Source organism: Gossypium hirsutum, chromosome D11, assembly GCF_007990345.1.
Source record: "Gossypium hirsutum isolate 1008001.06 chromosome D11, Gossypium_hirsutum_v2.1, whole genome shotgun sequence".
Taxonomy (NCBI): Eukaryota; Viridiplantae; Streptophyta; class Magnoliopsida; order Malvales; family Malvaceae; genus Gossypium; species Gossypium hirsutum.
The window spans coordinates 51,991,968-52,064,056 of NC_053447.1; the positions used below are offsets into that span (position 1 = coordinate 51,991,968).

The 72,089-nt window shown below is 36.7% G+C and overlaps 2 protein-coding genes, 1 non-coding gene and 1 pseudogene across 3 annotated transcripts; 3 read left to right on the forward strand and 1 right to left on the reverse strand.

The window, feature by feature from the left end:
- Positions 1 to 9,354: 9,354 nt before the first annotated feature.
- LOC121223201 (ribulose bisphosphate carboxylase large chain-like) lies at positions 9,355 to 12,803 on the forward strand (annotated as a pseudogene).
- Positions 12,804 to 19,636: 6,833 nt separating this feature from the next.
- LOC107942599 (blue copper protein 1a) lies at positions 19,637 to 20,555 on the forward strand. The gene is made up of 2 exons (XM_016876295.2): positions 19,637 to 19,859; positions 20,095 to 20,555. The coding sequence occupies exons 1-2, from the start codon at positions 19,694 to 19,696 to the stop codon at positions 20,415 to 20,417; spliced, it is 489 nt and encodes a 162-aa protein (XP_016731784.1). The 5' UTR covers positions 19,637 to 19,693; the 3' UTR covers positions 20,418 to 20,555.
- A 17,841-nt stretch (positions 20,556 to 38,396) lies between these two features.
- LOC107942598 (uncharacterized) lies at positions 38,397 to 41,632 on the reverse strand. The gene is made up of 6 exons (XM_016876294.1): positions 41,479 to 41,632; positions 41,300 to 41,382; positions 40,975 to 41,116; positions 38,990 to 39,143; positions 38,767 to 38,839; positions 38,397 to 38,663 (listed from the first exon to the last, which is right to left on the reverse strand). Exons 1-6 carry the CDS (start codon positions 41,630 to 41,632, stop codon positions 38,397 to 38,399), a joined length of 873 nt encoding a protein of 290 aa, XP_016731783.1.
- A 1,127-nt stretch (positions 41,633 to 42,759) lies between these two features.
- LOC121223911 (small nucleolar RNA R71) lies at positions 42,760 to 42,866 on the forward strand. Its single transcript, XR_005921378.1, has one exon. It is a non-coding gene; the product is annotated as a small nucleolar RNA R71 (small nucleolar RNA).
- The last annotated feature ends 29,223 nt before the right edge of the window (positions 42,867 to 72,089 follow it).

The window sequence follows — 72,089 nt, forward strand, 5'->3', positions numbered from 1 at the left end:
ATGCTGATGCACTTCAGTTATTATGAACGGTCCAAGCCACCTCGATTTTAACTTACCGGGAAACAATTTAAGCTTAGAGTTAAATAGTAGTACCTTTTCGCCTACCTTGAATTCTTTACGAATCAGCTTGGAATCTCGAAATGCTTTCGACTTACCTTTGTAGATGACCGAATTGTCATATGCCTCTAGGTGCAACTCTTCCAACACTTGCAGCTTCAACTTGCACTCTTCCCCTGCTAAATCATAATCCAAATTGCATTGCTTAACAACCCAAAATGACCTATGTTCTAGCTCTACAGGAAGATGACATGCCTTTCCAAAAACAACCCTATAAGGTGACATCCCTATTGGAGTTTTGTAAGCTGTTTGAACAGCCCACAATGCTTCATCTAACCTTTGGCTCCAACCTTTCCTATTAGGCTTGACAATCTTCTCTAAAATTCCCTTAATTTCCTTGTTGCTACTCTCAGCTTGCCCATTGGTTTGAGGGTGATAAGCTGTCGATACCTTATGGGTAACACCATATTGTGCGAGTATGGCTCTCAAGGTTCGATTACAAAAATGGGTTCCCTTGTGACTAATTATAGCCCTTGGTACCCCATACCTATTCAAAATATTGGCCTTAAGGAGTTTTACAATGACTTTAGCATCATCGGTCCTAGTCGGAAATGCTTCTACCCATTTCGACAAGTAATCAACACACACAAGAATGTATAAACAACCAAGAGAGAAAGGAAAAGGCCCCATAAAATCAATGCCCTATACGTCAAATAATCACAAACATAGAAATTATGTAATGGCATTTGATTTTTATTACTTAAGTTGTCGGTTCTTTGACATGATGCACAATTTTTACAAAATACATATGAATCATTATGAATTGTCGGCCAAAATAACCCACACTTAAGTATCTTATGGGCCGTTCTCTTTGGTCCAAAATGTCCTCCACCCTCTCGAGAATGACAAAAATTAAGCACGGATTCTATCTCACTATCATCGACACAACGCCTAATTATTTGGTCGCTACAAAATCACCAAAGGTATGGCTCATCCCATAAGTAAAATCGGGCTTCACTTTTAATTTTTTCTCTCAAGTGCCTAGGTGCATTCGTGGGGAACTCTTTAGTCACTAAGTAGTTCATTATGTCGGCATACCATGGTAAAGCACTAGACACACTATAAAGTCTCTCATCTGGAAATAGATCACTAGGCTTACTCCTCACATCCCCAGTCTCTATCCTACTCAAATGATCAACCACAAGATTCTCTTTACCCTTCTTATCTTTAATCTCTAGGTTGAATTCTTGCAAAAGAAAAGTCCACCTAATCAATCTAGGCTTGGCTTATTTTTTATGCAACAAATATCTAAGAGCAATATGATCAGAAAATACAATGACTTTGACTCCTAACAAATATGCTCTAAATTTCTCTAAGGTAAAGACTATGGCATAGACTCCTCAACCTTGGCTTGGTTAACTTCTAAACCTCTAGCTGAGACGACATGTCCCAACACCACACCTTTCTCAACCATGAGATGACATTTCTCAAAGTTTAATATCAGATTAGTATCAATGCAATGCCTAAGCACTAACACAAGATTATGCAAACACTGATCAAATGAATCACCATAAACAGTTAAGTCATCCATAAACACCTCCATTAAATGTGAAATAAAATATGAAAAAATGCTCTTTATACCTCTTTGAAACGTGGCTGGTGCATTGCATAATCTGAAAGGCATTCTCTTGAAGGCATAAGTTCCAAACGGGCAAGTTAAAGTGGTCTTCTCTTGATCCTCAAGTGCGATGGGTACCTGTAAATAACCTGAATAGCCATCTAAGAAACAAAAAATGTGAGCGACTAGCTAGCCTTTCTAACATCTGATCCATGAATGGGAGAGGATAGTGGTCTTTCTTAGTGGCTTTGTTCAGCTTCCTATAGTCTATGCAAACCCGCCAACCGTTCTGCACTCTTGTAGGAATTTCTAACCATTTTAAAATTTCTTTCTTAACCACCTCCATCATCGGTGGATTCAATCGGCGTTGGGGGTCTCTTTTAGGAACTGAGTTTGGTTTGAAGGCTATCTTGTGAGTGCACAAAGTCGTACTAAGTCTCCTAATATCGGCTAGTGTCCAACTGAAAGCTTCTCTATGCTCCCTAAGAACTCTAATAATCTTGGATTCTTGGGTTTCAGTTAAGGCATTCGACACTATCAATGGTAAAGTTTGATTCTCACCTAAATAGATGTACTTTAAATTTTTGGGCAGCCCTTTTAGCTCAAGTTTAGGTGGTGAAATCAGTGAGGGAATTTTTTTTATTGGTCGCCTTAAGGCTAGGGAAGATCGGTTTAAAGTGTGTCAATTGAGGAGAATTTAATGCACAAACCGAATTAATCAAAGAATCAGAGACAACAAATTCATGATCATCGACATCAAAGATGCTTTTAGTTAGAACACTTTTTAACTCGTCATCCTCTCCTAATTCATAAAAATTTTGAACAAAATTATCAATTACATCAAGGGCAAACACAGAATTAATATCAGTGGGATATCTCATGGCATCAAATAAGTTAAATTTTATTATCTCACCATCAAATTCCATAGTTTAATTCCCTTTATGTACACCAATTTTTGTTCTAGTGGTCTTAAGGAAAGGTCTGCCTAAAAGTAGGGGTACATCACTAGAATTATCATTAGGTCCCATGTCTAAAACATAAAAATCGGCCGGAAAGACTAACTCATTTACTTGCACTAGGACATCTTCTAAGACACCATCAGGGTAAGCATTACTCCTATCAGCAAGCTGAATTATCAATCCTGTTTCTTTTAATGAACCTAATTGTACTTTTTTGTAGATACTCCTAGGCATTACATTTATAGAAGCTCCTAATTCAACCATAGCTCTATCAAGTTTAAGGTCTCATATCTTACAAGGTATCGAAAACATTTTAGGATCTTTGCATTTAGGTGGAAGTTTCTTTTGAAATACAACAAATACATTTTAACCTAAACTAATCCTCTCATTTCCAATCAATTTCCTTTTAGATGTGCATAATTCTTTTAAAAACTTAGCATATCTAGGCACTTGTTTAATTGCATCAATTAATGGAATGTTAACTTGTACCTTACGGAAAGTTTCCAGAATTTCAGCAATGACGTCGTCTGATTTTTCCTTCCTCAAGCATTGCAGAAACGGGGCTTTCGACACACAGGATTACTACTAATTATTAGTGCTTGACCCACCCTCAACTTGCAACTCAAAGGCCTGCGTTTGCTGCTCCAAATTCACCACATCGTGCGAAACAGTGGGCTACTGTAGGTGCGATTTTTCTGCCTCCCTTGGGACTACTTGTGGATGTTGTATATCACCCCCTGGTGTGGCTGAAATCTCCTTTGTTCTATCATTGAATTGGAATTTTTTTATCTCGGTTTCATCCTCCTCATCGCTGTATTGGTCCTTTTTCAGTAAAGGTCTCAATTCTTTCCCACTTCGCAAGGTTATTGCACTAACATTATGTGACACCCCTAATTTGACCCTAGTCGGAAAGCGGTTTCGGGACCACTAAACCGAGTAACCAAATTATTTGAACATGATATTTATTGTCTAAAATAAATGTGTGAAAATTTTAAGCTTCGATTTAGTAAATTTCATGTGAATTTAGTCAATAGGACTTATGTGTGACATTTTTGAAATGTGATAGATCAAAACATAAGGACCTATTAGTGCATGTTGAAAAAGGGGGACTTGCATGTCAATTTTCCCCCCATCTAGTAGTGGCTGGCCATGACATTAGGATGGACAAAGGGTGATGGGCAAAACATGTCATAGACATGTTGTGTTGGTGCATCATGGGAGGAAACAATAAAATAAAGAGCATGGGCAATAAAATATTAGTGTTAGTAGGATGAGAAACAAAAAAAAAGAAAAGAAAGGATATGTGTGATTGTCCCCCCCTTTGTCGTGAGTGGAAGGAAAGAAAAACAAAAAAAAGTGTTCATCCTTTGGTTCATCCTTGGCCGAAAATTTTAAGGAGGAAGGAAGAAGAAAGATTGAAGAGGTTCGGCCATGCATGTAACTAGGCTAAGGTATGTTTGATGATGTTCCATGAGATGCATGCATGTTTTAGTTGTTAGCTTGAGTTCTACCTAGCCCATGGTCTAAATCTTGCTATGTGATGGAAATGACACTCGGCCATGGATGCATCATTCTTGCTTGGTGTTGATGTTGTGTTGGTGAGATATCAAGTTATTTTTGTGACCAAGTTGAGATTTGAATTTTTGGAATGAGTAAGGTTTTCGGTTATGTTGTTTTGTATGAGTAATGGATTGTTGAGTTCATGCTATTATGAATAAAATTGATTAAGAGAGGCTTGAGATAATTAAATATGCATGTTGGTGGTAAGATGAGCATTCGGTTTTTATCATGGAAGCATAGGAAGCTTGTTAAAGTTGAATTTTAGAAAAGTTAAATGTGTGTGTGCTTGTGCTAGTGCCGAATGTGCCTAGGGTGATTTAGCATTGAGTTTGGTGTTATATGAATTGAGTTTTATGGTTTTGGATTTTTAAATGTTGATAAATACTTTGAATAATATATATATGTGGCTTTGAAATGTGAAACTCGGCCAAGTGGTTATAAGCATGATTTTAGAGATTCAATGATATTCGGCCGATTTGAATAATTCATGGCACCCCAAGCAAATTAGTTTTAGATGTTAATAAATATTGAAATTATTTAAAAGCATATTACCGAATGTGATTTTAGTCAATGATTCGGTTATGAGTGCTGATTTGTTTTATAATTAGCCGAATGTGTATATGTATACTATGAGGTAGTTTAGCTTAAAGAAAATTAAGGTGCTCGGAAGGTGATTGTCGTGGATAGTTTAAGTAATGAAATTTAATTTCTGTTATGTAAAGTGACGACATTGCTGTTTGCAAATTTGAAGTTAAAAATTGTTGATTGAGCATCAAGAGCTTATGGAAACAAAGTCGGATCGTGGAAAAAGGGAAATTGGTCGAATAGTCGGAATTGACGTACATTAGCGATCGAGGTAAGTTTTAAGTATTAAAGCCTATAATGTGATTGAGTATGATATGTTAAGCACATATTAAAAGAATCATAACTCTATTGTAAATTTTTATGCATATAGCCTAATGGCTATTATGAAGTATAGGTAAGTTATTGATATGATATGTTGCCAAATGGATATGATATTATGAAGTGCTAAAAGGATATGTCAGAAGAATAAAATTGTGATAAACCTGCTCAGGACAGCAGTAGTAACATGAATTTAGAAAATCACCATAAATTTATGGATTTGAATTAGAGGCTGAATGAGACATGAAATTAAAGCTTAATGAGTCTAGTTTCTTATAAAAGAAACCGTGTAAGCAAAGGGATTTCCGATGATGAGATACTTAAAGTTGTGTGAGACAGCGCAGAATGACACTGTAATCCTCTGTTCTATTTTTAGAAAATCATTATAAATTGTACAAAAATGTTTATAAGATAAAATTTATATGCTTAGACTCCTTAATGAGTCTAGTTTCAAATGAAATCAAATACAACACACTTTGAATTCTGTAAAATGAGAAATCTGATTCGTAGTGAAGAGTGGTCAGATTAGTCAAACAGTGAAACAGGGGAAACTTTAAGAAAAATCTGGTATTGATTGGCCAAACCTAAAATTCTGGAAATTTTATGGACGGAAGATATACGAGTCTATATTCAGGAAAAATTAACGGAAAGTGATTTGGAGTTTTGTAGCTCCAGTTATAAATGATTTAGTGACTATTGCTCAGGAAAAATAGCTTGTGCTGAATTTGAGATTGTGTTGTAAACCTTGATAAACTTGTTCTAGTTGCTCATAAGCTATCGATTAAACCCATACGTGAATTCTAAATTGTGATATTGGAAAATGATAGATGTAGATTCAGCCAAGAAAGTGTATATATGTGATAAGGCCTAATGGCCGATGTGATGAATGTGAAAGTGTATATGTGTGATAAGGCCTAATAGCCGATGTGATGAATGTGAAAGTGTATATGTGTGATAAGGCCTAATAGCCGATGTGATGAATGTGAAAGTGTATATGTGTGATAAGGCCTAATAGCCGATGTGATAAATGTGAAAGTGTATATGTGTGATAAGGCCTAATAGCCGATGTGATGAATGTGAAAGTGTATATATGTGATAAGGCCTAATAGCCGATGTGATGAATGTGAAAGTGTATATATGTGATAAGGCCTAATGGCCGATGTGATGAATGTGAAAGTGTATATATGTGATAAGGCCTAATGGCCGATGTGATGAATGTGAAAGTGTATATATGTGATAAGGCCTAATGGCCGATGTGATGAATGTGAAAGTGTATATATGTGACAGGGCCGAGTGGCCAACGTGATGGATGTGAAAGTGCATAAATGTGATAAGTCCCGAAGGGCATTTGTGTCAGTACTATATCCGGGTTAAAACCCTGCAGGCTTTATGCGAGAATATTATCACTGATTAATATTTGTAAGCTTCGTGCTCGTACTATATCCGAGCTCTAAAGACCCGATGACTACGTGTGGGAATTTTATCCGGGTAAGACCCGATAACTTTGTGTGGAGATTATGTCCGGGTAAGACTTCGTAATAAGAATTGCTTATAAATATATTCAATGCGAAAGGTTAAACAGGTATGTACTCCAAGCTTATATGTGAGCTTGATTTGCACTAAATCATAAGGTAGTTATGTGATGCATACGAGAGCAATCTATGAGACTATTCCTATGATTATGTGACATCGGATCAGTGTGAGAGGTGATGTGAAATCATACGATATATCTATGTCACATGAGCTCACTTTTATGTGAAAGTTTATCTGCCTATTGTATATGATGAGATGTGCATATTCGGTAAAGGGATGGTATGCCCGAAGGAAGAGTGAAATAAAAATACGAACAACTATGTTATAATTTGATTGTTATCTGTTGACACTACTTAAAACTTACTAAGCATTGTAATGCTTACTCCGTTTACTCTGTTTCCTCTGTTTTATAGATCTCATTGCGAAGCTACAGGCTCGGGGATCGTCAGCAACTAGTCACACTATCACTATCCACTGTTTGGTACTGCTATGTTTTGGATTATCTTATGGCATGTATAAAATAGACTAGTGGCGGAAGAATATTTTGGTTAATGTATATAGCCATGCGAAAATGGCTTATATATGTTTGAGCATAATGTTATAATCATTTGGTATGGAATGGTTAATCACTATCATAATTTGTGCTATTTATGCTAAAAGGGCTAGTTGAATCATGGAAACTATGAAATAGGTAAAGTCTACCTTAAAGGCAGATGCTGGCAGCAGCAGTGATGTAGATTTGGAAAATCACTAAAAATAGTAGGATTGGAATTAAATAATGAATAAATTATGTAAACTAACCTTGATGAATCTATTTTCATAGGAAAGTAACGAAACGATCATATGGACAGTATGTTAAGAGATATTCAGGTTCTCGTGAGACAGGGCCAGAACGGTTTCTGGATTCCCTGTTCCGACTTTGGAAATTCATTATAAATTAACCAGAGATAATTAGGAGTCATGCCATACATGTATAGATTCCTCTCTGAGTCTAGTTTCTATAGAAACAAACGGCATCAGTATTGAAGCTCTTGCAGGGAGATATCCAAGTCGTAATGTGCAAAGGTCAGTGTAGTCGATCCCTGTAACATGGGAGACTTTGACTAATAAACTGTACTAATTGGCCCGACCAAAAATTCTAGAAAAAAATATCTAGATGGGCATATGAGTCTAGTTTCAGGGAAAAATTACGAAACTGATTTTCGAGTTGTGAAACTCAAGATATGATTTTTAAGGTGACAGTGTCGCAGTTAGCCAACTGCCTGGAAAATTTTAAAATGGACTGCGATAGTAAGCGAATTTAGTCTGTGAACCTCTCGTGTCCGACTCCGGCAACGGTCTCGGGTACGGGGTGTTACACATTATCCCTCGGATTTGTCACTGCCTGTGATAGCAATCAGTTATTCACTTGAGCTTGTAAGTTTCCAAGGTTAACATCGATCGATGAAGCTCTAGTTTGCACTTGCTTCACGGCTGATTCCAAAGCCTGAAATCTCCCATCGGTCTCCTTCTTTTGGTCGGTCATCATCTTCATCATTTTTTCAAGCATGGTATGAGTCTTAGTCTGTTGTGGTATATTTTATGGTCGAGAATTTTGCTGCTCAAATCCAGGGGGTGTGGCTCAGTTTTGGTATCTAAAATTAGGGTGGTCTCTCCATCCCTCATTGTAAGTTGCTGAATATGGGTCATACCTTCTCTGATTTGGGAAAATGACATTAGCTTCTCCTTCTTGTAATGTCGGACACACATCCGTGGTATGTCATTCTAAACAACAAATACCACATTACGAAGCCTTCGAATTACTTCCAGTCATCAAATTACTTACCATAGTCGTTAAGTTAGCTAATTGAGCCTCCATCATACTCGACTGCCCCTCATCCATTCATTTACCCAAATCAGACCTCCTTAGACCGAATTGCTGGGTATTTTGTGCCATATTAGCAATTAAATTTCGGGCTTGCTCAGGTGTTTTATCAACCAGCGCACCTCCACTCGCTGCATCAATCATTCCTCAATCTTGTGGCGTCAACCCCTCATAAAAGTATTATACCAAGAGCTGCTCACTAATCTGATGTTGCGGACAGCTCGCATATAACCGTTTAAATCTCTACCAGTACTCATATAATGACTCACCTACCAGCTGTTTTATTCCACAAATTTCCTTCCTAATCGACCCTATCCTTGATGCCAGAAAGAACTTCTCAAGAAAGGCTTTATGTAGCCCTATCGTAGTCGTGAATGAACCCGGTGGCATATAATATAGCCAGTCTTTCACCAATCCTTGTATTGAGAAAAGAAAGGCTCGGAGCTTGATTTGTTCTTCCTCAATACTGTCTGGCTACATGGTTGAACAAGTAATGATAAATTCATTAATATGTCGGTATGGATCCTCACCTGGTAGTCCATTGAATTTCGGCAACAAATTTAAGAATCCCGAGTTGAGCTTTAAGGGCCTATCAAGGGTGGGGTAAGTGATAGATAGAGGCTGAGCAGCCAGGTTAGGTGCGGCCAATTGCTTCAAGGTCTGGTTGGCCATGTCGATGTCTTCTAAATCGTTAGGCTCGGCTTAGGGGTTGCAAGATTCGGCTTGCTGATCGGTGGTTCTAGTGGTGGACTTCGATGTTCCACGTCTGCTCCTTATTAACATAAATTGAAGGAATGAATCTAGCTGCAAATCAAAAATAAGAAAACAAAATAAATTCTAAAAATCAAATAGATTTAACAATGTCGCAATTCCCCGACAACGACGCCAAAATTTGGTGAGAAGTCATTACATCAACCGAATTAAATTCACTATTCAACCAATATTAACTAGTAATATAGGGTAAATGGGGTATTGATCCCACGAGGAAGCTCATATTAAATCTATTTGAAGAGAATTAAATAAATTCACACACACACACACACACGTGTGGGGGGTTTTATATGAATGCTGCTTCTAAAAATGAAAGAAAGTAGTTTGAGATGAAAATAATTATATTCAAGAATCAAATGGAAAAGGATGCTTAGTTATCGACTAATCCACCAAACACAAGTAACTGAGACTCAACTTATCCTAGGAAATCTACTCGATTGCGAGGCTGAAAAATCCCTTACGAAGTGACTCCTTACCTCTTCCAATTTTAATTCAATTATGAAATGTTCTTAATTGAAAATTATCTTTAATCCCCCTTGGTTTAATCGATTAAAGACGTGTAAGGTGCTAGAGAGGCTTCACCTTGCATTAACCATAGGAAACCTCCAGCGGCTCCCATTAAATTAAACCAATAGCTGTTTAATAGTGTTCACCGATTCTAAGTCCACTCAGGAAATACGATTTCTTAAATTTACTTAGATGATGATAGGAGAATTCCTAAATTAATTCAGTGATCAATCTAATTTGACTTAGAAAATAAACCCCTTTGAGAAAAATAATCAACTACAAATTACCGAGTTTTAATTTCAAATAAAATGAGTCTTTACTTTAACTTGTGTTCGGCTTCAATTGTGCCTAACTAAGCAAAGGGACTTTAGCTACTCATGGCTGAATAAGAGTTAATTAAAACCAACTCGAGTTTAAAATCAATCTTGCTTAACAACCCTGGTAGGGTCATCGTACTTCCCTCCTCCTGAAGTTGCTGGACTCTAAAACCGGTTCTAGCTCCTTGATTTGCACCTACTAGGTTGATTGGAGACGGTGTTTTTCCTGAGTCCCTCGTTCTTCTTTTTCAATTTCTTCTCCTAAAGTTGCTGGTTCGTCTACTCACCTTAAATGCAATAAAACTCAGCCTCTAAAAGTAGAAAATAAAAACTGATCTCCCCTTTGATTTTTTGTTCGCCTATCGCATAAGGTTAGCTCAAACCAATTAGACTTCACTCCAACTTAACTTCTTAAGGCTGAGTTGGTTTGTTCATTGTAACCTACAATCGATCATAGCTGGAAAGAGGGGAATTCGAATTGAAATTTGATTCCCTTGTTGGCTGGTTGCGCAATGTTGGTCTATTGCACCTTCAAGTTGGACCGAATCTTGCTTTTGCTGTCAAGGTCTTTTGCGGTCGAATTAATTACTTCAAATTTGTATTTTGACTTCGCTGACTTTAAAGAATTCAACATTCCCCCAGCCCTTTCCATCAACTCTATCCGTGGGAAGTGAATTTCACCTTTGGGTTCATTCGAATCGCCCCAATGTACCTACCTTGCAACATGTCTTAAAATACCATTAAATCATCGGATTGGAGCAGGAATAAATTAACAAAGAGTAGTATATTCTTAATGCAAATTGAGCTAATTGAAACTAATTGATCAAGAATTCGTCAATAATTTAGGTTATTAGTGGAATAAGTTAAGCTAAAAATTGAACTTAACAAGCGCTCATAGCTACAGCTGTAACTCGATTATTTCCTAATAATTACTGTACCTCACAAGTTACATTAATTTGTTGACTAGTGGTATCTCGACCTTTAACTACTAGGGTGCTCTAAATATATCCATATTTTCTTTTTCAAGCGCGAAAACTCTAGGAACAAAAGTAGTAGGATTTATTTTCATAATAAAGTGAAATATGTCAAATTTTTTTCCAAAATTATCTAATACGAAATAAATCTTCTATAGGAGGTTGATCGGCTGATTCAATAAAAAATAAGGGTTAACGCTCGATTTCGTTGGTCTCATCCAATTCAAGTGCATGCAATTGGATTGTTTCCTTATTCAACGAAGGAAATTTTATGTTCAACCAACCTATTTTCAAAATAGGAAGTGGATAAATAAAAATTTTGTGAGAGTCTTTCATTTGTCTATCATTATAGGAAACACCATCCATATTATGTATGGAATTGACTTATTATACTCTTGAATAAGAAGTCAAAGATAGTAATATCTTGGCAACCTTCCGAGTAACTCCTCAACTTAGAGATCCGCCTAAGGAAGCAGGGGCCACAATAGCTGCTAAATCTTCTACTGGTACATGGACAACTGTGTAGATCGATGGGCTTAATAGCCTTGATCGTTCCAAAGGGCGATGCTATCACATTGAGCCTGTTCCTAGAGAAGAAGATCAATATGTATGTTATGTAGCTACCCTTTAGACCTTTTTGAAGAAGGTTTTGTTACTAACATGTTTACTTCCATTATGGGTAATATATTTGGGTTCAAAGCCCTGCATACTCTACGTCTAGAGGATCTGTGAATCCCTACTACTTATATTAAAACTTTCCAAGACCCACCACATGGCATCCAGGTTGAAAGAGATAAATTGAACAAGTATGGTTGCCCTTATTAGAATGTACTATTGAACCAAAATTGGGGTTATCCGCTAAGAACTACGATAGAGCAGTCTATAAATGTCTACGTGGCAGGCTTGATTTTACCAAAGATGATGTGAACTCCCAACCATTTATGCGCTGGAGAGATTGTTTCTTATTTTGTGCCAAAGCAATTTATAAATCAAAGGCTAAAACAGGTGAAATCAGAGGGCATTACTTGAATGCTACTGTAGGTACATGTGAAGAAATGATCAAAAGGGTCGTGTGTGCCAGAGAATTGGGAGTTCCTATCATAATGCATAACAGGTGGGTTCACTGCAAATACTAGCTTGGCTCATTATTGCCGAGATAATGGTCTACTTCTTCACATCCATCGTGCAATACACCTAATTATTGATAGACAGAAGAATCATGGTATGTACTTTTGTGTACTAGCTAAAGCTTTACATATGTTTGCTGGAGACCATCTTCAAGCTGGTACAATAGTAGATAAACTTGAAGGAGAAAGGGACATAACTTTGGGCTTTGTTGATTTACTACGTAATGATTTTATTGAAAAAGATCGAAGCCGTGGTATTTATTTCACCCAAGATTTGGTTTCTATGTCAGGTGTTCTGCTCGTAGCTTTGGGGGCTATTCACGTTTGGTATATGCCTACTTTGATCGAGATCTTTGGAGATGATTTCGTACTACAATTCGGTGGAGGAACTTTAGAACACCTTTGGAGAAATGCACCGGGTGCCGTAGCTATTTGAGTAGCTTTAGAAGCATGTGTACAAGCTCGTAATGAGGGACGTGACCTTGCTCGTGAGGGTAATGAAATTATCTATGAGGCTAGCAAATGGAGTCCTGAACTAGCTGCTACTTGTGAAGTATGGAAGGCAATCAAATTTGAATTCGACGCAGTGGATAAATTAGATAAACTAGCTTGATAAATCAAATTTGAATTCAAAGCAATGGGTACTTTGTAATCCAGTAATTACTGTTGATTTTTTAGAATTGCAATTAAACTCGGCCCAATCTTTTACTAAAAGGATTGAGCCGATTCTATTGTCTATATTTTTTATAGATATATTTTTATCTAGATATACAAGATCTTAAATACAAAAATAAAAGACTAAATACAACTCAAAATTTCTCCTAGGTCCATAATTAATCCTATGTATGGATCCTTAAGATTGGTGTATTCTTTTCTATCTTATATACCATGGTTTCGGATCATGGATCAAGCCAAGCATCACAACTTCTTCTACCCATCCTATATGTTGTCCTTTTGGCTCTGTGTTGGAATAGAAACTTATTGTATTGTATTAGTACTAGTAGACAAGATTTTATGAAAAAGGTTCTTGATAGGAGAAAATTTTACTTTTTCAATTTCTTCAATGCGAATTTTACACGAGGAAATTGTTATTTCTAATTAAAAATTGGTATTTCTAATTCAAAAAAAAAATAGAGCTCTATCATATATAATGAACTACTACTTTAGGTTCTCACAAAAGAGAATAATTTCTTTCAATATTCACTCACTTTTCGTTAATAACCCTAGTGATTGTATCTAGTGCGTATTCTGATAGGAAATAAAATATTCTATTGATTTTTTTCATCGAATGACTATTCATCTACTGCACTTTCATGGAAATAGAAGCAAGAAAGCTCTATGGAAAGATCATGGTTCAATTTGATATTGGCTAAGGGAGAATTAGAATACATATGTGGGCTAAGTAAATCAATGGGTAGTCGCCTTAGTCTTGTTGAAAATACTATTGTAAACGAAGACTTGACTAGAAATGATATGGATAAAAACATTCATGATTGTAGTGACAACTCTAGTTATTACAGTAAGGTTGATCATTTAGTTGACGTCAAAGACATTTGGAATTTCGTTTCTGATGAAACCTTTTTAATTAAGGATAGTAATCAAGACTATTATTCCATATATTTTGATTGTGAAAATCAAATTTTTGAGCTTAAAAATGTCATTCTTTTTTGAGTGAACTAGAAAGTTTTTTTTTGTAGTTATTATAATTCTAGTTATATGAATAATGGATGGAAAAATGATGAGCCCCATTATCATTTTAACTTGTATGATAATGATACTAACTATGGTTGGAATAATCATATTAATAGTTGTATTGACTCTTATCAACAAGAAACAAACTCTTTGGCATCATGCTATTAGCTCAATTGGGTCAAAATTTTGAATTAAATGAAAAAGGACCCCTTGCTGTCTCAACTATGCCACCAGAGGCTCTTGGGAAGTCAGAATAGGAGAACAGTCATCTTGGGGTGGGGTTACTACATAGATGCTTTTAGCAGTTATCATTCTACACTTGGCTACCCAACGTTTACTGTGGGCATGATAACTAGTACACTAGAGGTGCGTCCATCCCAGTCCTCTAGCACTACGGAAACAACATCTCAAAGCTCTAACGCCCACATCGGATATGGATTGAACTATCTCATGAAATTCTGAACCCAACTCATGTACCATTTTAAAGAGCGAATAGCCCAACCCTTGGAACATACTATATCCTCAGGTGGTGAAGAGCCGACATCGAGGTGCCAAACCTTCCCGTTGATGTGAGCTCTTGGGGAAGATCAACCTATTATCCCTAGAGTAACTTTTATTTTTTGAGTGACGGCCCTTCCACTCGACACTATCGGATCACTAAGGCCAACTTTCATCCCTGCTCAACGGGTGGGTTTTGCAATCAAGCTCCCTTCTGCCTTTGCACTCGAAGGCCATTCTCCATCCGACCTGAGGAAACCTTTACATGCCTCCATTACCTTTTGGGAGGCCTACTCCCCATAGAAACTGTCTACCTTAGACTGTCTCTTGGCTCGTAGGTCTTAAGACAAGGTTAGAACTCTAGCTTTTCAAGAGTGGTATCTCATTGATGGCTCGGGCCCCTTAAAAGGAGGTCTTCTTCACCTTCCACCTGAGCTACGCAGGAAAAGCCCAAAGCCAATCCTAGGGAATAGTGAAGCTTCATAGGGTCTTTCTATCTAGTTGTAGGTAGTCTGCATCTTCACAGACAAGCTTATTTCATCGAGCCTCTCTCCAAGACAGTGCCTAGATTGTTACGCCTTTCGTGCAGGTTAGAATTTACCTGACAAGGAATTTTGCTACCTTAGGACCGTTAGAGTTTTGGCTGCCGTTCACTAGGACTTCGGTCCCCGGCTCCCCTGTCATTAGGTCACCAACAATCTTGACCTTCAGGTATTCGGTAGGCGTCAGCCCCCATACATGGTCTTACGACTTTGCAGATAGGTTTTTGGTAAGCAGTCGCCTGGGCCTAGTAAGTGTGACCCCCTTTGTGATGAGGCACCCCTTCTCCTAAAGTTACGGGGCTATTTTGTCGAGTTCCTTTAAGAGAATTGTCTCGCGCCCCTAGGTATTCTCTACCTACCCACCTATGTCAATTTCGGGTAATGTACCCTTTTGTTAAAGGTCGTTCGAGCTTTTTCTAGGAGTATAGCATGGGTTACTTCAGCGCTGTAGCGCCTAGTACTCAAACATTGGCTCATGGCATTTTCTCTACCTCTTCTTAACTTGAAAAAGTAGGGGCAACTTAGGTCCTTGAACCGATAACCATCTTTCAACTAACCTAGCCTCCTCTGTCCCTCAGGACCAACAAGAGGTAGTACAGGAATATTCACCTGTTGCCCATCGAGTATGCCTTTTGGCCTGATCTTAAGCCCTAAATCACCCTCTATGGACGAACCTTGCGGAAGAACCCTTAGGTTTTCAAGGCATTAGATTCTCACCAATGTTAGCGTTACTCAAGCCGACATTCTCTCTTCCACTTCGTCTACTCCCACTCACGTGGGTGCTTCCCCCTAAGACGGAACACTCTCTTATCGATGCATTTTACATCCTACAGCCTCGGCAGATTGCTTAGCCTCGTTCATATTTGGTGCAAGATCACTCAATCAGTGAGCTATTACGTACTCTTTCAAGGGTGGCTGTTTCTAGGAAAACCTCCTGGCTATCTCTACACCCCTACCTCATTTATCACTAAGCGGTAATTTATGGGCCTTAGCTGGTGATCTGGGCTATTTCCCTCTCAACGATGAAGTTTATCCCCCACCTTCTCACTAGTCGACCTCGACCCTTATTATTTTGAGGTCATATCTAGTATTCAGAGTTTGCCTCGATTTAGTGCCACTCTCGTGGCCTACACTGAAATAGTGTTTTACCCATAGATGTCCAGTCAACTACTATGCCTCAACCAATTTTAGGGAGAACTAGCTAGCTCTGGGTTCGAGTGGAATTTCACCCCTAACCACAACTCATCTGCTAATTCTTCAACATCAGTCGATTCGGACCTCTATTTAGTTTCACCCAAGCTTCATCCTGGTCATATAGATCACTTACGTTCGGGTCCATAAGCAGTGACAATTGCCCTATGAACACTCGCTCTCACTATAGCTCTGGTGGGTTCTTTTAACCAATCCACTGCCTATGAGTCGTAGACTCATTCTTCAACAGGCATGCAGTTAGAGGCATAGGCTTCTCCCACTGCTTAGGAGCTTATAGTTTCATGTTCTATTTCACTCCCTAACGGGGGTTCTATTCACCCTTCCCTCACGATACTACTTAGCTACCGGTCACCCAAAAGTATTTAGCCTTGCAATGTGGTCCTTACTGATTCACATGGGATTCCACGTGCCCCATACTACTTGGGTCAGAGCGTAAGCTAGTGATGTTTTCGGCTACTGGACTATCATCATCTAGGGTTTGACACTTCACCGCTTTGCCTAGCAACACTACACTTTTATTACTCTCTCACAACTCCATTTTCACGATTTAGGCTGCTCTAATTTCGCTCGTCACTACTATGGGAATCACTTTTGCTTTCTTTTCATCCGGTTACTAAGATGTTTTTGTTTTCCAGGTTGTCTCTTGTCTACCCATGGATTCAGTAGCAGTTTGAAAGGTTGACCTATTCAGGAATCTCTGAACCTACGATTATTTTTAACTCCCCAAAGCATTTCGTTGCTTACTACGCCCTTTCTCATCTCTGGGTGCCTAGGTATCTACCGTAAGCCTTTCCTCATTTGAACCTCGCCCTTAACTTTAATTTAATTTAAGGCTATGCCATCCTAAGGTGCTACTAAATAAAATGGAATGATCTTATCAATGTCCATGAATGATAAATCATACATCAAACTAACCGCCGAATTGAAAAAATTGGGTACTATCATATAGCTTTGTTTTGGCTAAGTTCACGAGTTGGAGATAAGCAAACTTAAACCACTAACATCCGCCACAGGGTAAACCACCGCCTCTCAGGCCCTCGACTGATTCTACAATAGAGGCCAATAATAGACAATAACTCCCCCAAAACACAACTTACAACTTTTATCGTACTGTGCTCTCCAAAGAGCAAATCTTCTCAAAAGCTCAAAAGGTGTTGAGTTGGAGTCCTATTCTAACTAATGATTCTTGTTGTTCTAGAAGATCTTGCTACAGGAAAACCAGGAACGATGGAGAGCTTTCCCCCTTTGACTCTTTGGTATTAAGGATGCTGGTTTGAAAAATGAATGATTGCCCTTCTTCGACCCTTACTACCCAACCTGAGAGTAGACAGATAATGTATTGCACTTATTGAACAGGGTTCTATGGTAGGTCCGCAACCTCTGGATAGCGAAGGCATTCTTGGGGTGATCTCGTAGTTCCTACGGGGTGGAGACGATGGGGTTGGTTTATGGATTTTCCTTCCTTTTGCCACATTTCATTCAAAGGATTGAAGGGAGATAGTGCATCAAGTTAATCACAAAACCTAGGGGAGTCACCGACTCCAACTACCGTCCATGTAGATTCCATACTAGATCTAACCACACCTCTCCTTTTACGTTCTACCATTGTCATACAAGGTGTAGGCCCACCCTGGTAGCTTCAGGTACAAGATACTGTCATTACTGCCTGGACAATACGACACGCAACTCCTAATCGCAACGACCCAATTGAAAAAGCAAAGCTCTACCAATTGAGCTATATCCTTTGAGCCAAATGGAGCATGCATGAAGGAGTCAGATGCTTCTTCTATTCTTTTCCTTGGCACAACTGGGCCATCTTGGACTTGAACTAGAGACCTCGCCGTGAAGTAAATCACGCACCTACGATCCAACCAATTGAGAGAGAATCAATAGATTCCTTTTCGGGTGTGATTCATCCTTCCTAAATGCAGCATACAACTCTCCATTTTACTGTGCTCTTTAGGTGTGCTTGTTTCCCTTTTTTTCCTCACCGTGGCAAGTATTTGTGAAATAAGGAATAACTCTGATGAGAAGAAAAAATAGAGGGTTAAAAGACCCTATTGGCCTAACCCTAAAAACTATAAGATCTTTTTTCAAACTTGCTCCCATTCTGAGTCAAGAGATAGATAACTAGACACATCCCATTGCACTGATAGAGGACATTCATAGTGACTGAGGGAGTCGAAGACCAAGAAGTGAATTATTTATTAGCCAAGGATTATTCTTACGGCTAGATCCAATCTCCTGGTCCCTACGGAAAGGAAAAAGAATTTTACGTTCTTCCTTTCAGGAAAGGAGGATTAGGAAAATCATATTGATTGCAGCTTTCTCCGGACCTCTGGGAAAAGCATGAAAAAAAATGCTCGAATGTTACGATCCCTCCGTTACCTCAGAATGAAAGGGGCGATCTCGTAGTTCTTCGTCTGTAAAGATACGTTGTTAGGTGCTCTATTTTATTTTCCTATTGAGGTCAAACCTAAACCTGTGCTTGAGATATAACTGTCCATACACTTGATAAGGGATGTATGAATTATCGAGAAGAGAGGAGCCGTGGTGGTCCCCACGGACCACTCAGATCCCACGAGTGAATAGAAATTTGGATCTCACCTGAATCTCCCCATCTATCCTCCTGAGGAGAAGTTTGGTTTCAAAACTCAGTTCGAACAGGAGAAGTACGCCATGCTAATGCGCCTTGGATGATCCACATCTCAGGGTCAGGCACTGATGAGCATATTAAACTATCCATGTGGCTGAGAGCCCTTACAGCCCAGGCACAACAACGCAATTATCAAAGTCACGCTCTACCACTGAGCTAATAGCCCATCGTGTGAGCCTCATCTTGGGGTGGGCTAATTTACCCATTTTTAAGTAGTGGGGACAAAATGCAATCTGACTCAAACAACAAAAACCTCCATAATATTTTTATCCAATTAATCTCATATTTTGCATATTTTTAGGATAGTGATCTAAATTATATTTTTATCGTAATGATTTAAATTTTATACCACTGTGTATTTTTGTTTTGTTTAACATATGATTTCTTTAAGTTTTCATGTTATTTTTATGTCCTGTCATTTTTTTTATTTTTTTTCATATTTTTTTATTAATTCATTCCATATTTTGCTTAATTATTTTGTTAATAATTCAATTTTCACATTAAATTAATGTAGAATCATTGCATTTATGATTAATATCAGCATTACACTGAAAATTTTCGTAAAATTTCTTCAAGCATACGGGCATATTCTAGTAACATATTGTAATCATCTCCAAAATCCATAGATGACCAAAATAAATTTAATCTAAGAAATAAGCAAATTGTCTCAAATTAATTCGGCAATACCGTCCTTGAATACAAGGTTTATTTTTCCATTAAGAAAACAATAAAACAGTATAGTTTTTAACTTTAATCTTGTACTCTTTTGAACCCAACAAGTAGCTTTTAACACTATAAATACTTACTACAACCTATGGTTTTCCACAAGTCTTCCATACCCAGAAAATAAAAAAACATTAGAGCAACAAATTAGATTCTATTTTTTGAGCTGAATTAAATCAAATGGCTGTTCATCGTTCATTAGTTATTTTTGCAATTGTTGCTTTCATGGCTCCGACAATCTCATTGGCTATGGATTATGTCGTGGGTGATGATAATGGGTGGAAGTTAGAAGTTAATTATACAGATTGGGCTAAAGACAAGCAGTTCTATGTTGGAGACACTCTTTGTAAGTTTATCCATTCTTACCCTTCTTTATAATTAGTAATAAAATTTATGTTGTGTTTATTATGTATGCTTTGAAAGAAAGTTAGGGTTAGGGTTAGGGTTTCACTTATTATGTTGTAACTATACCTAACAACTTAAACCCAAGAGTGGATTGTAATCCTAAATCAACTTTCGAGACTATAAATTTATTTGTGGATCAAATACTCAAGTTAATTTTTTTTTATTTGGGGCTGTAGTTTTCAAGTACAACAATGCTAGTCACAACGTTTACAAAGTGACCGGAGATGACTTCAACAGCTGCAATGTTCCATCAAACAATAGTTTGGGCTTATTCACAGGAAACGACAAAATTAACTTGGCAGCCGCCGGCAAAAAATGGTACATTTGTGGTTTTACTGGCCATTGTAATCAAGGGATGAAGCTTAAGATCACGGTGCTAGACGGTACTGCCCCAGCTCCTCCTCCTAACGCTGCTTCAACATTACTTGCCAAAGCGACCAATTTCCAGATAATGTTAGGGATGACTTTATCCATCGCGGCTGCATTGATCATGGTCTAGTGAAGCTTTTATTCATGGCGTGAAGTTTGAAGGCTTAGAATTTTAATGAATAAAACAGTGATATTGGATTGGATTTGTTACTTGCGATTGTTTTCGTTTTTCTTCTATATTCATTATTAAATAAACTTTAAAAGAAAATTTCCTTCACGTATGTTACAAGTGTGACAAAATTTAGCATATATTATTTTTTATTAGTTTTCAATTATTTATCATATTATGTTCATATCATGTCTCAATTCATCTCATATTTAGAATAGTTTTGTTAGTAATAAAATTTAAATAAAAATATTTACGCTTGTATTGAGTTCATACTATGTCTCAATTAATCGGTAAAAATATCATGGAGGCCCTTATATTAGGAGCGGGATTGCATTGCCTCTTTACTCACAACATGTGCAATTAGCCCCTATACATTAGAAAAAAAAATACAAATTGATCCTTCTAGTTAAAATTTTATCCATTTGTGTTGTTAAGTGATTATTTGGGTTTTTTCACAAAAAAATAAATAAAAATATAAGTGATATGGAATTAAAAGAATGAGTAAAATTAGGTCAAAGTATCATGGAGGCCTTGTACTAAGAGAATCACATTTTGCCCCCCTCTACTCAAAAAATGAGCAAAGTAGTCCTTTCATGTTAGATCAAAAGAGCAAGTTGGTCCTTCTATTAAAGTATCAATCCATTTATACTATTAAATGATGACATGGTCGACAGAGCAACCAAACAACGACATATGTACCTCATGCTAATTTGGCATTTTGACACATCATTAAATATTTTTAAATTTTTAAATTTTTAAAAATTATTTAAAAATATAATAATTTACTATAATTTTTTATATTCGTAACCTCCCTAACCCCATTTAGACGTTGGACACGAATTTAGGAGATAACATTAGCCACCAAAGTGGCCCGATAATTTATCAGAGTTGTGAAAATAATTAATTAAAACATTTGTTTATTTTAGAAGGAAGTTTAGTCTCTTTTCAGAAAAATACAGGAGTTTAAAAAAATTGATTAAGTTTAACATCTTCATTATAGTGGTGTTTACTATTGAAAACTTAGTTGAAAATCCGAATTACTTTCATAACAATACATGTTTATAATTTAGCAGCGAAAAAGTGATATTAACATAACTTAAAGAAAAACCATGTTTCATGCATAATTAAATAAAAATTCATATTCTAATAGCCTAAATGATTTAAATGTCAAGTATGCCCAAGTAAAAACCGTAAACTAACTCCCATGCCACAATAATAATATAGTTTCAAATAACCAGAATTATAAAATAATCAGTCTAAAATACTTTAATATAGAAATCAATACTCTAAGACCTACGAAAGCTCAATGTAACGTCCCAAAATTTATGTCTTTGATTTATTAGACTCTTGACAAATAATTGGTTATGGTGTGTTGGTTAACTATGTTGGGTTGTTTGTTGTGGTCTTTGGTTTGAGTCTTGGTATGAGCAAGTGGATTTGTTTTATAAATATAAGGTTAGTAATGGTTACATGTCAAGAGGAGATTGAATTAGATTATAGTTGTTTTAAGCAATCTGTTAGTCAGGGATTAGTTTTGGGATGGTGGGGTTTTATTAAAAGATGTTGGTTGTTATTATCTTATTTGTTCTTTTTAAATAATTATTTCAATTTATTTTTTAGAAAAAAATCCCAACACACCCTCATTTCCCTTGTTTTTTTTCCACGTTCTTTTCTTTTGCTTTTCTTTCTTCTTTCTCCTCTCAATTTCCACTTTTCCTTTCCTTTCTTTTGTTCAAACAACAATCATGCCTTTCTTAATGTTGTGCATCGTGTGGGTTGTGCGTTTATTTGGTGTGCTTTAAGATCGGTTCGTAAGTTTTGTCTTTGCCCTTTTCAATTCACAGAATCTTTTTTTTGTGATCTCATGGGAACGTTCGCATCAAAATAGTGTTTCAATCTATGCATTTAGGTTTTAGTGATCTCGTGGGAACGTTCGCATCAAAATAGAGCCAGGTGTGTAACGAGAAACTCAAAAATTAGGAAACTGTGAAAGCTGAAGTTAGGGCCTGTCGATGCCACATAGTTGTGTGGTAGGCCGTGTGCCATGCCGTGTGGTAGGCTGTGTGTGAGGCCCTGTGTGACACACGGTTTAGGCCATTGTGGGCCACACGGGCATGTGGGGGCAATGTGTCAGGCCGTGTGGCCCAAATTTTAGGATTTTCCCTTAGGGTCGTACATATCATCCCAATTGACTGTGGGCCTTTTGTGGGGTCGGTATGTGATTATATAAGTTATTAAGCATGAAATCTGATAATCTTACAATAGGAAACTTGTTATAAATGGCATTTAATATGTTTGATATGTTATGAATAAACATGTTTAATGTTTGTTATACGAGCATGCATGTTATATATGTTTTGGTATCTGTTATTCCATTATATTTGATATTCTATTTGCATCTAACTATGGGGCGGGATATGTATTATGTGGAGGAAGTGCTCTGTGTGAGGTGATATCTCGCCATTATGCTGGCAGCACAACTGCGATTATTCTAAAAAGTGTCGTATAGACACTAAGCGGTGTGTAGGGCTGGGTGGGTGTTTTATACCCCACGTGGTGTGTTGGGATGGTTGGAGCTGGTGTGTAGAGGATGGGGTAGATTTCTATATATCTGTATGTGTATCACTCTGATATGATTCTGGTTATTTTTATGAAATAAGTCTTTATATGTTCTACCATGTAATTGAATCTGTGATTCTGTTTCTATTAAGTCACACACTAAGTTATTAAACTCACTGTCTATTTGTCTGATAATTTCAGGTAACCCTCAGACTTAGGCAGGTCGGTGCGATGCAAGCTCGAGTACATTCATTCTTCCATAAACCAGTTTTATTTTAATTAAACTTAAATAAAATTCTGGGTTAAGAGTTTTGTAAATTTTGGATTTGGATTTTAAGTTGGGCTTTCTAGCATGAGGTTTGAAAAAACGATTTGACAAAAATAATTGTTTTATGTAATTAATCTATTTTGATGAAACAAATTTGATTTTCCAAAGTATAACCTCTTAAGAACTTCCGGTGCAAATTATTCAAAATGTAAACAATTGATGGGTTTTAATTAATAAGTATGACAAACGTTTTCCTACAAATGAGTTTCTAATTAGCAAAGGTTCACAAAGTTTTTCAAAAATTTGAAAGTCGAGTTTTAATTATGTTACGTGACATTTCCCAATTTGGCCATAACGTTTAGGCCGGGTTTGGAGTGTTACATTTAGTGGTATCAGAGTCAGGTTGCAAAACTTGGGCTGTGAAATTTTGGGTTCAAAATTATATTTGTAAAAAAAACTTGTTTCCAAGTAAAATTTATTTTCAATTTGAAATGTAAGTTTGTGGAATACCGAGTCTTTGACGCTGGTCCAGTAAGTAATTCTAACTTAGAAATACTTTAGTTAGAAAATTTTGAAATGATTAAAACTGCACTGAGTTAGTTAGAGACTAAAATTTTTTAAAATTTCTGAAACTACTTCTGATAATTATTTGAAGCATAAAATGCTTGCTAATAAACACTGAAACTAATGCATGAAACTTTGTAATGTGGATAAAACTATGAATATGATGAGTGCTTGTGGAACACGTGGCCGGTGGGCGCGATAGGTGTCGCAAAAGGACTCGAGCTAAGTCATCTTTGATGGTTAGTATGCCTAATCTGGATATGAGTGAGAATCAGCTACACCTACTACTAAGACTGAGTCTCATAGTCGCTCGGCTGGGGATGGTGTATTGTCCCAAGCCATGCTTAGAGTATTGACAAGGGTCGTTAGGCCCAATTCTGGTTTTGAGAGCTGTGGGTCAGTAATTAAATGACTCCGATCCAATGATGCTGAGCTATTTAAGGGCGTCATTGGAGTCTCCCCGACTGTGGCCGAATATTGGTTAGAGGCCACCGAGAGGATCATGAATGATATTGATTGCACCCCTGAGCAGAAATAAAAGGGTGTAGTATCTTTACTTCGCATAAGGTGTATCAGGGGTCATTAATGGTTGAAGAGGGTACTTAGTCGGATGAGATTAATTAGGAATATTTTAAGACTGCCTTCCAAAGTAAATATGTGGGGGCAAGTTATGTGGATGCTCGTAAATGTGAGTTTATGAATCTCACTTAGAGGATAGAACCGTGGCTGACTCTGAGGCTGAATTTCTGAGACTGAGTTGTTATGCTCGTAGGATGGTGTCGACTCAAGTATGAGAAATGTGTTCACTTTGAGAAAAGGTTAAGAGATAGTCTAAGAGTTCTAAAAGCTCTGTAGAGGGAGCGGGAGTACACCGTCTTGGTGGACAAGGCAAAGATGGATTTAGAGCCCTCTAGTTCTACTCAGAGGCCTAAGAAATGGGCTAGATCTGATGGGCCTTCAAGAGTTGGGGTTCCAGTTACTTCAACTGTGGTTCAACCGTGCTGGGACTGTTGTAGACGCCATCCGGGTGAGTGTTGGAAGAGGTTAGAGGTGTGTTTGCGATGTGGGTCGATGAAGCACTGTATCATAGATTGCCCACAACGTTCTAATCAGAGGCAAGCTCTAGCTTCAAGTTTTGTTTACCCTCAGCGGCAGTTCAACAGCTGCCTAGGGGCTGTGGTCTGCCTAGGGGTGGTAACGGTATAGGTAACGGATAGAGAGCATTAGGCAGAGGTGTTAGTCAAACTAAAGCGAGGTAGCCTGCATTGGTTTATGCTACTCGACATCGTGAGGACAAAGACGTCGCTGATGTGATCGAGTATGTTTATTATTTATGATGTCCCTTACTTTGCATTGATAGACATAGGGTCTACACATTCTTATGTAGCTAGCTCTGTTTCAGTAAACTTGGAGATTTTTATTGAGAGCAATTCTAGTGAGATTTATGTAATTAGTCCGTTGGGTCAATTCATTCGGGTTAACAGATTGTATAGGGATATACCGCTGGAGATACAAGGGGTTGTGTTTCTAGCTAATTAGATGGAGCTACCATTTGGGGAATTTAATCTGATTTTGGGAATTGATTGGGTCGTGAAGCATCGTGTCGTTTGTATTGTGCTACTAAGAGGGTAGTTTTGATATCAAAGAATTATGTGGAGGTAGTTTTGATCAGTGAGCATCGGGATTACTTACCCAATGTCATCTCTGCTCTTGTGGTCGAAAAACTGGTTTGGAAAGGGTGTGAAGCATACTTGGCTTTTGTGAGTGATGCGGCTTCTATGGGTTAATCTGTTGGGAACATCCGAATGGTTAGAGAATTTTTGGATGTTTTTCCCGAGAAACTACCGAGTTTGCCACCGAATCGAGAATGTAAGTTTGGTATTGAGCTTCTTTCGGGTACGGCTCTAGTGTCCATCACTCCTTACCGTATGGCACCAAAAAAGCTTATGGAGTTAAAGGCTCAGCTTCAGGAACTCCTTGATTGAGGGGTTCATCCGTCCTAGTGTGTCTCGTGGGGGGCACTGGTATTTTTTATAAAGAAAAAGGATGCTACCATGAGAATGTTTATCGACTTCCGTTAGTTGAACAAGTTAATAGTGAAGAATAAATACCTACTTTCGAAGACTGATGACCTGTTCGATCAGTTTCATGACAAGTTAATAGTTAAGAAGGTTGATGTCCATAAGACTTGTTTTAGGACTCGTTATGGGCACTGCGAGTTCCTAGTCATGCCCTTTGGTTTAACGAATGCTCTGGCTACATTCATGGATCTTATAAACCAGGTTTTCTAGCTGTACCTGGATAAGTTTGTCATGGTCTTCATCATCGACATTCTGGTATACTCTGAGACCGAAGATGATCACGATGAGCATCTTAGAGTAGTCCTTTAGATACTTCGAGAAAAATAACTTTATGCTAAGTTGAGCAATTGTGAATTATGGTTAAGGGAAGTAAATTTTCTCTGGCATGTGGTTTCTACAGAGGGGATTCGAGTTGATCCTAAAAAGATTGAGGCTGTGCTGGATTGGAAACAGCCTAGGAATGTTTTTGAGATCTGTAGTTTTCTGGGTCTTGTGAGATATTATCGAAGGTTTGTCGGGGGTTCTCTTTAATTGCAGCTCTGCTACTAAGCCGTTGTGTAAGAATACCTCTTTTTTTCTGGACTGTTGAGTAGCAATTGAGCTTTGAGAAGCACAAATTTGTTTTGACTCAAGCTCTTATTCTGGTACAGCTTGAATCTGGTAAGGAGTTCGTGGTATAATAATGATGCATCACATGTCAGTTTGGGATGTGTTTTGATGCAAGATGGTAAGGTAGTGGTTTATACATCTTGACAACTTAAGTTACATGAGGGGAAATTATTCGACGCACGATCTTGAGTTAGCTATTGTTATTTTTTCTTGAAATATTTGGAGGCACTATTTGTATGGTGAGAGGTGTATTATTTACTCCGATCACAAGAGCCTTGAGTATCTCCTTACTCAGAAGGAGTTAAACCTTAGGCAGCGTAGATGGATTGAACTGCTTAAGGATTACGATTGCACGATTGAGTATTACCCCGATAAGGGCAATTTGGTGGCTGATGCTCTTAGTCATAGGGCAATGTCTGATTTGAGGGTGATGTTTGCTCGCCTAAGTCTGTTTGACAATGGGAGTTTGTTAGCCGAGTTGCAAGTTAAGCTAACTTGGATTGATTAGATCGGGGATAAATAATTGGGGGATGATTCGTTGGTTTTGTGATTTCGTCAGGTGGAGGATGGTAGTACTTTTGATTTTGTGCTGAATAGTAATGGGTTTCTCTGTTTCCATGGATGGGTTTGTGTACCTAGTGATTCTATTTTGAGGCAGCCTATTTTGAGGGAAGAGCATAGTAGCCCTTATGCTATCCATCCTGGTAGAAATAAGATGTATCGGGATCTTTGTGAATTGTACTAGTGGCCTGGTTTGAAATGAAAGGTTACAAATTTTGTTTCTCGTTGTCTAACGTGCCAACAAGTTAAGGCTGGGCACTGGTTGCCTTCGGGTTTGCTTCAAATCGTTAAGATTCCTATGTGGAAATGGGAGCGTGTGACTATAGACTGCGTTAGTGGGTTGCCCCTAACACCTACTAAGAAGGACTCTGTGTAGGTTATCGTAGGTCAGTTGACCAAGTCTGCCCACTTCATTCCTATTCGGACATATTATTTTCTTTAGAAGTTGGCCAAGTTGTATATTTCAAAGATCGTGAGACTTCGTGGAGTACCAGTCTCGATTATTTCTGATAGAGATCCTCGCTTTACTTCTCTTTTTTAGAGAAAACTTTATAAGGTTCTAGGTTCGAGGTTGGACTTTAGTACTATGTTCCATCCTTAGAAAGATGGTGAATTTGAGAGAGTGATATAGATACTGGAGGATATGTTTCGGATTTGTGTAATCGATCTCTGAGGTAGTTAGGATGATTTTCTGTTGTTAGCCAAGTCCGCCTATAATAACAATTTTCAGTCTAGCATTCAGATGGCACCTTACGAGTCTCTGTATGGTCATAAGTGTCGTACTCCATTGTGTTGGATTGAGTTGGGTGAGTGATGAGTTTTGGGCCCTGTGTTGGTTTCTAAGATTGAAGACAAAGTAAGATTGATTTGGGATCATTTTAATGCGACTTTTGACAGATAGAAATCCTATGCGGATCTAAAGAGGAGGAACATTGAGTATTCCGTGGGTGATTATGTGTTCCTTAAGGTATCTTTGTGGAAGAAAGTTCTACGGTTTGGACGTAAGGAAAATTGAATCCTAGGTTCATTGGGCCTTATCGAATTCTAAAACGTATGGGACCAATTACGTATCAGTTAGAGCTACCTCTAGAGTTTGACCATATTCATGATGAACATCATGTGTCCATGTTGAGGCGGTATCGATCGAACCCATCTTATATTGTTCTTGTTGGGGAGATCGAGGTTAGACCGGATTTGACATTCGAAGAGGAGCCAGTTCAGATTTTGGATCTAGACGTTAAGATCTTAATGTGGAAATCTATTCCATTGATTAAGTTTCTGTGGCAGAATCATGGCACTGAGGAAGCCACGTAAGAACCTGAGGACTCGATTCATTAGCAATATCCACATCTGTTTGAGTCAAGTAAATTTCAAAGCCAAAATTTCTTTTAGGGTAGGAGAGTTGTAATGTCCCAAAATTTATGTCTTTGATTTATTAGACTCTTAAATTATAAATGGTTATGGTGTGTTGGTGACTACGTTGGGTTGTTCGATGTGGTCTTTGGTTCGAGTCTTGGTATGAGCAAGTGGATTTTATATATATAAGGTTAGTAATGGTTACATGTCAATGGGATATTGAATTAAATTATAGTTGTTTTAAGTAATCTGTTAGTTAAGGATTAGTTTTGGGACAGTGGGATTATATTAAAAGATGTTGGTTGTTAATAACTTATTTGTTTAGTTTTTATAATAATTATTTCAATTTCTTTTTCCCTAAAAAATCCCAATAGACCCACGTTTCCCTTCTTTTTTCCATGTTCTTTTCTTTTGCCTTTCTTTCTTCTTTCTCCTCACAATTTCCACTATTCTTTTCCTTTCTTTTGTTCAAACAACAATCGTGCCTTTGTTAGTGTTGTGCATCGTGTAGGTTGTGCATTTAATTGGTGTACTTCAGGATTAGTTTGTAAGTTTTGTCTTTACCCTTTTCAATTTGAAGAATCCTTTTTCTGTGAATTCAATTTTTGTTAAATAAGTGAATTTTGGTTATGTGTTTAGGAGAAGTTCAAGGAACATTTAACTCAACGTCGAGTTAATTTTGGGGGCGGTTTCATTCAAAGGTGAGCACTCATTGAATCTAAAATTATGATGTTTTTGTGGTGTGGGAAGGGGTTTTCAAATGATATTAGGAAATCAGACATTTTGTCCATTAAATCGTTTGTTTGGGTTTCAATTTAGTGTTTTAATTGGTGCATTTAGGATTTGGTGAGCAGGTAGGAACGTTCCCATCAAAACCAAGCCAGGTGTGTAACGAGAAACCCAAACATCAGCGAACAGTGAAAGGCAAAGCTGGGGTCTGTTGACGCCACACGATTGTGTGCCAGGCCATGTGAGACACATGGTCTAGGCCATTTTGAGCCGTGTGGGCCACACAGATGTGGCCCAAATTATAGAATTTTTCCATAGGGCCGTACATGTCGTCCCGATCAACTGTAGGCCTTCTGTGGGGTTAGTCTGTGATTATATGTTTGATTTATTATGCGTAAGCATGTTTAATATCTGTTATACGAGCATGCATGTTATATACATTATGGTATATGTTATTCCATTATATTTGATATTCTATTTGCATCTAGATATGGGGTGGGATATGTATTATGTAGAGGAAGTGTTCTATGTGAGGCGATATCTCACCATTATATTGGTAGCATAGTTGTGATTATTCTGAAATGTGTCGTATGGACACTAAGCGGTGTGTAGGGCTGGGTGGGTGTTTTATACCCCACGTGGTGTGTTGGGATGGTTGGAGTTGGTGTGTAGAGGATGGGGGTAGGATTATATATATCTGCATATGTACCACTCTGATATGATTCTAGTTCTATTCATGAAATAAGTCTTTATCTGTTCTGTCATGTAATTGAATCTGTGATTCTGTTTCTGTTAAGTTACACACTGAGTTATTAAACTCACTCTTTGTTTGTCTAATAATTTCAGGTAACCCTCAGACCTAGGTGGGTCGGTACAACGGGAGCTCGGTTCCATTCATTCTTCCATAAACCACTTTTATTTTAATTAAACTTAAATAAAATTCTTGGATAAGAGTTTTGTAAATTTTGGACTCTCTGGACTTTTGGGTTTATTTTGGATTTGGATATTAAATTGGGTTTTCTAGCATGACATTTGATAAAACAATTTTATGAAAATAATTTTTTATGCAATCAACCATTTTTCATGAAACAAAATCGATTTTTATACAAACTCGAACCGTAAACAATTGACAAGTTTTAATTAATAAGTATGACAAACATTTTTATACAAACGGGTTTATAATTAGAAAAGGTTCACGAAGTTTTTCAAAAAAGCAAAAGCCATGTTTTAATCATGTTATGTAATATTTCCAGATTTGACAATAACGTTTAGGCCGGGTTTGGGGTGTTACACTCAATGTAAGTTCAATCACAAGAAAATAGGAGCAACTGAAAACATATAAAGGCACACTTCATAGCACATTGGGTATATTGGAAATATAGTGCAATTTAATATTGTATAAACATGCACATAACACATCATATCGATGATTTCAGAATCCCAATCACATAAACGTGCCATTAGGTATATATTTAGCAATAATTCAATTAATTAAATCATGGATTCAAGTATTATTCAAACTAATAGGGACTTGATTGTATAAATTAAGAACCATTCAGGGACAAATCTGCACAAAACATTAAATTTAAGGCAAAACTATAAAATTTAAGAAATAGGGGCACACAACCATATGAGAGGGTCCAGGCCATGTGGTCTGGGCTGGGTTTAATTTTGCCTCAATTTTCTCGTAAAAGAAAACACATCTTATTTCTGAGATCTTATACGATGATCCTCGTGTCCAAATCTAATTTGGATCACCTATAATGAGTTTTTCGATCAATAAAAATGCAAGAATTAGTATCTATCTTTAAGATTTATCAAATTTTAGCAAGACTTTCAAGGAAACTCGGAAAGGATTCGAAATCGATTTGAAAGATTGTCAAGAACAGAATGCTAGGGTTCTACGAAATTAGAAACAAGATTGCTTACCAATCTTGGCTCATTTAGGCATGGATTTGATGATGTTTCACTAAACTGACATGAAAAATGGATTGAACAGGGTTTGCTTTTGTGTTTGGGATTCAAACATAAAATTTCTAGCAAAAGAAGATGAATATTTTTCTGAAAAAGGAAAGTAGGAAAATAGAAGAAACAGTTGTATGTAAAGAAGGGAGAAGAAGAAATTCTAATTAAGTTTGAAAATTTAACAAATATCCTATTATGATTAGGGGAGGGACCAAATGCTTAGGTTAAGCAAACTTTAGGGCCCGATTTGGTAAATTTCCCAATCTGCCTAAATTTAATAAAAGAGGAAGGGATTTTGTGTGGATAAACTTAGGAATCTAATTAGGATGAAGTGATGTTTAGCCATTGGGCTATTGCCCATTTCTTGGTCATTACTACCACTTTATTTCCTATACTAACTTGATTTTCATCCTTAATTGCTAAAAAGTAAAGAGGAAAAATGCAAATAGTGGAACTTGAACATTGGTTCTTTAGGGGTTATACTAAGCTCTTAACCATTAATAATATGCCTCAATTCATGGTAATTTTATAAATTCTTACCCCCTAATTTTTGGAGTTTTCTTCCCTAAATTTATAAATTCTAACCCCCTAGTTAATGGTCATTGTTTAATAAAAAAATCTATTATTTTCTTTTTTTAAAAAAAAACTAACCACCATCCTTTCGCTGCGTAACCGTGATTCCTGTTCTTTTTACCTTCCTACAAGCTTTTCTTGAAGATCTTATTTACTACCATAGATTATCATTTGGTAACTTCACTAATAGTTTCCTCTATCCAAATTTCTAATTTAACAAAAACACAGTCATTTCTTCAAGTCGAAGCTTTGTCTATGCTTTTCAAATAAAAAAGTTCAAACATTAATTTTTTTTCCTGAGTATTTACAAACTAACAATCACAATTTATCTAATGCCTTCAAGAGTAACAACAACTATAGTAGGAACGACAACAAAGTCTCGAATTCAATTTCGTGCTAAAAAATAATTTTTCAAAAACTTGTGCCATGGTTTTTCCCAAAAATACCCTTTTAATGCATGCATGCAATTTGTCCATATTTCTATGGTCCTAGTTTAGATAACCTAGGCTTTGATACCACTAAATGTAAACTCCCCAACCCAGCCTAGATGTTAAACCCGAATTCAAGAGATTACATTAGTCACCGATGCGCCCCGATAAGTTATCGGAGTTTTCAAAAAATTAATTAAAACATTTTTTTATTTTAGAAGGAAGTTTAGTGTCTTTTCAGAAAAACACAAGAGTTGAAAAAAATGATTAAGTTTAACATCTTTATTATAACAGTGTTTACTATTGAAAACTTAGTTGAAAATCCGAATTACTTTCTTAACAATAGACATTTACAATTTAGCAACGGAAAAGTGATGTTAACATAACTTTAATAAAAACCATGTTTCATGCATAATTAAATAAAAATTCATATCCTAATAGCGTAAATAATTTAAATTTCATGTATGCCTAAGTAAAAATTGTAAACTAACTCCCATGCCACAATAATATTATAGTTTCAAATAACAGAAATTATAAAATAACTAGTCTAAAATACTATTATATAGAAATCAATATTTTGAGTCGATCCCTCCGAATGTGTATGGTTTGTGCAAGTGTCCATAGTTGTTATCAAGTAATAAGTAAGTAAAAGAGTTATCGTTTCCACATGGGCTATGCATGTTAATCAATTAATTGTAAAATGAAAGTTCACAAGTTGATGATAAAAATACAATATTTTGAGTGATGGATGTAAAGAATAATTAACTAGATGCAAGATGATCCCAAATGCAATTTGTCCTAAGTATGATGATTAATTAGAATGTATGAGATGAGTTTAGCAGCAAAATCACAAATTTCAACAACAATAACATGCATACAAAATCACAAATTTCAACAACAATAACATGCATAGACTAGATTAGTCACATTATTCAAATTAGTTCATTTTCATCATGCTTACAATGTTTTGGAAAATAATTCAAGGCAACTCGATCTTTCATAAGTTTGAAACCAAAATTAAGTCCTTTCGGGCTCTGTCACTCAGAAAATCATGCATTTTACTGATCATATTCAAGTAAGGGTTTCTTAGAATACATGTGAAGTAATAGGGACAGGTTAGGTTTGAAACAATTTAATCACATAAACTTAGAAACAATGCAAGATAATAGAGCTCATTCGAGTTATTATGAGCCTTCAATTTAGTCAGGTTAGGATCTAAATTAAGCATGCACTTTTCAATTATTGTGTCCATTAGTCATCGTCTAGTTAGGGTCTTTCAACTAATTCTAATAATGAAATAAATACTCGAGTTTCATTGAAAACATGAACGATTGAGGCACATAACATCTTAAACACAATTTAAATGCAATTTATTAAATTAGTGCAACCATTCTAGGTAAACAAATTTACGTTACCATCGTTGATGACAAGATAACAAAACACATTGCAAACATGATTAAATGTAAACAAGGATAAGGAAAGATAAGCTCTTGGTTGTTTCAGCGATTCTGCAGAATCTATGAAGTGGCTTCCTCCAATCCTCGTGTTTCTCTTTGTGAAAGTTGCTTCTCAAAGTGGCTTCCTCCAAGAGAGTATCTTCTCAAAGGGGATTATGGATGCTTATATGTGTGAATGAAGGAAACAAACGAAATAATGAAATGAGAAATGAAAAAATGATTATGAAATGAGGGATGATTGAAATTAGGAATGGAGATGGGTATTTATAGTGAAGGATGGTAGGTCTGTTTACTAAAAATAACATGATGGATCTCTTAGGATTCTCCTTCCCATAGCTGACCATAAATTGTGGAGATGGGAATTGTTTGGTTGCTTGATTCATGCATGATATCATGCTTAAATCAAGTAAGGGGTGGATGATTTCCTAGGCAAAGTTGGTGTGCTATTTTTTGATTTCTTTGCAAGTGTATGGACCTCCAATAAATATCTAAAAAGTAAATTTTTGAGCAGTCCAAATGCCTTTGCTGAATTGGGTTTATTCTCCTTGTTTGGACAGTTTGGTGACCCAATTGTTTACCAGACTTGTCCATCAATTGACCCTACTTTAATTAGATCAAATCAACTCCTCTAGACCCATTTTTCATGTGTTTTCCGTCCATGTAGAGTGAAATTGGGCATGTCCATGTAGATTTAATTTAAAAATAAAAATCATGTATAATTTCCTTAGTCCAACTGCATTAAAAAAATAATGTCAATATCAATATGTAGCATAAAATAATTAAGTTATGTACAAATTTAATGCATAATAGCATAAAATCACATTCTTCATTAAATCATGCTCATTATTGAAATATAAATAATATTCGCCCAATTAGTAATCAAATACTCGAGATTAAATTATTTTTAAGTAAAAACAGTGTCATAAACTACTAAAAAACCTATATAAATTAGAGTTTACACACCCCCAAACTTAATCCATTGCTCGTCCCGAGTAATGTAAAGCAAAAATTTAGATAAGGAAATCTTGCAATAGGTTTTAATAGAATGCTTAAGGAAAATCAACTTTTGCACATACATATACACATACATCAACAAAATCATGCTCATAAACTTTTTTTATTGATAAGTCACTCATATGCAATCATTATTTCAAAATTTTATACTAAGTACGGGAAAAGTGCCAGCATAAGTCATAGAGTGCATGCTTTTCAAGGTCATACATAACATTCACTATTCAGTTAAAGTCTCCTTATCAACTAGAAAAAAAATCAAAAGATTTAATTAGTTGTCCTCATATGTTAAACTTAGCAATTCCTCTCCACTAATGGAGTCGGCATAATCATCAAAATCAATAGGTCTTTTATAAGGTTGTAATGGGGCTAGGCTCAAGGTAAGGATAAAGAGAAGTAATTTTTTGTTTCTGTAATCTTAACCCTAACTTTTCCTTGGATCTTTTTCAGGGACATCATTCCTACTAACGAATTTTACCACCCCTAAATTTAATTTGAAGTTTTGTGCCCAACAATATTTTGAGTAGTTATTTTGCTCTTTTTGCTTGACATTTGAACAGAGTTCTTTTTTTTTAACACACATAGAACATATACATCTTCTTGAATTTTTCCTTGATCTTTGCTCACCAAGACAAGTATAGTTAAGATAGGTGCAAAAATAAGATAAAACTTAAAAAAAATGGTACTATGGCTTATGATGTAGGTGGATAGAAATAAAATAGGCTTAAAGGCTCATATTAAGGTTTCAAGGGTTAAATTCATTTGCCAGGCTTGAAAAGCTCAAACAATCCAAAGAAAATTGTGCCTATATCATGTTTAAATTCTTATGCCTCCTAGGATTTCACCTCAAGAAGGTTACTAAGTCAATTCTAAGGACTTAAACCTTCATGTATGTCTATTTATAAGGAAATTAAATTTTCATGAGAAAAGACTACACAGGACCTAAGAACATACAAACATTCCATAACTTAAGATAACATAAAAAAATTCAGATAAAAATAGAAATCATTCTTGCATTTGTGCTAACTTATGAACAAAAATTTTCTCTAAACATTATTTTATTTCAGCATACTTATGTGAAAACATTGAATCATACTTAAGAACAAAATTTAAAATTTATGCTAATATTACTTTACCCCCTTTAAAAAGAAGCAATGTCTTCATTGTGGAAACAAAGTAATGAATGAAAACTGAACACTAGGTAGGATAGCAAGAAAAGAGAGGTGAGTCCTGAAGACTGCTTAAGTACCAAGTCTTTCTTAACAATCCAATCCTAGACATGTTCATTCACATTACAACATCACTTTAGTTTTTATTAGAGAAGAGGCATTAAACTTAATTTATTCATGTTTACAATTTCCCACTTATATTGCGAAAGTAAAAATACTAAGGAAAGAAATATAAATGCCTAAAAATAAATACTTAAGAAAAAGATATATCCCCCCTTTTACTTCGTGTCATCCTCCATGTCTTTTTCATTTTCCCTTATTTGTCACACTTGATCCCACAATCTCTTCTTGCCATGTCTCGAAGATATGATCTAGAAACTCAGAAACAAAACAGTTAGAGAAATTCTTAAAAGCATTTCGTATGGTATCATCTCTAACTTTTGCATATCTCCAGTAAGCTTATTGTTGATTATGCATGAATTTCCTCATATCCATCATAGTTGAAAATTCTAAATTCTTCATAGTGCTTGAAGAAGTAGGAATGGTCAACTCAGGATTAAAACTTGGCTCCAAAGCTCAGCAACATTTGGCTCCACCCTCAGTTTAGGGTTGTTTGGTTCCTCTTCAACTTTTGCTTCTTCTGTTTCATATATTAGTTAGATTCCAGTTCAAATTTGGTTGATGACTCATCAGATTCAGGTTCATTTGGTCCATCTGGCTCAACTTGGCTCAATAATTCAATATTCTTCACTAGCCTTTCAAGGCCATGCCTTGTTATGCAACCTTGAACATAACGGTCCTTCGGGTTTGCTTTCGATCTTACTTGGGCCCGCAAGCAAAGTGAAGTAATCAGTGATAGAAAGTTGGCATTTTTTGTCTTTTTTCAAGCACAATCTTAGATCTCTTAGAGAATAATTATCCCAATATTGAAGACCTTTTTATCATAATCGCATACAACAAAAACATTTGTTCCATCGAGATGGTGGAGCTGTGTGAGATACGCATGAAGCTATATAAAATAAAGTAAGACCATGCCTTAACCACTAAACTTAAATATTACCTCCAGTAAGAATGACTACCATACTTTCTTATAATCTATTGGGATCCCAGATTTGTAACTACATTAAGTACTTTGTTGAAGAAAATCCCAATTGATATTTATCATCATGTTAGAGTACTCATCTTCTGCAACATCGGGTAAGTTAAACAAATCATTAATGGACTTAGAAGTGAGGGGTACCTTTTTTTACGAACAAGAACTTCATTAGCATTTGGCATGGACAAATTAACAATGAACTTTCACACTAAATCCTCTTCAGGCATTGATCATGCATCACAAAATTGATTCCAATTCAAAGCATCAATTGTTTTTCGAAGTGACAATAACATTATCACCTTATCATTTCTCTCCAAATTGAAACCTTTTTCTAGCATCATGGGCTGATTTTTGAAGATAGAATCAAACCTTTTGCTTGCTTCCTCATCTTGAATCATGATTTTATTTTTGGTAAAAGTTTTGGAAGATCTAGTTCTTTTACAAGATATGGCAACTTTTCCCCAAAACAATAAGAGAAATTCTGGCAAAAGGAAGAAGAGGGAATTGAAAATGTGAAGGTTGTAGTGGTGATGATATTGCGATAGCAGCGGTATTATGATGGCGACATGTTGCTACGACGATGGGAGGGTTTTGTGAAAAACATAGAAAATTGAGGAGATCTTTTAGGATTTGAGGCCAACAGCAAAGAGAAGAAAAATAGGTGGCTAGGGTTTAAGCTAATGGCTTGAATGGTGTGAAAAATATGATGGTAGAGAGGGGTTTATATAGTAGTATATTTGGGTAAACTTGTAACAAAAATTTAGCTGCCAAGGATGTTTGGGCGACAAGGTAAACAGGGAAGGGAAGTGGCGACAAAAATTATGGTTTTGGGGAACCCTTTAGACGACAATGATGAGTAATTTCCTCCTCTTCTTTGTTCTAGGCCTCAAGCACAAACTACAATTGTTTATTGTACTGGAAAATTAAACTAAACTAGAAAAATAAACTAATTAGTACTTAGGCCAAATTGACCATTTTATTAAGCATAAACAAATAAATAAAAAGTAAAATTAAAAATTTATTTTGGATTACTTAGAAAATTTCTTCTCGAAAAATTACATTAAATTAATATCCCAGGAAAGGTTGGATGCGTCACAAATGGTCCCACTTAAGTTTCAATCTCTTTAGATAGATTTAATGTAATGTAATAATTCAAGAAAAATAATTTCTAAGTATGACATTTATTAAATATAAAAAATGAAGGGTCTATTAAATTGAACGAGATTTCAATTCGCTCAATTTCACCATCCCAATAGTGTTTGAGACATTGACCATTAGCTTTAAATCTACCATTAGCTTCTTGGGAAATAACCTTAGCCTCAAATTAAACAACAACACTTTCTGACCTTCTTTGAATTTACAAGGTTGTATACGATTGCCATGACATCTCTTACTCTTTTCTTTATACATCTTGGCATTCTCGTATGAAAATAACCTTAACTCTTCAAGCTCATCAAGCTATAACATCCTTCTCTCACTGTTTTTTTAAGATCAAAATTTAATTATTTCAAAGCCTAGTAAGCTTTATTCTCCAACTCAAGCGGCAAATGACACACCTTTCCAAAGACTGACCAATATGGATCCGTTCCTAATGGTCTCTTAAAAGTCGTTCGATAGGCCCATATACCATCATCGAGCCTTTGAGACCAATCTTTTCTATTAGGTTGCACTACTTTCTCAAGGATTCCTCTGATATCATGGTTAACCCATTCAACTTGCCCATTTGATTGTGGATGATATGCAGCAACAATCTTGTGTTTCACATTGTACTTGTCAAGCAACTACTAATGCCATTTATTTACAAAGTGATCCTTCATGGCTAATTATAGCTCTAAGAGTCTCAAACTGTGTAAACACATGCTTATGTAGGAATCACATGACAACCTTAGCATCATTTGTTAGGTATGCCTCGACTTCAACCCACTTGGATACGTAATAGACAGATACTACGATATACCTGTTACCATAAGAAGGAAACAAACCTAGAAAACCAATGCCCCATACGTCAAATAATTCTACGTCTAAAATGTTTGTCAAAGGCATCTCATTCGTCCTTGATATGTTTCCAGTCCTTTGGCATCTATCACAAATTTTCACATATGCATACGCATCCTTGAACACTGTAGGCCAAAAGAATCCTACTTGTAAAATCTTCATTGCAGTGCAGGAACCACCAAAGTGTCCCCCATTTGGAGATGACTGGCAATGATAAAAGATCTCATCAATTTCACTTCTAGCTATGCACTTCTTGATTATGTTATCTACACATTTTTTAAACAAAAACGAATCCTCCCAAAAATAATACTAACTATCATGAAGGAATTTATTCCTTTGTTGGTATGTTATTTCTCGAGGAATTATTGCACATGCTAAATAATTCGAATAATCAGCAAACCAAGGAATTTCATGAATTTGACTTACCTCAAAGATATGCTCATCTGGGAAATTCTCATTAGTTGGAACAAGTAAACGAGTTACCTCGTTTTGTTCCAACCTTGACAGATGATCAACTACTTGATTTTCAACACCTTTTCTGTCTTGGATCTCAAGGTCAAATTCTTGGAGTAAGAGTATACATCGAATCAGCCTCGGTTTAGCATCTTTCTTTGTGAGTAAGTATTTAATGGCCACATGATCAGTAAATACTGTGGCTTTCGTACCTATGAATAAGAATGAAACTTGTCAAAAGTAAAAATTATAGTAAATAGTTCTTTTTCAGTTACTGTGTAATTAAGCTAGGCTTCTGTCAAACTTCTACTTTCAAAGTAGACAAGATGAAACACTTTCTTTCTTCTTTGATCTATCACATCTCTAACAGCAAAATCACTTGCGTCACACATCAGCTCAAACAATGAGTTCCAATCAGGTGTAACGATTTTAGGGGTTGAGATTAACTGAATTTTTAACTCTTCAAAAGCTTCCAAAAATGCTTTGTCAAACTCGAAAATATTGTCTTTCTCTAAAAGCATACACAAAAGGTTTGAATTTTTTTAAATCTTTAATAAACCTTTGGTAAAAATCGGCATGGCATAAGAAACTTCAAACTCCTTTAACACTGGCTGGTGGTGGTACTTTTTCAATTACGTCCACTTTTTCTTTATCGACTTCAATTCCTCTTTTGGATATTTTGTGTCCTAAGAAAATAGTGTCTCATCGGATATTTTAAGCACCTTAGCCAAAGTACTCAAACAAGCTTCGTAAGTATTACAAAAAATAGAAAAATCATCCATGAAAACCTCAACAAAAATTCTATCATATCAGTAAATATTGCAATCATGTATCGTTGAAATGTGGCAGGTGCATTACATAAACCGAATGACATTCGCCTAAAAAAAATGTACCGTACGGACAAGTAAAATTGGTTTTGTGTTGGCCTTCTAGGGCTACAACTATTTGCTGATATCCTGAATATCCATCTAAAAAGAAGTAATATTCGTTATCTAACAGTCAGTCAAACATTTGATCCATAAAAGGCAACAAAAAATTATCATTCCGAGTGGTTTTGTTCAATTTTCTGTAGTAAATATAGATTCTCCAACCCGTGACCACCCTTGTTGGGATTAACTTGTTACGCTCATTCTCGACAATCATGATTCCACCTTTCTTTGGAACACACTATACTGGACTTACCTATGAATTATCTGAGATTGCGTAGATAATTCTCGCATCTAACCATTTGATAACTTCCTTTTGAACTACCTCTTTAATGATAGGATTGAGTCTCCTTTGCCCATCGATTCTAGCTCACTCACCTTCCTCTAAGATAATTTTATGCATACTAAAAGAAGGGCTTATTCCTTAAATATCAGCTATGGTCCAGCTGATCATCTTTTTAAATTTCTTTAAAACTTCGATCAGCTACTCCTCTTGGTGTTCTATTAGTTTGGTTGAAACAATCACAAATAAAGTAGAACTTTTACCCAAATAAACTTATTTCAAATGGAAAACAAGTACCTTAAGTTCAAGTTTGGGTGGTCCTCGATTGGCAACTTTGGTTGTGTATATTCCTGAGCTTCCAACTCAATGGTTCAAACCGAATTGGTTGAACATAGTTCCTTGTATTGGTTTCCATCAAATCCACATTCTTATTACCTTGTTCATCTTCCAATGGCTCAAACCCTAAAGTTTTCTCCAATGGGTCCTCTACAAAATTGTTCTCCCATTCCATAGAAACTAAGATTTCTAGCTCCTCCATCACTGAACATTCCTCCGTCGAATTGGGAAATTTCATTGCCTGAAGAACATTAAATGTTACCTGATTGTCTTAAACTCTCATGGTGAGCTCACCTTTCTACACGTCTATTAATGTTCTTCTCGTGACTAAGAAAGGTCTCCCTAGCATGATTGACACTTCCTTATCAGGTTCATAATGTAAGACAATGAAATCATCAGGAAAAGTAAAATTATCAACTCTTACCAAAACATCCTCGACCTTTCCTTTTGGGTATGCTAAAGATCCATCTGCCAGTTTAAGTGTCATAGTTGTGGGTCTTACTTCACCTATTCCCAAGAACTTGAAAATAGATTTCGGCATCAAGTTGATGCTTTATCCTAAGTCACACAAAGCTTTACCACAGTAAGACTCTTCGATATTACAGGGTATGGTAAAAATTCCAGGGTCCTTCATTTTCAGAGGTAGCTTGTTCTGTAAGAATGCATTACACTCCTTCGTTAGTTCTACAGTCTCATACTCACCAAGTCTTTTCTTCTTGGATAGGATATCCTTCATGAACTTGACATAGTTGGGCATTAGTTCTAACGCCTCTACCAACGGGATATTGATGTAAAGTTACTTTAGAACATCCAAAAACTTCTTGTATTTCACCTCTTGTTTCTGCTTATTTGGTTGGAATTTTTGATGACATGGAGGTGTTGAAACTTTGGCTTGAACTAGAAAACTTTTTTGAGGAGGTAAATCTGCATCTAAAGAAGGTGTTAGCTTATCAGAATTCACTAGTTTAGATTTCAGCTCATCAGAATATGCGAGTTCTGACTCTTTTAGTGTAGGAATTTCAACCGCTAGTTGACTTTCCTCATTCTCAATAGGTTCATCTTCAACAACAACTTCCTTAGGTTCCAAAGTCTGACCATTTCGTAAAGCAACTACCTTGAAATGTTCCTTACCAAAATTCCTTAGATTTTTTGTATTGCTCGACAAGGCTCCTTGTGGTCTATTACGAAGCTCCGTATCCAACTGACCCATTTGGTTCTCTAATTTTTTTAATGTTGCTGCTTGAATTTCGATTAAGGTGTCATTCTTCACCGTGTACACCTTCAACAAAATCTCGAAACTATTAGATGATTTAGCTTCGATGGCTTTGGAACTTGTTGATTAAACCCTTGGGGTTGACTTGGTCTATTGTACATGCAGTTGTTCGGTCCATTTCCTTGGTTATTCTAAGAAATTTTTGGATGGTTTCGCAATGAAGGATTGTAGAAATTGGACTGTGGTCCTTGTCCATTTCTTTTTTGTTTTGATTCTCTACATAATAAATTGACTAGGGATTTAACGGAAAATTCTCGAAAGAATGGCCATCAGCATAATAGACGTAGGAAACCACATTGAATTGATTAGGTGGTTGGGCTACAACAGGATTAAAACTATTAGTAGTAAGCTATATCAACATTGAAGATATGGAAGATACTTGAGCTAAGAGTAACGTAGGGGTGTCCACTTCATGCATTCTGGTTACTCGTCTTTCTGAAGTTGTTTGATTTTTCGGCCACTAGTAATAATTATTGGCTACTCTCTCAATGACCTCGTAAGCCTCATTGTAAGACTTCAAGAAGAGAGCACCAATTGTAGAAACATCTACCTCCAACCTTGTGTGAGCGTTAAAACCATTATAAAATGTCTCCAAATGGATGCAATGTGGAATCCCGTGGTGAAGGCATCTATAAAGTAACTCTTTGAATCTTTCCTACGCCTCGTATAGGGACTCGTCATCCAATTTTTTAAAAGTGGTGATCACATTTCGGAACTTAACATTTTTGCTAGGTGGGAAATACTTTATAAGAAATTGTTCAGCTAATTCTTACCAAGTTGAAAGTGAATGTAGTGGTAAGGAATTAAGCTATGCTTGTGTTTTTATCTTGCAATGAGTATGGAAACAACTTCAATATCAATACATCTTCTGTTACACCAACTATCTTAAAGGAATCACTTACCTCCATGAATATCAAAGGTGAAGTGTGGATCTTCTGTGGGCATACCTCTAAACTGGCCCTTGTTTTGAAGCATTTGAAACATTACTTGCTTCAATTCAACTTGTGATGCCTCAACTCCAGTCTCCTAATTCCAGGATTTAACTCATTAAAAAGGGGCATTGCGTACTATCTTATTGTAACGCCCTTAACCCATATCCGTCGCCGGAATAAGGCTACGGAGCATTACCGAATATTACAATTAAAAGCAATAAAAAATTTAAAACATTTAACTCAAATTGTTAACCATAGCAAAACCAATCAAAGACATACATATTGTCCCTTATTCGATCCCTCGAGGCCTTAAAAACACATTAAAAACAAGTCGGGACTAAATCGGAAACATATAGAATTTTTCAGAAAAAGATGGAAATTTTCAACTGCAGGGTCACAGATTCCTATGGCTAGGCCGTGTAGGCATTTGAAGTCGGGAAACACGGCCGTGTCCCAGCCCGTGTCTGTGCCTATGTAACTTTCTGACTTGGGTCACATGGCCAAGCCACACGGTCGTGTACCAGGCGGTGTACCCTTCGAAATGGTCTTACGCGCTTATGTAACTACCTGACTTGCAACCTTTTGAAAGCTACAGGGGACACACTGCCGTGTCTCTAGCCGTTTGGATGAAAAATAGGCTATTTCCAAGCCATTTTTCTCACCCATTTAAGCACATACCTACAAATAGTTTACCACATATACACAAGCCTTTAAGTTGCACTTAAAACATGCATAACTAAGCTAAATCGATACAGTGTATATTCATACAACCAATATGCCCAAAGGGCACCTCAATCACAAATCAAACATGTACCTAATGGTTGCATAAATTAAGCATAAAACATCTAATTTTTAAGTAACTTCATACCAACGATTACCTCCATGTTCACATATTGTAGTCACACTCATTATACCAATTTGGCAATTTAAAATCCATTAACAAAGCATTAGCACAAATAACCATGTATATATAAACTACAACTAATAAACCAAAATAACCACATTCAAACGTATCTAAGAAAAACACATAGCATACATTTTAACTACCATTCCATCTTCCACCATTCAAGCACCAAATACATGTATATGCTAACATAACAACTTAATTCATCAAACATTAAAACCATTCTCAAGTGTTTGCCTTCATAACATTATATCAAGTCAAAAGATTTATATATACAAACCTAGAAAACAATGTATCTAAACACATAACTTAGTAGTTCATCATTATACCAAAAACAACGAGACACACACATATATACATTTATAGCCACATATACATGCCACAACCCTAAAGAGTTCAAAAGCTACTAACTATGATGGATAGTGTGAGTCAAAGATTCGATCCGTCTAAAGTCAGCAAAAGTGATCTACAAAACAACACACAAACACGCATAAGCTTATGATGTTTAGTAAGAACATAGCAAACTAATTAACTTAGAATTATTTGAATAAAACACTTATTTTACGTGTTTGAAGTTACCCAAATATAATCAATGGCACGTAAGTGCAAATCACGGGTACCAAAGTACAACAGGGGCATGTTGGTGCAGTTAGGGGTATCGAAGTACAATAGGGGCGCGTAGGTGCATTCAGGGGTACCAAAATACAACATGGGCACGTATGTGTATTTAGGGGTATCGAAGTACAACAGGGGCACATATGTGCATTTAGGGGTACCGAAGTACAACAGGGGCATGTGGGTGCATTCAGGGGTACCGAAGTACAACAGGGGCACATATCTACATCTAGAGGTATCGAAGTACAACAGGGGCACATATGTGCATTCAAGGGTACCAAAGTACAACAGGGGCACGTATGTGCATTTAGGGGTACCGAAGTACAATAGGGGAAAATATGTGCATTCAGGGGTACCGAACTACAACAGGGGCACGTATGTGCATTCAGGTTTAATTACATAACAATTAACTGCTTAATTCTAAAACACCAATACATATGAAAATTTAATTATCCAATTTAATACTACGAACTTATTTCGACGACAAGCATGTAGAAGTACGTTCAGCTAATCCGCAACTTCACCTTCCCTCGATTTAAATCCAGTTGAGGTTTATCTTGATCTAAATAAATCAATTCAACAAATTTAATAACTATTCCATTTAATTCAATCCAATTTCAAATCTTCACAAAATTACACTTTTACCCCAAATATTTTAATTTCTTTACAATTTAGCCTTTAAGCTCGTAAAATGAAATTCATGCAATTTCATCCCTACTCAAGCCTAGCTGAATTCCATACAAGCTCCTAGTAGCCCATATATTTCATTATTTCATAAATTACACCATGAATATTTCACATTTTACAATTTAATCCCTAATTGACAAATTCATCAAAAATCACTTAACAAAAGTTGTTTATCTAACAACAACTATCCATTTTCTTCCATCAAACATAAAAAAATTATATTCATTCATGGCACAACCCTAACCTTTTAACAATTTTCCAAATTAGTCCCCGGGCTAGCTAGATTAAGCTACAACGATCCCGAAAACATAGAAATCATTAAAAATAGGGCAAAACTACACTTACATGAAAGGATATTGTGGCCAAACCTTCAAAATCACAACAATGGAGTTTTTCCTTCTTTATTTTCAGTTGAAGATGAGTTAGAAATATGATAGATTTGTCTTTCATTTTAGTTTAAATACATTTATTCACTAATTTACATATTTAATCTTAAGTAATAACTTTTAAAACCATGATATAAGTGTCCATATTTGTCCAATAATAATACTACTGGTCTAATTTCCATTTAAGGACACTAATATTCCAAATTATAGCAATTTGGTACTTTTTACTTCTAGAACTCTAATTTTGCACCTTATGCAATTTAGTCCTTTTATTAAATTATGCATGCAATCGATAAAATTTCTTAACAAAATTTTTATACGACACTAATAACATGTTGTACACATTAAAATATTAATGAAATAAATATTTTCACATTAGATTTGTGGTCCCAAAACCACTATTCTGATTTCACTTAAAACGGGTTGTTCCGCTTATAGTCGATCTTTATCATCAGCAATAATGATTGGATTGTGCACATTAGCGACTCCATTCCCTTAACCATCATTTTTATTTTCCATTTCAGCTTGTCTTTGGGATATTCTTATTCTTTCTCATCTTCTTTGTCTAAATGTCCACTTGGCTTCAAGGTATATAGCTAATAGATCGATGATTCGATCTATGCTCATAAACACTTGAAAAATAAATCACAAAAAATAAAGAATAAAGAATTAATTACTAAATTTAGAAATTAAATAGAAATAAAATAAAAACCAAATTGCAAAGATTAATGTCAAAAAAAATGATTAAGTCAACATTCCCTGGCAACGACGCCAAAAAATTGTAACGTGTGGTTTGTGCAAGTGTATACAGTCATTATCAAGTAATAAGTAACTAAAAGAGTTATCATCTCCACAGGAAGGAACTGTGTTTGTTAATCAATTAATTGTAAAATTAAAGTTCACAAGTTGGTGATAAAAACACAATATTTTGAGTGATGGATGTAAAGAATAATTAACTAGATGTCAGATGATCCCTAATGCAATTTATCCTAAGTATGATGATTAATTAGAATGTATGAGATAGGTTTAGTAGCAAAATCACAGATTTGAACAACAATAACAAGAATAGGCTAGAACAGTCACATTATTCAACTTAGTTCATTTTCATCAAGGGTACAATGTTCCGAAAAATAATCCAAGGCAACTCAATCCTTCATGAGTTTGAAACAAAAATTAAGTCCTTTCGAAATATTTTACTTAGAAAAACATGCATTTTACCGATCATATTCAACTAAGGGTTTCTTAGAGTTCATGTGAAGTAAAAGAGACGGGTTAGGTTTGAAACAATGTAATCACATAAACCTAAAAACTATTCAAGATAATAGAGCTCTTTCGAGTTATTATGAACCTTCAATTTAGTCGGGTTATGATCTAAATTAAGCATGCACTTTTCAATTATTGCGTCCATTAGTCATCGTCTAGTTAGGATCGCTGGTCAGCTGTTTAATGTCACAACAATAATGTGCAAGCGTACACTATCGATGCAAGTATAGTAGACAGATGTGAGTCTGCCAGATATCAATCCCACAGGGATGGTAGCCTTTTGTCTATTAATATAGTGAAATAACTGGATATAAACAAGATAAATTGTGAGGATAGTTGTCGATGCAAAAACTTTAAAAACAATAAATAAAATATGATAATGATAAACTGGATCCCCAACATGAACCTTCAACAGAATACTAAGTGCTCATAAGGTATAAAAATATAGGTGATTATCGATGCAATAAAATTCAATGTATATCTTACCCAACGTTACTCATCTATTTAATTTGAGATTTAAACATGTATATTAAACTCACTTTCCGATGAAGGCAATATGACACTATTAAGAACAAGTGGACTAAATTCCTCTAATCCTAACTCAACTTCCATTAAAATGCTTGTTAGCTCAAACTGTCATTGCACTTTCAAGTGTCAGTGACTGCAATAAGACTTCCGTGTTAAAAAAACATCCAAACCTCAAGATTAAATAATAAAAGCAAGATTAAATAAGATAACATTTCACCAAGAATTCATCAGTACTTCCATACAATAAAAAATCAAAGAGTAATCACCAACATTTAAAAGGAAATAATAAAGAATCGAATGGAGAATACCATCCATAGACAACTCGACTGAATCTCTCTATTCCCTCTTGTCGCACACTTAGGTCTCCTCGTCATGAGCTAGTTTGCATTTGGCTTTCACGTTGGCTCACCCATGAGAGACTTAAGCTACCATGGCCGCAAGCTCCAAGTTTGGATGATGAAGATGCTGATGGAGAGAAAAGCTCTAGCCGCCCTCTTTTTTTCTTCTCACGTCCACCTTTTATGTCCTTCTCCACAATACAGGTGTCCTTTCCCAAAATTATTATGTCCTTTTCAGTACAGGTTTGTTATACCCGATTGGATAGCTAACATAGTTCTGGTTCCTATCCGGACAGCTGTTAGGTGCAGCGACAATTCTGAATGCAATCTAGAATTAATTCATGCAGCAACATTGTGGGCAACTGTCAGTTGCGGCAGCAATTCTGAACGTAGTCTGGGATTAACTCATGTAGCGACATTAATGTAATAAGATAGGAAAATTAAGGATAAAAGAGGCTAGGATTCACTGAGTTATAAAATGCAATTTACTAAGCTGAAAATGTTAAAATGTATGCTAAGGATAACTAAATAGGAACAATTGAACCAATAAGTAGGGGGAAACCTATGTTTTTTCTAGTGCTATCATTGGAGTATTCCCTCTTTAAAATTTTGTATTACACCCACTTTGGAGTGTCTCTACTTTATAACTATATATACATATATAAGCAACTATAAAAAGTAGATTCATTCAAGATTTAAGGAATGATGGAAGTCATCCATTACTCATGCAACCTAATTCGTTCATCAAAGAATTAAAGCTACAATCTTTTGTCAAATTTATCCAACTCATTCATTGATAATTCACATGATTCAAGAATTAGGCATCGAATGTACGAAAAATTTTCAAACAATTTTCATTAATTAAACCTTGAATGCTTCATAATTGTTTTTTGAAATATGGGTGCATTCCAAGCCCCATGTGCATTCCCCCAAACTTAAAGTTTGCATTGTCCCCAATGCACTAACATGAAAATGTCATGATAATGAAAATGCAATAAAAATGTATACTTATCAAAATAAACCTACAGCTACATGCAATGCATGAATTCTATAACTAAAGCTTAAAACAAACTAATTCAGTTATTCACAGCTATCAATGTGGTTGCATGATGTTTCTTTCCCCTCATTTTCTTCTCTTACTTATTTCATTTTTTATCCTTGAACCACTTCATTTTCCTTTCTTTGGGCTTTGTGCGGTCTCCAGATTGCTCCTCAATTCTTGGCCTAGCCCTGGCATCATCGGCTGTTGTTTGTGTAGGAGAGGCCACTTGGAGTGGTCTAGTGTAGACCACTATTGCCCATGAATTACATTGCTCCTCACTGGTGATCTCAGCTGTGACAGCCCAAAGTTGACCCTAGTCGGGAAGTGGTTTCGGGACCGCTAAACCGAGTCACCGAAATGTTTGAATGTGATACTTATTGTGTAGAATATGTAATTATGAATGTGTGAAAATTTCAAGCTTCGATTTGGTTGATTGCATGTGAATTTAGTCAATAGGACTTATGTGAGAAAATTCAAAAATGTGATAGGTCAATGTGTGAGGACCTATTAGTGCATGTGGACAAAGGGGGGGCTTGCATGTCAAATTTCCCCCCTAATGAGTAGTGGCCGGCCATGACAAGGAATGATGGGCAAAACATGTCATGAAACATGTTTTGTTAATGGAAGAATAAAATAAGGAGTATGGGTAATAAAGAAATGGAAAACAAAAGAAAAAAAATGTGTGTGTAGTGTTTGTCCCCCCCATTGCCGTGAGCTAAAGAAGAGAAAGGGGGAATTTTGTTCATCCTTTTCTCATCTTCATGCTTGCCAAAACTAGAAAGAAAAACAAAGAAAAATTTTCTCATCCTTTGGTTCACCCTTGGCCAAAAATTTTAAGGAGGAAAGAAGAAGAAAGGTGAAGAGATTCGGCCATGCATGTAGCTAGGCTAAGGTATGTTTGATGATGTTCCATGAGAGGCATGCATGTTTTAGTTGTTAGCTTGAGTTCTACCTAACCCATGGTCTAAATCTTGCTATGTGATGGAAATGGCACTTGACCATGGATGCATCATTCTTGGTTGATGTTTGATGTTGTGGTGATGAGGCATGAGGATGAGTTAAGATTCGGCCTAGGTGGAGGTTGTGTTAATGCCATTGCATGCAAAATATGAAGCTTGTTAATGATGCATGTGATGATGGCTTGATGATTCTTGAACCTCCTTTTTAGCATTTTTGTGTGAGCACATATGTGCATTGGTTGCTAAATGGAGAAGAATCGGCTAGCAAGATGTGTGCTAAGGCCGAATGTAACTTTGCATGTTAATGAGAAATGCATGTGTTAAATTGATGAAAAGGGGGAGGATGCTTTACTAGTGTGTATATGTGTGTATTAAGTGTTGAAATCGACCCCAAAAATGGACATGCATATTCGGCCAAGGGGAAAGAAATTAGCTAATATGTTGTGTTGATGCATGATTTTTGCATGTATGAGACTTTAATGTCTAATGTATAAATATGGGCTAAGTGCCTTGTGTTCATCTTTTGATGCCTAAATGATGAAATCAATTTATTTGTTTGATTAAGCTCAAGAGCAAAGGGGAAATAAAACCGATAAAGGGAAGGAAAAAGTGGTTGAATAGCTAGCGGAATCGTTCGACAACACCCGAGGTAAGTTCTTGAGTAAGAGAGCTTAAATTACGATGTGATTAAATCATGTTTTAAGCAAATTAAAATCATGCTCTATGAGTGGCTATTGAGCCGAATGTGCAAGGATGGTGTGTGCCTTGTGTTGAGTTTTGCTAATGAAAAAGAAATACGAATGTGCCATGAATTATTGTTAGAGGTGCATGATTAATTGAATGCTGTCCGGGCTAAGTCCCGAAGGCTTTGTGCTAAGTGAATATATCCGGACTAAGATCCGAAGGCCTTTGTGCGAGATACTAAATCCGAGTTAAGTCCCGAAGGCATTCGTGCGAGTTATTAAATCCGGGGTAAGTCCCGAAGGCATTCGTGCGAGTTATTAAATCCGGGTTAAGTCCCGAAGGCATTCGTGCGAGTTGTTAAATCCGGGTTATGTCCCGAAGGCATTGTGTGAGTTACTAAAACCGGGCTATGTCCCGAAGGCATTTGAACGAGGAGCTATATCCGGTTAAATCCCGAAGGTACGTGATTTGGTAATGAATGAGCTTGCTGTAAAATTCCAGCGAATACTCGAAAAACATCCCAATATGGGGATATGTTACGTATGTGTTGAATTTAATCGAGCCCTTACAAATAAATGTTCGCTCAGTTGATAAACGAGCTACCGGCCTTCGGCCAAGTTAGTTTATTGTGTATGTACATAAGGGTTGTTAATGTTGTGAAGCAAGTTTGATATCGGTAAATTGCGTATTATGAAATATTCCGTTTAGCTAAATGTGTGCTATTCTTTGTGCATGCTGGAATTCCTTGCTCAAACTTACTAAGCATAAATTGCTTACTCGTTACATTGCTCCTCTGTTTTATAGATTTTTGGTTCTCCAGCTATCGGACTCGGGATCTTGAAGTCGAAGTCGCCCACACTATCAAAGGCTCTTTTGGGTACTATTTTGGTTGGATTTTGATATGGCATGTATAGGACTACCCATTGTTGTCTTTTGAGTACTTTATGAAATGTATAAGTGTTCAGCCATGCGAAAATGGCTTGTAGAAGTGGAGTATGGCATTAGACCATTCGTATTTATGAATGTATAGATGGTTTCATGATGTAACTATAGTTGGAATGGAAGTGTTGAGCAAATGATCAGCCACTAGAATGGCTAAGTATGATCATATGTGGGCTTATGTATGACAAGGCCCTAGTTGGTCCATGAAACCCCAAATTAGGTAAGGTTTACTTTGAAAACAGAAGCTGATAGCAGCAGTGGTGTGGATTGGAAAAATCACAAGAATTCGTAGGAGTGGAATTAAATAGTGAATAAATTATGTAATCGAACCTTGATGAATCTACTTTCATATGGAAGTAACGAAACAATCATAGGAACAGTACAGTAAGAGATATTTGGGTTCTTGTGGAACAGGGCCAGAACAGTTTCTGGATTCCCTGTTCCGCCTTTGGAAATTCACTATAAATTGACCAGAGATAATTAGGGGTCATACCATATATGTATGGATTCCTCTCTGAGTCTAGTTTCCATAGGAACAAACGGCATCAGTATTGAAGCTCTGTGCAGAGAGATATCCTAGTCGTAATGGGAAAAGGTCAGTGTAGTCGACCCCTGTAACATGGGAGACTTTGACTAATAAACTGTACTAATTGGCCCGACCAAAAATTCTAGAAAAAATACATAGGTAGGGACATGAGTCTAGTTTCGGGGAAAAATCACAAAACTGATTTTCGAGTCGTGAAACTCAAGATATGATTTTTGAAGCGACTAGTACTCAGACTGGGCAGTGTCTGGAAAAATTTTTCAAAGTCTGTTAACATCTCGTGTCCGACTCCGGTGTCGGTCTCGGGTTCGGGGTGTTACATTTTATTGGTATCAGAGCTACGGTTTAGTCGATTCTAGGACTACCGTAATGTTTTGGGTCTAGCTATACATGCCATTTTATGTGATTACTTGATAGTGTGGTGATTTCTGACAATTGTAAATGTGTTTATTTATAGTAATGGATCCCGATCGTGACCGAGAGGTAGCTGATGATCTTGAGAGTGTAGCGCCTGCTCCCGCACAAGGGACAGTGCCGGCAAACTCTCAACCTAATGCTAGTAATCAGAATGATGAAGCTAGACAAGCATTCTATAGCGTGATGAATGATTGGTTTAACCAATACATTCGAACTAATATGGCTGTTCCTCAACCTCCATTCCCGACAAATACTACCCCCGCACCTACAATACCACCGGTAACGGACCAAATAAGGTCAAATAAGCCCCCAGTTGACAAAATCCGAAAACATGGGGCTACTGAATTTAAGGCTATGGATAGCGATGATGCTGAGCAAGCTGAATTTTGGCTGGACAACACTATCCGGGTACTCGATGAGCTATCTTGTACACCCGATGAATGCCTAAAGTGTGCTATCTCCTTACTACGTGATTCTGCCTACTATTGGTGGAGTACTCTGACTTCTATTGTGCCCCGAGAGCAAGTAACTTGGGAGTTTTTCCAAACTGAGTTTCGGAAAAAGTATATCAGTCAGAGATTTGTTGATCAAAAACGGAAGGAATTTCTTGAGCTTAAGCAAGGCTCCATGTCGGTTACTGATTACGAGCGAAAATTTGTTAGACTTAGCAAATACGCTCGGGAATGCGTTTCGTCCGAAGCTATTATGTGTAAACGCTTCGAGGATGGGCTGAATGAAGATATAAAAATGTTCGTTGGCGTTCTTGAAATACGAGAGTTCGTGGTACTTGTTGAACGAGCTTGTAAAGCCGAAGAGCTTAGAAAAGAAAAGCAAAGAGTTGATGAGGGAACTGGAGAGTTTCGTAAAAGATCCTCGGGAAGGTCTCTTCAACAGACATCGAAGAGATTTCGAGATGATGCGGGCCAGTTTAGAGGCACTTCGGGCCTTTTTGGACGAGATCGTGATCAACCCCCTGTGGGTACACGAGGCACTTCGGTCGCCAGTGTTGGGAATGAACGTCGAGACAGGACGAAATGCCGATATTGCGGTAAATGGCATTCGGGGAGTTGTAGATTTCCTGACCGCTCCTGTTACAAATGCGGATCAGTTGACCACTTCATTAAAGATTGCCCGAGGTTGTCGGGACAGAATGCAAGTCAGAGTGGGAGACCGGGTGCTACCACTGCTCGAGGTAGACCATCTGGAAATATGGGCAATGCTAGTGGTGGTCAGAGAGGATCTAGAGATGATATAACCAGATCCGAAGCCCGTGCGCCTGCTAGAACTTATGCTATACGTGCCCGCGAGGATGCTTCTTCGCCTGATGTTATTACCGGTACATTCACTCTCTTTGATACTAATGTAATTGCTTTGATTGACCCCGGTTCTACTCATTCTTACATATGTGAAACCTTAGCCTCCAGTAAGACTTTACCTATTGAGTCTACTGAGTTCGTAATTCGGGTGTCAAATCCCTTGGGTCGTTACGTGCTTGTCGACAAAGTGTGCAAGAAATGTCCCCTGGAAATTCGAGGTCCCTGTTTCCCGGCGAACTTGATGCTTTTGCCATTTGATGAATTTGATGTTATCCTTGGTTTGGATTGGTTGACCGCGCATGATGCGATTGTGAATTGCAAGAGCAAGACTATTGATTTGAGATGCGCAAATAACGAAGTAGTCCGAATTGAGTCTGCGGACTTGGAAGGGATGCCAGCTGTAATATCAGCAATGTTAGCACAGAAATATGTAAGAAAAGGGTGCGAAGCATACCTTGCGTATGTACTTGGTGACAAAGAATTAGAAAAGAAACCCGAATCTGTGTCGGTGGTTTGTGAATACCCGGATGTTTTTTCGGAAGAATTACCGGGTTTACCACCTGTTCGGGAGGTAGAGTTTGGTATTGAGCCTGTACCTGGGACTACGCCGATTTCGATAGCTCCGTATCGTATGGCACCAACTGAGTTAAAGGAGTTGAAAGCTCAGTTGCAAGAACTGACGGATAGAGGTTTCGCTCGACCAAGTTTCTCACCTTGGGGTGCACCAGTATTGTTCGTGAAAAAGAAGGACGGAACCATGAGGTTGTGCATTGACTATCGTCAGCTGAATAAAGTGACGATAAAGAACAAATATCCGTTGCCGCGCATCGATGATTTGTTCGACCAACTGAAGGGAGCCTCAGTGTTCTCAAAAATAGATTTGAGATCGGGCTATTATCAGTTGCGAATTCGAGATCCAGATATTCCCAAAACTGCCTTCAGAACGAGATATGGTCACTACGAATTCTTAGTGATGCCGTTTGGGCTCACTAATGCCCCTGCGGTATTTATGGATTTGATGAATCGGATCTTCAGACCGTATTTGGATCAGTTCGTAGTTGTGTTCATTGATGACATTTTGGTCTATTCAAGAGATGAGACCGAACATGCTAAGCATCTGAGGCTAGTGCTGCAAATTTTGCGGGATAAGCAGTTATATGCTAAGTTCAGTAAGTGTGAGTTCTGGTTAAGAGAGGTTAGCTTCTTGGGTCATGTGGTATCCGCGTCGGGTATTCGAGTTGACCCGAACAAAATTTCAGCCATACTTGACTGGAAACCTCCGAGAAATATTACTGAAGTTCGGAGCTTTTTGGGGCTCGCCGGTTATTACCGACGATTTGTGAAAGGTTTCTCGATGATAGCCACACCAATGACGAAGCTACTTCAAAAGGGTGTTAAGTTCGAGTGGACGGAGAAATGTCAGAAAAGTTTCAACCAACTGAAAACTCATTTGACTGAAGCTCCAATTTTGGTGCAACCCGAATCAGGTAAAGAGTTTGTCATTTTTAGTGACGCATCCCTACTTGGGTTGGGTTGCGTATTGATGCAAGAAGGTCGAGTCGTGGCCTATGCGTCGAGACAATTGAAGCCTCACGAGAGGAATTATCCGACCCATGATCTCGAACTAGCTGCCATCGTGTTTGCTTTAAAAATATGGCGACATTATCTGTTTGGTGAGAAGTGCCATGTATTTTCGGATCACAAAAGTCTCAAATATTTGATGACTCAACGAGACTTGAATCTGCGACAAAGACGTTGGCTTGAGTTGTTGAAAGATTACGAGCTTGTCATTGATTACCACCCGGGAAAGGCTAACGTGGTTGCGGACGCCTTAAGCCGGAAGTCATTGTTTGCTTTACGAGCGATGAACGTGCATTTGTCTGTTCTACCAGACAGTGTGTTAGTAGCTGAATTAAAAGCTAAACCATTATTGACTCACCAAATTCGTGAAGCTCAGAAAGTCGTTGATGAATTGGTTGCAAAACGGGCTAAGTGTTTTCCGACCGAGGAATCGGAGTTTCAAATTGATGATGATGATTGTTTGAGGTTCAGAAATCGTTTGTGTGTTCCAAGGAATTCGGAACTCATTTCGATGATTCTGAACGAAGCCCATTGTAGCCGAATGTCAATTCACCCGGGGAGTACGAAAATGTACAACGATTTGAAACGTCAATTTTGGTGGCATGGTATGAAACGGGACATCTCTGACTTTGTTTCGAGATGTTTAATATGTCAACAAGTGAAAGCGGAACATCAAGTGCCTTCAGGATTACTCCAGCCGATCATGATACCCGAGTGGAAATGGGATCGAGTCACAATGGGCTTTGTGTCCGGACTGCTTTGTCAGCAAGTAAGAAGGATGCGATATGGGTTATTGTTGATAGACTGACTAAGTCGGCTCATTTCATCCCCGTACGTACGGATTTTTCATTGGATAAACTAGCTGAATTGTACGTTTATCAAATTGTGAGATTAGGGTACCTGTTTCTATCGTGTCGGATAGAGATCCGAGATTCACCTCACGATTTTGGAAGAAATTGCAAGAAGCTCTGGGTACCAAGCTGCATTTTAGCACTGCTTTTCACCCCCAAACCGATGGTCAATCCGTGAGGATAATTCAGATACTTGAGGATATGTTGAGATGTTGCATCCTCGAGTTCAGTAGTTCATGGGAACGGTATTTACCTTTGATTGAATTCGCTTACAACAATAGTTTTCAATCAAGTATTAAGATGGCACCTTACGAGGCTTTGTACGGTCGTAAATGCCGTACACCATTGTTTTGGACCGAGCTCGGTGAAAGCAAAATTTTCGGAGTTGATTTGATTAGAGATGCTGAACAGAAAGTAAAGGTAATCCGTGAAAGTCTGAAGGTAGCCACGGATCGTCAGAAATCGTACGCAGATTTGAAACGAAAAGACATCGAGTATCAGGTGGGAGACAAAGTGTTCCTTAAGGTTTCACCTTGGAAAAAGATACTCAGGTTCGGCCGTAAGGGCAAGTTGAGCCCAAGATTCATTGGGCTGTACAAAATCTCCGAACGAGTTGGTCCGGTTGCGTATAGATTGATTTTGCCCCCGGAGCTTGAAAAGATTCATGACGTCTTTCATGTTTCGATGCTTCGACGCTATCGATCAGATCCATCGCGCATAATTAGCCCATCGGAGGTTGAAATTCAAGTCGACATGAGCTATGAAGAAGAACCGATGCGTATCCTAGCTCGTGAAGTGAAGGAGTCGCGAAACAAAAGAGTTCCGCTAGTAAAGGTGTTATGGCTCAAACACGGGATCGAGGAAGCTACTTGGGAGACCGAGAGCTCGATGAAAGAACGATACCCAAACCTATTTATCGGTAAGATTTTCGGGGACGAAAATTTCTTAAGTGGGGGAGAGTTGTGACAGCCCAAAGTTGACCCTAGTCGGGAAGTGGTTTCGGGACCGCTAAACCGAGTCACCGAAATGTTTGAATATGATACTTATTGTGTAGAATATGCAATTATGAATGTGTGAAAATTTCAAGCTTCGATTTGGTTGATTGCATGTGAATTTAGTCAATAGGACTTATGTGAGAAAATTCAAAAATGTGATAGGTCAATGTGTGAGGACCTATTAGTGCATGTGGACAAAGGGGGGACTTGCATGTCAAATTTCCCCCCCCTAATGAGTAGTGGCCGGCCATGACAAGGAATGATGGGCAAAACATGTCATGAAACATGTTTTGTTAATGGAAGAATAAAATAAGGAGTATGGGTAATAAAGAAATGGAAAACAAAAGAAAAAAAAATGTGTGTGTAGTGTTTGTCCCCCCCATTGCCGTGAGCTAAAGAAGAGAAAGGGGGAATTTTGTTCATCCTTTTCTCATCTTCATGCTTGCCAAAACTAGAAAGAAAAACAAAGAAAAATTTTCTCATCCTTTGGTTCACCCTTGGCCAAAAATTTTAAGGAGGAAAGAAGAAGAAAGGTGAAGAGATTCGGCCATGCATGTAGCTAGGCTAAGGTATGTTTGATGATGTTCCATGAGAGGCATGCATGTTTTAGTTGTTAGCTTGAGTTCTACCTAACCCATGGTCTAAATCTTGCTATGTGATGGAAATGGCACTTGACCATGGATGCATCATTCTTGGTTGATGTTTGATGTTGTGGTGATGAGGCATGAGGATGAGTTAAGATTCGGCCTAGGTGGAGGTTGTGTTAATGCCATTGCATGCAAAATATGAAGCTTGTTAATGATGCATGTGATGATGGCTTGATGATTCTTGAACCTCCTTTTTAGCATTTTTGTGTGAGCACATATGTGCATTGGTTGCTAAATGGAGAAGAATCGGCTAGCAAGATGTGTGCTAAGGCCGAATGTAACTTTGCATGTTAATGAGCAATGCATGTGTTAAATTGATGAAAAGGGGGAGGATGCTTTACTAGTGTGTATATGTGTGTATTAAGTGTTGAAATCGACCCCAAAAATGGACATGCATATTCGGCCAAGGGGAAAGAAATTAGCTAATATGTTGTGTTGATGCATGATTTTTGCATGTATGAGACTTTAATGTCTAATGTATAAATATGGGCTAAGTGCCTTGTGTTCATCTTTTGATGCCTAAATGATGAAATCAATTTATTTGTTTGATTAAGCTCAAGAGCAAAGGGGAAATAAAACCGATAAAGGGAAGGAAAAAGTGGTTGAATAGCTAGCGGAATCGTTCGACAACACCCGAGGTAAGTTCTTGAGTAAGAGAGCTTAAATTACGATGTGATTAAATCATGTTTTAAGCAAATTAAAATCATGCTCTATGAGTGGCTATTGAGCCGAATGTGCAAGGATGGTGTGTGCCTTGTGTTGAGTTTTGCTAATGAAAAAGAAATACGAATGTGCCATGAATTATTGTTAGAGGTGCATGATTAATTGAATGCTGTCCGGGCTAAGTCCCGAAGGCTTTGTGCTAAGTGAATATATCCGGACTAAGATCCGAAGGCCTTTGTGCGAGATACTAAATCCGGGTTAAGTCCCGAAGGCATTCGTGCGAGTTATTAAATCCGGGTTAAGTCCCGAAGGCATTCGTGCGAGTTATTAAATCCGGGTTAAGTCCCGAAGGCATTCGTGCGAGTTGTTAAATCCGGGTTATGTCCCGAAGGCATTGTGTGAGTTACTAAAACCGGGCTATGTCCCGAAGGCATTTGAACGAGGAGCTATATCCGGTTAAATCCCGAAGGTACGTGATTTGGTAATGAATGAGCTTGCTGTAAAATTCCAGCGAATACTCGAAAAACATCCCAATATGGGGATATGTTACGTATGTGTTGAATTTAATCGAGCCCTTACAAATAAATGTTCGCTCAGTTGATAAACGAGCTACCGGCCTTCGGCCAAGTTAGTTTATTGTGTATGTACATAAGGGTTGTTAATGTTGTGAAGCAAGTTTGATATCGGTAAATTGCGTATTATGAAATATTCCGTTTAGCTAAATGTGTGCTATTCTTTGTGCATGCTGGAATTCCTTGCTCAAACTTACTAAGCATAAATTGCTTACTCGTTACATTGCTCCTCTGTTTTATAGATTTTTGGTTCTCCAGCTATCGGACTCGGGATCTTGAAGTCGAAGTCGCCCACACTATCAAAGGCTCTTTTGGGTACTATTTTGGTTGGATTTTGATATGGCATGTATAGGACTACCCATTGTTGTCTTTCGAGTACTTTATGAAATGTATAAGTGTTCAGCCATGCGAAAATGGCTTGTAGAAGTGGAGTATGGCATTAGACCATTCGTATTTATGAATGTATAGATGGTTTCATGATGTAACTATAGTTGGAATGGAAGTGTTGAGCAAATGATCAGCCACTAGAATGGCTAAGTATGATCATATGTGGGCTTATGTATGACAAGGCCCTAGTTGGTCCATGAAACCCCAAATTAGGTAAGGTTTACTTTGAAAACAGAAGCTGATAGCAGCAGTGGTGTGGATTGGAAAAATCACAAGAATTCGTAGGAGTGGAATTAAATAGTGAATAAATTATGTAATCGAACCTTGATGAATCTACTTTCATATGGAAGTAACGAAACAATCATAGGAACAGTACAGTAAGAGATATTTGGGTTCTTGTGGAACAGGGCCAGAACAGTTTCTGGATTCCCTGTTCCGCCTTTGGAAATTCACTATAAATTGACCAGAGATAATTAGGGGTCATACCATATATGTATGGATTCCTCTCTGAGTCTAGTTTCCATAGGAACAAACGGCATCAGTATTGAAGCTCTGTGCAGAGAGATATCCTAGTCGTAATGGGAAAAGGTCAGTGTAGTCGACCCCTGTAACATGGGAGACTTTGACTAATAAACTGTACTAATTGGCCCGACCAAAAATTCTAGAAAAAAATACATAGGTGGGGACATGAGTCTAGTTTCGGGGAAAAATTACAAAACTGATTTTCGAGTCGTGAAACTAAAGATATGATTTTTGAAGCGACTAGTACTCAGACTGGGCAGTGTCTGGAAAAATTTTTCAAAGTCTGTTAACATCTCGTGTCCGACTCCGGTGTCGGTCTCGGGTTCGGGGTGTTACATCAGCAACTTCTACCAATCTTGCTCTAGTCCGCTCTAAATTCTCAATATTTACACCCACAGATTTAGGTGTGGTGACAACCTTCTCAACAAAATCTTCTTCTTCTTTTTCTTTCTCCTTTTCAGCAACTTCTTCTTCTTCTTCAATAACAACTTCCTTCTCAACAAAAATGCCATCATCAAATAAGCTATGAATCTTTTGCACTCATTCGTCGATGTCCATGGATTCCTCTTCTTTCTCAATATCAGAGACTTGCACAATGGGTAGGGATGCCACCGGTCTATCTCAGTCTTCTAAGTCGTCATTCGAGGAAGAGAGGTCATAATTATGAATGATTGGTGGAAACATAGGGAATTTCGGTAGTGGGGATGGGCTCAATTGGCCTAATGTGGCTACAATAGAACTGTTCCAAGCTCTGGTATAACCATAAAAAAATTTTTGGGATCTCTCCATATGTTCTACTACAACGACAAGCTTGATCTGCCTGTTATTGATGGAATTTGCCATTTTTCGTCATCCTTCAGTTTGCACCATAATGATGTATCTGCATTCATGCTTGTTCCTTTTCTATCGGCTTTGGCTTTGCCCTTTCTTATCTTGCTGGTCTCCGTCTCCTTCATTATCAGTGTGTCCTTACCTTGAGTCATTCTTTCTACAGAGGCTTCATTGATTGGGCCCTTATTTTTCAGGATTTCCTCACCAAAACGAGGCATGATTCCTCTTTGTTGGCACAATAACATCACTAGTGATGGGAAAAATAGGATCCCAGTCTACCTTGTAGTGTAGTTAGTTATTTCTTGGTGAAGAATTACGTCTACATCAATTTTTCGACCCTTGACTATAGAATGTATTAGGCACATTCTATCTAGGGTGACTGTGGTGTTGTGAGTGGAGGGCTTTAGTCTGCAGTTGACAAAGTGAAACCAAATTTTACCTTGCAGTGTCAGAAAGTGATGGTGCATCGTATAGTTCTTTTGATGGGAACCTATCTAAACTGCTCCCTAGACACACAAGTCTCTTACCAACAGGTCATATTTTTCATTTGTGATGTCATCTATGAACTTGGAGTGTTCGTCGACATCGACCTTGGTGTTGTACAGCTCGTTGATATTTACAACGTCCCATGGTATTAAACCTTCTCAAACGAAAATAAACTCTAACTCATGATTGTATAGATTGGCATAGAACTCACATACCAGTGAAAGCAAGTAGCTTCTAGGATGGTTGCAAAAATTTTCCCACTTTAAGTTCGAAATGGTTTTGGAGACATGTTTACCCAAATCTTGCAATGGCGAAAGAGAATTATGACTGGACCATGAGGGAATATGGCGACAACTTCGAAAGGTCAAGACCAACGTGAATGCAATTTACCTGGGTGCAATTTGAGTCGGGAATTGAATAATAAAACCTGTTGACCCGCGATAAATTATCGCTATAAAATAATATTTTCATGCCATCATTTGGTATTTTTCTTGTAAATTACAACATTTTCATAAGCATTTCTCCTAATCTTCTCTAGTTCAATGATATCCAATAGCCTTTTCTTTCTAGCCGCTTCATAGTCTATGTTCACTTTCTTAATTGCCCATGATGCTTTGTGATCCAGTTTGACTGGCAACTGACATGCTTTCCCAAAAACCAATTGATACGACGACATCCCTAATGGAGTTTTGTATGCTATCCATAATACCCATAAAGTTTCATCCAATCAGAAAGACCAATCTTTCTTTAAAGGGTTTACAACCTTCTCAAGAATGTTTTTAATTTTTCGATTTGATACTTCGGCTTGTCCATTGGTTTGTGGATGATTAGTAGCAATTCTATGATTCACTCTATATCTCTTTAGTGTGATCACCACTTGGTTACACTGAAGGTGTGTACCCTAAAAAAAATTTAGCACTGTGTTTGCATCATACTTTGGGACTGTAACAACTTTCACCCACTTCAATACATAGTTAACAACTACTAATATATATTGATTTCCAAATGAACTCAAAAATGGTCCCATAAAATCCATACCCCAAACATTGAATAATTCAACATCCATAATTGGTTGTTGCATTTCATTACGTCAGGATATAGAGCTGGTGCGTTGACACCTATCACATTGATTCACAAAATTGTGGGCATCTTTGAATAATGTCAGCCAGTAGAATCCTAATTGGAGAAATTTAGCAGCAGTTCTCATACCACCGAAATGACCTCCATAAGGAGCATCATGACAATGCTTCAAGATTGAAAGCATCTCATCTTCCGGAACACTACATCGAATGATGTTTTTATTGCATACTTTGAATAAATATGACTCGTTCAAATAAACTTCATTACTTCACAAAAAAATCTTTCTTTTTTATGGCCTGTGAAACCCAATTGGAGTTCTCTACACACTAGATAATTAACAAAATCTGCATACCAAGGGGTTGTATCTACCGTAAATAACTTCTCATCTGGGAATGCGTCCAAAATTTGAAGTATGTTTCCATTTTCGCTGCTAACTTCCAGTCGAGGCAGATGGTCTGCAACTTGATTCTCTGAACCCTTACGGTCTTTTATCTCAATGTCAAATTCTTGCAACAGTAATATCCAATGTATCAGTCTTGTTTTGGCATCCTTTTCTGCAAAGATATATCTCAAGGTTTAGTGATCAGTGAATACAGTAACCTTTACACCGATAAGATAGGAATTAAACTTGTCGAAAGCAAAAACTACAGCCAAAAATTCTTTCTTGGTGATACTATAATTGAGTTCAACCTCTGTACTAGTTCTGCTAGCATAATAGATGGCGTAAAATATATTTCCCTTTCGTTGTCCTAGAACTGCACTCACGGCAAAGTCGCTTGCATCGCACATAACTTCACAGGGTTGAGACCAATCTGGTGCTACGACAATAGGTGCATTCACTAGCTTTTTTTTTAATTGGAGAAAGGCATCGAGACATGCATCGTCAAAGAAGAATTTTTTATTCTATCCTAGCAATGATCACAAGGGCTTTGCAATTTTCAAAAAACCTCTAATAAACTGTCGGCAAAACCCCACATGTCCCAGAAAACTGCGAATACCTTTCACGTTTGTTGGTGGAGGTAATTTCTCAATTATTTCCACCTTAGCTTTGTCTGATTGAATGCCTTGAATAGAAATGTGGTGTCTTAACGCAATGCCTTCAGCTGCCATGAAATGACATTTTTTTGAATTAAGGACAAGATGTGTGTATTCACATTGCTTCAGTACTTTATCCAAATTGTCAGCGTAATGATCAAAATCATTCACATAGACTGAGAAATCATCTATAAATACATCTAAAGAGTCTTCGATCATATCTGAGAATATTGCCATCATGCACCTTTGAAATATGGTCGGTGCATTGCAAAGAACGAAAAGCATACGACGAAAAGCGAAAGTACCAAAGGGGCAGGTGAAGGTTGTTTTCTCCTGATCCTCCAATGCATTAGCAATTTGATTGTACCCAAAATAGCCATCTAAAGAGTAATAATAGGCCTTTCCAGCAAGCCGGTCCAGCATTTTATCGATGAAGGGAAATGGGAAGTGATCCTTCTTTGTGGCCACATTCAATTTGCAAAAATCCATACAAACTCACCATCCCGTGGGAATGCATGTAGGAATTAATTCATCCTTATCATTGCGAACCACAGTTATGCCACTCTGTTTAGGCACGCATTACACTAGACTTACCCAATTGCTATTAGAAATTTGGTAAATAATTTCAGCATCAAGCCATTTTATAGTTTCCTTATTGACAACTTCCCTCATCTTCTCGTTTAATCTTCGTTATTGTTCAATTGATTGATTGCCTTCATCTTCCAACTTGATCTTATGCATGCAAAAAGAAGGAGTAATACCTTGAATATCGGCAATACTCCAAGCAATAGCTCGTTTATATTGCTTGAGAATGTGGACCGATTTCTCTTCTTGAGTTGTGTCTAGTGTTGTGGAGATAATAACTAGGAGAGTATTGTGACCACCTAGAAAGGCATATTTAATATGAAGAGGTAGTGGATTCAATTCTAGAGTAGGAGCTTCTTCAATAGATGGTTTGAAAATTGGGGTTGTTCTGTTGGCTAGATCTAAGGATTCAATCTGTCATCCATGCTTGAGTTTAAGATTATTAGCTTCAACCATGCTTTCACAATTGCCTAAGCACTCACTGCAAACTATTCAGAAAGTGTTGTACTTTGGTCATTGAATTCTTCCTCAATTAGATTGTCTAGCATATCGACAGTATGGAATTCTTCTTTGTCTTTGCATTGAACATATTAAAAAACACTAAAGGTGAATTGCTTATCATTCAATCACATGGTTAGTTCACCTTTATAAACATCAATGAGAGTTCGACTGGTGGCTAAAAATCAAGTATGATAAAATCAGCCGAAAAAATGAATTTATCCACATGAACTAAGACGTCTTTTATTTGCCCTTTAGGTTAGCCAAGGATTGATCGGCTAGTTGTAATATCACTTTAGTAGATTTCATGTTACCAATTCCCAACTTTCTGAAAGTAGATAGTGGCATTGGGTTAATTCTAGCTCCCAAGTCGCATAATGCCTTACCCAAATAATGATTGCCAATTGAACATGGAATGGTAAAGCTCCAAAGATCTTTCAATTTAGGGGGCAACTTGTTTGTCAAAACAACACTATAGCCTTCTATGAGTGCAATATTTTCAATATGAGTGAGCTTCTTCTTCTTGGACAAGAGGTCTTTCATAAATTTCTCATAACTCAAAATTTGTACTAGAGCGTCCACTAAAGGAATGTTGATTTGCAGTTGCTTCAGTGTGTCCAGGAACTACTGATACTGCTTGGAATACTCATTCTTTCTGAATCTTTGTAGGAAAGGTAAAGGTAGAGATATACCTGATTGTACCGACACCTTTGATTGTGTCAAAAATTTTAAAGTTCAGACAGTAGACAGATGATTGACAATTTGTGGAACTTCTTTGTCTGATGCATCGACAAATTCTTCAGATTCAACCTTTCCACTAGTGTTCATCCATATCTTGAGGTGCTACAGTAGATTTGATAATTGAATTGCTAGTTTATTTACCACTCCTAAGAGTGATAGCCTTTCAATGCGCTTTTCCCCTTAGACTAGGATTTTTTTTGTCACTAGGTAATGAACATGGTGGTCGAGTATTCAGATTTGAAGCAAGTTGTCCTAATTGTGCTTCTAATGCTCGAATGGAAGATGAATTCCCTTGTACGATAGCTTCCATGCTAGTAATATGCTCTCGCATTAATGCCTCAAGAATTGCTAATGGGTCAGAAGTAGAAGCTTGAGTGTACAGTTGCTGTTGATGTCCTTGAACATGTTGATTTGGTATTAAAGTGTGTTGTGGTGGCAGACGATTTTGATATGGATGTGTCTGGCCTTATTGTGGATGCATCTGAGTGTGCTTATTGTAACTCTACTGCTATTGATTGTAATTCCCTTGTTTGGGATTATAATTGCCCTGAGTAGATGTAATTCCATATTTCAATGTCGTAGCATTTTGTCCAGCATTCTAAGTTCCCCAAAACGGTTGGTTGCGTGTAGAGTTGTTCTAAGAATTTTCATAAGAATTGTTGCGGATGTTACTAATGTAACAGGCATTATCTTCATGTTGTGGACAATCTTCGTAGCTATGGTTGTCACCACAAATTTCACAAAAAAGGTAGGAACATCAACTTGCAGAGCGACTTGTATAGGTGCAACTTTACTCATCCCTTGCATATTTTTAATCATGTTTGTGAGAGAAGAAACTTAAGCACTTAGTGTGGCTATTGCATCCAATTTAATAACTCCTAGAGTATTTTTTGCTTGTGCGGCTTTGGAGATAGGGTATTGATAATCATTCTGAGCAATTCTCTCAAGAATTCTCACAGCATCATTATAAGTACAATCCAGCAGAGGACCATTGGTTGATGCATCGACAAGATTCCTTGTATGTGAATTCAACCCATTATAAAAAAATCTCAATTTGCATTTCTGGTTGAATGTCGAGCATGGGACAACGTCGAAGTAAAGATTTATAACGTTCCCATGTAGTCTGAAGATTTTCATAATCTAGTTGATGCAAAGCAGCAATATCAATTTGAAGATGAGCATTCATTGTAATCACAAAACAAACTGTGTTGCTAGTGCATCCCAAGAAGTAATTGATCCGACAGGTAGTCCGAAAAACCAAGTGCGGTCTCTTCCATCTAAGGAATAAGGAAATAATTGCATCTTCAAGGCATCATCAGGAACACCTTGTTGACTAAACGAAGCACAGATCAATAAAAAGGATTTAAGATGTTCTCTCGCATCTTCATGTGGCAGCCCAGTATATTGTCCATTAGAATTCAACATTTGAAACATTACTGGCTTGAGTTCAAAATTCCCAGCTTGGATTGCTAGCCTAACAACTCCTGGTTGTAAATCATCCAAGATAGGTACTACAAAATCTTGTATAATCCTATTTTGTATGCGATCATCTTGTGACAACAATGGGTTATTAACATTTTGTTGTTGTATCGAGGGTATAGATGCATTGTTCCCCAGTAGAGCCATATTTCTTTGCTCTCAAAGTCTACTCTGAACTGTCCTTTCAATTTCTAGATCAAAATCAGCAAGGAAATCCAAATTTCTTCAGGTCATAAAACAGAAATAGCAACAAAGAAAAACTATATAGTGAATACTAAATATTATATAAAGAAAATAAAGTGTCAAAAACACAAACAAAAATAAACATCAAACAAATGCCATCCTCGAGAGCGATGCCAAAAACTAGGTCAACTGTTTAACGTCACAACAATAATGTGCAAGTGTACACTGTCGATGCAAGTATAGTAGACAAATGTGAGTCTGTCTGATATCGATCCCACATGGATGGTAGTCTTTTATCTATTTATGTTGGTGTAATAACTGGATATAAACGAGCTAAATTGTGAGGATAGTTGTCAGTGAAATAACTTTAAAAATAATAAAATAAATATAATGATGATAAATTGGGATCCCCAACATGAATCTTCAGCAGAATACTAAGTGCTCACAAGGTACAAAAGTATAGGTGATTATCGATGCAATAAAATTCAATGTATATCTTACCCAACATTACTCATCTATTTAATTTGAGACTTAAACATGCATATTAACCTTACCTTCCAATGAAGGCAATATGACACTATTAAAAATAAGTGGACTAAATTCCTCTAATCCTTACTGAACTTCCGTTGAAATGCCTGTTGGCTCAAACTATCACTGCACTTTTCAGTGCCAGTGACTGCAATAACACTTCCGTGTCGAAAACATTCAAACCCCAAGATTAAACTATAAAAGAAAAATAAATATGATAAAATTTAACCAAGAATTCATCAGTAGTTCCATACAATAAAAAATCAGAGAGTAATCACAAGCATTTAAAAGGAAATAAGAAAGAATCGAATGGAGAATACTATCCCTAGAAAACTCAACTGAATCTCTCTATACTCGCTTGTCCTACACTTAGGTCTCCTCGTCAGGAGCTAGTCTGCATTTAGTTTTCATGTTGGCTCATTTGTGAGAGACTTAAGCTCCCATGGTCGCAAGCTCCAAGGTCAGATGTTGAAGATGATGATGGAGAGAAAAGCTCTAGGCACCATCTTTTTTTTTCTCATATCCACCTTTTATGTCCTCCTCCATAGTACAGGTGTCCTTTCCCAAAATTATTTTGTCCTTGTTCGTACAGGTTGGTTATACTAAACTAGACAGCTCATGCAGTTTTGGTTCTTATCCAGACAACTATCAGATGCGGCGACAATTCTGAAAGTAATCTGGAATTAACTCATGCAGCGACATTAATGCAATAAAATAGAAAAATTAAGGATAAAATAGGATAGGATTCACTGAGTTATAAAATGCAATTTACTAAACTGAAAACACTAAAATGTATGCTAAGGATAACTAAATGGGGACAATTTAACCAATAAGTAGGGGAAAACCTATGTTCTTTCTAGTGCTATCAATCGCTCAACTAATTCTAAAGTATTCAATCACGTATGAATTAAATACATACTTGAGTTTAATTGAAAACATGAACGATTAAAGCACAGAACATCATAAAAACAATTTAAATTATCTTTATTAAATTAATACAACCATTCTAGCTAAAAAAATTAAGTTATAATCGTTGATGACAAGATAAGAAAACACATTGCAAACATGATAAAATGTAAGCAAGGATAAGGAAGGATAAACTCTTGATTTTTTTGATAATTCTGCAGAATCTGATTGAAGTAGCTTATTCCAATTTTTTATGGCTCTTTTGCAAGTTGCTTCTCTAGGTGGTCGGCCAAGAGAGTATCTTCTCAAGGTTTTTCTGACTAAGGGAGAAGAGGATTATGGATGCTTATGTGTGGGAAGAAAGGAAACAAATGACAGAATGAAATGAGAAATGAGAAATAAATAAGAAATGAGAAATGAAAAAATGATTATGAAATAAGGGATGATTGAAATGAGGAATGGAGATGGGTAGTTATATTGAAGGATGGTAGGTTTGTTTACTAAAACAGCATGATGAATGCCTTAGGTTTCTTCTTCCCACAGTCGGCTATAAATTGTGGAGAAGGGAGTTGTTTGGTTTCTTAATTCATGCATGATATCATGCTTGAATCAAGCAATGGGTGGACAGTTTCTTCAGCAAAGTTTGTGTGCTATTTTCTATTTTTTGTTGCAAGTGTAGGGACCTCCAATAAATCTCTCAAAAGTGAATTTTTGAGTAGTCCAAATGCCTTTGCTGAATTGGGCTTGTTCTCCTTTGTTTGGATAGTTTGGTAACCCAATTATTTACCAGACTTGTCCATCAATTGAACCTTCTTTAATTGATTCAAATCATCTCTTCTTGGCTCATTTTTCATGTGTTTTCCATCAATGTAGAGTGAAATTGGGCATGTCCATGCAACTTTAATTTAAAAATAAATCATGCATAATTTCGTCGGTCCCACTACATTAAAAAATAATGTCAAAATCAATATGTAGCATAAAATAATTAAGATATGTACAAATTTAATGCAAAATAGTATAAAATCACATTCTTCATTAAATCATGCTCATTATTGAAAAATAAATAAAATTCTTCCTATTAGTAATCAAATACTCGGGATTAATATTATTTTTAAGTAAAAAAGATGTCATAAACTACCAAAAAAACCTATATAAATTAAAGTTGAAAAAATGTCGAGTCTGTGTCCTAACCTTGTGGGTAATCTAAAAGAAGGAAAATAAGTGGGAGTGAGCTATAAAAGCTCCATGAGAGTTGAATCACAAGAAAATAGGAGCAACTAATAACATATAAAGGCACAGTTCATAGCATAATTCACATAGCACATTCGGTATATAAAAAATACAGACAAATTTAATATTTTATAAACATGCAGAAAATACATTATATCGGTGATTTCAGAATCCCAAACACTGCTCTACAAATGCAAAGAGGTTTAGTTTCATATATAAGATCCTACCCCTTCGCTATACACCATAAGAGTTCCCCAAAACTTATCTATCCTTACACATCTATTTTTGGATAAGCCACCAAATGATGTATGTTAACATGCTGCCAGATGGTTGTGTATAAACAACATTATTACAGATAAAACTGCCAGAAAACACGCGGACAAACTACAAGATTTGTAGATTTATAGTTTTTCGGAAATTCCTCCTTTACTAAAAGTCCCAACCTATGCATCAAAATAAGACATGCTTAAACAAAATAGATATAATGATTAAAAATAATCAAATATCATAACAATAATTATGCTTTCAAACAATTAGTTCCATAGAAATATCATATTTTTTTCAAAGGTTCAATTTAATGGTGTCATAAATCATGGATTCAATTATTATTTAAACTAAAAGGGACTTAATTGCTTAAATTAAGAGCCATTCAGGGACTAATGTGCACAAAACATAAAATTTAAGGAAAAACTGTGATGTTTAAGAAATAGGGGCACATGGTTGTGTTCTCAGGTCGTGTGGTCTGGGCTGGGTTCGATTTTGTCTCGATTTTCTCGTAAAAGAACACACATCTAATTTCTAGGGTCTCATACGACAATCCACACATCTGAATTTAATTTAGGTCACCTACAATGGGTCTTTCGATTAATAAAAATGAAAGAATTAAAATCTTCCCTTAAGATTAATTGAATTTTACCAAGATTTTCTGGAAAACTAAAAAAAGGTTCGAAATCAATTTGAAAGATTGACAAGGATGATGCTATTAAAAAATCCTAGGGTTATATATAATTAGAAACAAGATTGGTTATGGATCTTGGCTCGTTTTGACACAAATTTGACGATGTTTCGCTAAATCGACACGAAAAACGGATTGAACAAGGTTTCCTTTTGGGTTTCGGATTCAATTATAAAATTTCCAACAAAAGAAAATGAAGATTTTTATGAAAAAGAATAGTGGGAAATTAAAATAAAAAGGTGTATTTAAATAAGAGACAAAAAAATTCTAATTAGGTTTAAAAAGAACAAAAATCCTATTATGATTACGAAAGGGATCAATTGGCTAGGTTAAGCAAACTTTACTGGCTGATTTGATAAATTACGCAATCTACCAAAATTTAATAAAAGAGGAAAAGAATTAGAATGAATAGAACTTGGGACTTTAGGGAGGATGAAGTGATGCTTAGCCCCTAAGCTATTACCCATTTCTTAGTTATTTTCTACCATATTTATTTTCTATACTAACTTGGTTTTCATCCTCAATTGCTAAAAAATAAATAGGAAAAATTCAAAAAGTGAGAGTTGAACATTGGTTCTCGATACGTTTTACTAAGCTCTTAACCATTAATACTAAGACTCAATTCATGATAATTTTATAAATTCTAACCCCTTTAATTTTGTGGTGTTACAGTTCCTTCCTCCTGATAGAAATTTCGTCCTCAAAATTTTCCTACCAACACGTCATTTTCTTAATCAAAGAATCTGTTATTTATCTTTTTCTCTTTAAATCGTCCACCATGATTTCACTGCGTAACTCTAATTCTTGCTCTCTTTAACTTCTTATGGGCTTTTCTTGAAGATCCTATTTATTACTATGGGCTATCCTTTGGTAACTTCACTAATAGTTTTCCTTTATCCAAATTCCTGATTTAACAGAAACACTATTGTTTCTTCGAGTCTAGGGTTTGTGTATAATTTTCAAATAAAAAAGTTCAGACATTAGCTATTTTTTTCATGAGTATTGTACAGTCTAACAATCACGATTTATCTAATAGTTTTAAGAGTAATAGTAACTATAGTACGACATTGGAGTCTCGAATTCAATTTCGTGCAGAAAATGAATTTTTCAAAAACTTGTGATATGATTGTTCCCATATTACCCTTTTAATGAATGCATACAATTTATCCCTATCCCTATTTCTACAGCCTGAGCTTAGATAACCTTAGCTTTGATACCACTACATGTAATTCCCCAACCCAGCGTTGACATTAGACCTGAAATCGGGAGATTCTGTTAGCCACCTTTGTGACCCGGTAAGTTATCGGAGTTTTAAAAATAGTTAATCAAAACATTTCTTTATTTTATATTGAAGTTTTGTCTCTTTTCAGAAAAACATAAGAGTTAAAAAAAAAGATTTAATTTAACATCGTTATTATAATGGTGTATACTATTGAAAACTTAATTGAAGGTCCTAATTACTTTCTTAACAATACACATTTACAATTTTGCAGTGGAAAAATGATATTAACGTAACTTTATTAAAACCATGTTTCATGCATAATTAAATAAAAATTCATATTCTAATAGCCTAAATGATTTAATTGTCATGTATGGCTAAGTAAAAATTGTAAACTAATTCTCATGCCA

Coding starts and splice junctions, on each gene's coding strand:
- LOC107942598 (XM_016876294.1), bottom strand. CDS start 41,632: ATGCCCAACTATGTCAAGTTCATGAAGGATATCCTATCCAAGAAGAAA. Junction 41,117..41,299: donor GAAAGGTCGAGGATGTTTTG/GTAAGAGTTGAT, acceptor AATGTTCTTCAG/GCAATGAAATTTCCCAATTC. Junction 38,664..38,766: donor ACCTAACAAATGATGCTAAG/GTTGTCATGTGA, acceptor TGGCATTAGTAG/TTGCTTGACAAGTACAATGT.
- LOC107942599 (XM_016876295.2), top strand. CDS start 19,694: ATGGCTGTTCATCGTTCATTAGTTATTTTTGCAATTGTTGCTTTCATG. Junction 19,860..20,094: donor CTATGTTGGAGACACTCTTT/GTAAGTTTATCC, acceptor TTGGGGCTGTAG/TTTTCAAGTACAACAATGCT.